The sequence below is a fragment of the Amborella trichopoda genome, chromosome 13 (genome assembly GCF_054954075.1).
Source record: "Amborella trichopoda isolate Santa Cruz 75 chromosome 13, AtrichopodaSantaCruz75HAP2 v2.0, whole genome shotgun sequence".
NCBI classification, from domain to species: domain Eukaryota; kingdom Viridiplantae; phylum Streptophyta; class Magnoliopsida; order Amborellales; family Amborellaceae; genus Amborella; species Amborella trichopoda.
This window is the reverse complement of record NC_142348.1, coordinates 30,744,847-30,816,935: the sequence shown is the minus strand read 5'-3', so window position 1 is coordinate 30,816,935 and position 72,089 is coordinate 30,744,847. Positions and strand designations below refer to the sequence as shown.

The 72,089-nt window shown below is 34.3% G+C and overlaps 1 long non-coding RNA gene across 1 annotated transcript; it reads left to right on the top strand.

Annotated features, from left to right (window-relative positions):
- Positions 1-21,796: 21,796 nt before the first annotated feature.
- LOC110007781 (uncharacterized) lies at positions 21,797-51,903 on the top strand. Its single transcript, XR_002281966.2, has 2 exons — positions 21,797-22,234; positions 51,588-51,903. It is a non-coding gene; the product is annotated as an uncharacterized LOC110007781 (long non-coding RNA).
- The last annotated feature ends 20,186 nt before the right edge of the window (positions 51,904-72,089 follow it).

The following is a 72,089-nucleotide window of genomic DNA, read 5'->3' as shown; positions in this document are numbered from 1 at the left end:
CAACATATCACTGAAATCATTAATACGAATTTCACTTAAACCATTAATAACAGTCACTCTCTATAACATTTCAAAAATAACCAATCAAATATTTTGGGCTCAAATTTAGAAAGGTAGCAGTTTGTAAAGGCATTCTAGCATAATTGCCAATTTAATATGTATAGAAAAACTCTTTTAGAAATTCAAGAATACGGAATTATCACAATTTATGGGATATCAATCCAAAAATAAACATTTCACAACAATACTATAATCAATTACAAAAATGTCAATTTTTAAATAATAAGGCAGTCATTTACACATGAATTTTACAATGTCTAAATATTCAAAACAGTAGAAAGAAATATCACAATTTTACTAAAAGCAGAAATATCACATTTATTTCTAACAATAGACAAGAAAAATAAATAAATTTATTTTTCTAATTTACAGCATTCAAAATTTCTAACATAGATAAAATATCACAATTTTTATTAAAAAGATTATTTTTCAAGATAATGAGGTCACGTGCACATAAAATATATCGCGCCTAAAATTCATGATAATAAGCAGAAATAATTATTTCATTTTATTTTTAAAAAGAATGGATTATTTTTCGAGACAATGAGGTCACTTGCACACAAAACTTATAAAATAAAGATCCTAAACGGAAATATCACTATTTATTAAAAACAGACTATTTTTCAGGAAGACGATGTCACTTACTTATAATCACTCACGAAATTGATGCTTTTTGTGTATGTTGGTTGGGGCACTAAAAGGCCGCCCGTTTACAATAGATCTTATGGAATCAGTATGCACAAGAGCTCAGTGATAAAAGTTTCAGTTAAAAAGACGCATCTCATGGTTATACCATAGGAAGGTGGCACATTTAATTTACTTACACGTCAAAGTGGATTGTCAAGGGCCAACACGTAAGAGAAACTACAAGCCACGTTATAAGATAAGAAAAGCTTAAGTCAAAAGCTTTTGAAAATAGTGATGGTCCCTAAGGACCATCATGCTCATATGGACCATCACTTATTAAAAGTTTATTGTCCCCTTCTTTTTTTTTTCTTTTTTTTTTTTTTTTTTGAAAAGTTTAGGATTGTTACATTCTTCCCTCCTTAAAGAAATTTAGTCCTCTAAATTTATGTACCTGTTTACTGAAAAAGATAGGGATATTTTTCTCTGATATCGTCTTCTCGTTCCCAAGTCGACTCTTCTCTTGAATGGTACTGCCATAATACACGGACCAAAGGAATCTCCTTGTTACGCAACACTTATACCTTTCTATCCAGTATCAAAATTGGTTGTTCAATGAAGGATAGGTCCTTCCTAATCGGTAAAGGTTCATATTTCAAGATATGGGATGGGTCGGGCTGATATTTTCGTAGTGAAGATACATGAAAGACATTATGGACGTTTGCCAATTCGGGTGGTAAGGCAAGTCTATAAGCGACACCTCCGATTCTTTCCAGGATTTCAAATGGTCCGATGTAACGTGGGCTCAACTTTCCTTTCTTGTCGAATCTCATAATGCCCTTTATTGGTGAGATTTTTAGGAAAACTCGATTACCTTCCTCAAATTCAAGATCTCTCCTTCGGTTATCGGCATAACTCTTTTGCCGACACTGAGCTGTCCTGAGCCTTTCACGAATTAATGCTATTTTATCTGTGGTTATCTAGACAATTTCTGACCCCAAAAGCTTTCTTTCACCAACCTCGTCCCAACATATGGGTGACCTGCATTTCTTTCCATACAGGGCTTCATATGGTGCCATCTGAATACTGGCTTGGAAGCTATTATTATAAGCAAACTCAATCAAGGGTAAATGCTCATCCCAGCTTCCTGTAAGGTCAATAACACAGGCCCTCAGCATATCTTCCAAGGTTTGGATGGTCATCTCCGATTGTTCATCAGTTTGGGGGTAAAAGGCAATACTAAAGGCGAGTCTCGTCCCCATGGCTGACTGTAGTCTAGCCCAAAATTTAGAAGTAAACCGAGTATCCCAGTCCGATGCAATACTGACAGGAACTCCATGCAACCGCACTATTTCCTTAATGTACAATTGAGCCAGTCAATCCAAAGTGTACGTCGTGCGAATCGGTAGAAAGTGGGCAGCTTTGGTCAACCGGTCCACAATGACCCAAATGCTATCATGTCCTGAATTTGTTCTAGGCAAGCCAGAGACAAAATCCATAGAGATGTGCTCCCACTTCCATTCTGGCACGGGTAAACGCTGCAACAACCCAGCGGGCCTTTGATGTTCAGCTTTTACTTGCTGGCATGTTAGGCATTTAGACACAAATAGTGCTACCTCTTTTTTCATATTATTCCACCAAAAGGTTTTCTTCATGTCCTGATACATTTTAATACTTCCGGGATGTATCTTATAACGAGAATGATGTGCTTCTTCTAAGATAGCTTTCTTTACACTCTTATCATTCGGGACACAAACCCGACCTTTGAATCTTAGCAAATCCTCACTACATATAGAGAATTCATCTCTCTTTCCTTGCTTCACCTCTTCTATAATTGTTATAAGCTGAGGGTCTTTCTTTTGTGCCAATCGAATCTGTTGGATTAATTGGGGTTCCGCCTTAATGTTGGCAGTCATACTTACCACACCATTAATGGACGGAGTTGGATGCCAATCCACTATTTCCTCTAACAATCGCATTTCTTGGATCATTAGATGAGCTAAGACTCCCGTAGATTTTCTACTTAGAGCGTCGGCCACAATGTTAGCTTTTCCTGAATGATAATGGATTGTACAATCATAATCTTTTAAGAAATCCATCCATCTTATCTGCTGCATATTTAAATCCTTCTGAGAGAAAAAGTATTTCAAACTCTTATGATCCGTGTATATTACGAATTGCTCACCATATAGATAATGCCTCCTTATTTTCAAAGCGAATACTATTGCAGCTAGCTCCAAATCATGAATTGGATATTTTTTCTCATATTCTTTCAACTGTATGGATGCATATGCCACTACTTTCCCATATTGCATTAATACACAGCCCAAACCTTTATGTGAAGCATCACTATAAATCACAAATCCCCCACTCCCCTCAGGAATAGTTAAATATGTGCTGAAGTTAATCGAACTTTTAGTTCTTGAAAACTCTCCTCACATTCACTTGTCCACTCAAATTTGATATTTTTCTGTGTCAATCGAGTCAATGGGATTGCGATTCGAGAAAATCCTTCTACAAATTTTCTGTAATATCCTGCCAATCCCAAAAAGCTTCGAACTTCAGTCACATTACTTGGTTGTTTCCAATTAACAACGGCTTCAACCTTTGAAGAATCAACTGATAGACCTTCCTTTGATATAACATGTCCTAAAAATGTCACTTGTTCAAGCCAAAATTCACATTTACTAAGTTTGGCATACAATTTCTTTTCTCTTAATATTTGTAATACCATTCTTACATGCTGCTCATGTTCTTTCTGATTCTTGAAATAAATTAAAATATCATCGATAAATACCACAATAAATTTATCCAAAAAGGGCCTAAAGATTCGATTCATCAAATCCATAAATGCAGCAGGTGCATTGGTTAATCCAAAAGGCATGACTAAAAATTCATAATGGCCATACCTTGTTCTGAAAGCTGTCTTAGGAACATCTTCACTTTTAATCTTAAGTTGATGGTATCCAGATCTAAGATCAATTTTAAAAACACTTGTGATCCTTGTAATTGATCAAATAAATCATCAATTCTAGGTAATGGATACTTATTTTTCACTGTCACTTAGTTCAACTGTCTATAATCAATACACAATCTCATAGTCCCATCTTTCTTTTTGACAAACAGTACTGGAGCACCCCAAGGTGACACACTGGGCGTGATAAGACCTTTATCTAATAATTCTTCCAATTGTTGTTTCAGTTCTTTAAGTTCTGCAGGAGCCATTCTGTAACGTGCCTTAGAAATTGGTGCTACCCCTGGCAGTAATTCAATGGAGAATTCAATTTCCCTGTCAAGCGGTAATCCTGGCAATTCTTCTGGAAAAACGTCGGGAAATTCTCGAATAACCGGAGTGGTATCCAAATTTATTTCTTCCTTCCTATCTTCTTTGATATAGGAAAGAAAGCCTTGACACTCTTTTCGAATGAGGCGATTAGCTCGAATACAAGAGATTAAATATGATGGGGAGTCTTCTTTGACACCATTGAAGTAAAATACTGGTTGATTCGGAATACTAAAGGTAGCAATTTTCTTATAACAATCAATACTTGCATGGTATGTAGAAAGTCAATCCATGCCTAAGATTACATCAAAATCTTGAATTTCCAGGAGTATTAAATCAACCAACAGTTCATTTTCTTCTATCTTTATTACACATGATTTGTACACTATATTGGTGTTAATTGAATCTCCCAACGGTGTGGCTACCTCTAGAATGTATTCTAATTGTTCTGGTTCTACCTTTAAGTGGCATGCAAAGTGTTGTGACACAAATGAATGAGTAGATCCAGGATCAATCAAAACATGAGCTACTTTTTAGAAGATAGTAAGAGTACCTTGGATCACTGATTTTGAGGCCTGAGCGTCTTGCTCGGTAATCGCAAATACTCTTCCCTTCATCTGAAGCTTTGGAGCTATCTCTCCCTGCATTGGAAGCTGTTGTGTCTGTAAGCTAGGACATTGTCTAATCTGGTGTCCCAATTTTCCATATTTAAAACAGGCTCCGGTATTCCAATAACAAGGGCTTGATCCATGATTTTTCCCACATTTTCTACATGGTTCTATTGGGTTTTGAAATGGCGAGGGCCTTGGCTTCTTGTTTGGCCTTTCAAACTGTTGTCGATTAGATGATGTAGGTCTAACATGACTGTTCTGATTTTTCGTCTTTTGGTAATCTTCAAAATCTTTTTCGACAATTTGGGCTCGATCCACTATTTCAGCATAAGTTCTTAATTTCAAGACTGATATTCTGCTTCTAATAGCTGGCCTGAGACCCCTTTCAAATTTCTTCACCTTTCTTGCCTCATTGTTAATCATATGTGGTGCAAACCTGGCCAATTCAGTAAACTTGGCCTCGTACTGTGCGACTGTCCTATTTCCTTGGATTAATTCTAAAAATTCCATTTCCTTTTGGTCTCGAATAAAATCTGGGAAATACTTTTCATTAAATGCCTCTAGAAATACTTCCCAAGTCAAGGGTTTATTTTCTTTGACCAATACTCCTTTTGCCATTCGCCACCAGTGTTGTGCCTCACCTTCTAACATAAAGACTGCCAAGGCCACTTTCCTATCATCAGGACATTCCATTACCTCGAATATTTTCTCCAATTGCATAATCCATCCCTCGGCTTCCAGTGGGTTTACAGCACCCTTAAAAGAAGGTGGGTTCAATTTCTTAAATTGTTCGATATTACTCCCACCATTTTCTGTAACTGACTGCCTAGGTGGATTGTTGTTTTCAATCTGATGTTGCATTAGAGTAACCATATTTTCCAAGGCTTTGTGAATTCCTTCCATATTAGCCTCAGCTATTCTAGATCTTGACTTTGTCCCGGTCTATACACACAATAAATGTGATTTTAAGTACATTCTTTTTAAATTTCCTAAGAATCTTAAACCTGGATCTGATACCATAATTGTCACACCCCAAGAATTTACAATACTGTTATTCTTGAGATGTGACAGACAAAACATATATACATCTATTGATAGGACAAATTTACAGTGGCGAGGTCTTACAAAGTAACAAAAGAAAGCTAGCACAACAACAATATCTTCCAAAGTTGATCTTGACTAGCACTCAAAATGAATCCGCAGTTATCCTGAAAAAATGTTTACCATAGTTTAATGAGTTTGGCTACTCAGTAAGTGATCATCATAATCCTAAAAATAATCATGATTGAAAGATATCAATATTTTCAAAAAGAAGATCTATTAACAGAAATGCATCAACAGTTTCACTTTCAATAAATGCATAATTAAGTATAATCCGAGCAATTGAAATGCTTATAACACTTTTAACTGCAGTGCATAATTCAAAGGATTTCACAAAATACCCTACTGGCGTCCCAAGTAGGTCACCTATATACCCCATCAGCGTCCTGATGGGTCCACTTAATCCCTATCGACGTCTCAGATAGGTCCACTTAATCCCTGCAGGTCCACTTATACCTCACCGGCGTACCGGATGAGTCCACTTAATCCCTACCGGCGTCCGAGATAGGTCCACTTATACCTCACCGGCGAACCGGATGAGTCCACTTGCATACTTAAATTATTTCTAAATCTCTTTAAACATTCAAAAGCAGCAATATCATGTACTCAACATATCACTGAAATCATTAATATGAATTTAACTTAAACCATTAATAACAGTCACTCTCTATAACATTTCAAAAATAACCAATCAAATATTTTGGGCTCAAATTTAGAAAGGTAGCAGTTTGTAAAGGCATTCTAGCATAATTGCCAATTTAATATGTACAGAAAAACTCTTTTAGAAATTCAAGAATACGGAATTATCACAATTTATGGGATATCAATCCAAAAATAAACATTTCACAACAATACTATAATCAATTGCAAAAATGTCAATTTTTAAATAATAAGGCAGTTATTTACACATGAATTTTACAATGTCTAAATATTCAAAACAGTAGAAAGAAATATCACAATTTTACTAAAAGCAGAAATATCACATTTATTTCTAACAATAGACAAGAAAAATAAATAAATTTATTTTTCTAATTTACAGCATTCAAAATTTCTAACATAGATAAAATATCACAATTTTTATTAAAAAGATTATTTTTCAAGATAATGAGGTCACGTGCGCATAAAATTTATCGCACCTAAAATTCATGATAATAAGCAGAAATAATTATTTCATTTTATTTTTAAAAAGAATGGATTATTTTTTGAGACAATGAGGTCACTTACACACAAAACTTATAAAATAAAGATCCTAGATGGAAATATCACTATTTATTAAAAACAGACTATTTTTCAGGAAGACGATGTCACTTACTTATAATCACTCACGAAATTGATGCTTTTTGTGTATATTGGTTGGGGCACTAAAAGGCCGCCCGTTTACAATAGATCTTATGGAATCAGTATGCACAAGAGCTCAGTGATAAAAGTTTCAGTTAAAAAGACGCATCTCATGGTTATCCCATAGGAAGGTGGCACATTTAATTTACTTACACGTCATAGTAGATTGTCAAGGGCCAACACATAAGAGAAACTACAAGCCACGTTATAAGATAAGAAAAGCTTAAGTCAAAAGCTTTTGAAAATAGTGATGGTCCCTAAGGACCATCATGCTCATATGGACCATCACTTATTAAAAGTTTATTGTCCCCTTTTTTTTTTTTTTTTTTGGAAAGTTTAGGATTGTTACAGTTGTATAGACTCCTACCCGAGTAACAAACGCTACATTGGGATCATGAATCCGCACCCGGTCGCCCTCCATTATAAGAGGTACGGCGGTCGGGGGCAGGATTGTGACAAGGAAAGTGGTTGGGAGAGAGAAAGGGAGTTTGACGATTTTGAGAGAAGGAGAGGGGTTTGGGTGGTTTTAAGAGAGAGAGAGAGAAGGCCATACAGTTTAGAGAGAGAGAGATTGCCCCGTTAAATGCGGGATTGACAACTTATTGACAGTACAATGTAACGGTTTTGAGAGAGAGATTGCTCCATACAGTTTAGAAAGAGAGATTGCCCCATTAAATGAGGGGCTGACAATTGCCAGAGGCATTAAATGGGGTCTGGTTTTAAAATTGGATAATCTTTGGCCTTTGAAATCACTAGGCGCAATCTCCACCGTTGGGTGCACCTGTTTCCCATATGCGAATGGGCGTATGCGAGCTTTTATATATAAATAAATAAATAAATAAATAAATAAATATATATATATATATATATATATATATATATATATATATATATATATATATATATATATATATATATATATATATATATATAGGGCAATGATTTCACGCAACCCTTGTATGCTAATGTGATGCAACAACCTTAAAAACCCATCTTATGGCCATTTGTTTGATCCAATTTTTTTGGATGGCTTTATTATCATTAGATGAACAATGTTAAAAAATAAAAAAATAATTTTGAGTTTATAAAGGCTACGATCTTGAAATTCACAAAATGAATGACCTAGACTCGTTTTTTGAAGGGACTCATTTTGACCATATCTAGGGTTTAAATTGAACTTTTTTTTTTTTGGGTTGATTATTGAGATAAAGAGAGTGTGAGTGAAAATTTTGGGGTCATACAAATACCACAAACATGGTTTTCTAAAAGTATCATTGCATTGTACTATGTTACAACCATTGCATTAGATCATTATTCATATATATATATATATATATATTATATATATATATATATATATATATATATATATATATATATATATATATATATATATATATATATATATATATAGAAAACACTACGCAACGTCTATAGGCGAAAATGAACAATGTTTTCGTCTACCCCCATCACCATCCAAAGTTTATCATCGCACGGTCACGATTGTCCGATATTATTTCGTTTTTATTTTTTTTACAAATCGAAATGACCTGAAATTTGGAGATATATTCATAAAAAATAGGAGAATCTTAGAAAAATATAAAAAAAAATATTTTACATGAAAAAAATTGCCCAAAATACTCCGAAAACTTTTAGGGGTATTTTTATCAATTTTTATTCGCGGATAATTTTGTTTAGATTTTTAATTGATGCGTCTCAATAAGATGTATATACCCTCCAAATTTCAAGCTATTCCGATTTGTAGAAAAAAATGAAAAATAAAACACTACCAGACAATTGTTACCAGGCGATGAAATTTGAACGGTGATGAGGGTAGGCGAAATCACTATTCATTTTCGTCTATAGACATTAGGAAGAATTTTTCCATATACATATAGATGTGTATATTGCTCTATTTTATATGTAAATTTTTCCACCCATGGTTTTATTTACAGTTTTTTTCACGACAGTTTTGGGTCGGTGATTTAATAACTGCGCTAGATTGCAATGATAGGGAACTTATTGCTTTCTATTGTCACCTACATATCAGTCACCTTTTGTTTTTGCTTTGCATGCTAAATGCTTTCATGCTTTATGCTGGCATTGTCTCACTAATTATTGAATTGGCTTGTTGGTATTGCATGACACCTATATCCTATATTGTTATATGTAGATTGTAGTTTTTTTGGTATTTGGACTCTCATTGGCATGTGGATTGAATGTTTCCTCTCATTTTTACATGATGAAATTACATTGGACCTATATCACTTGTATTTTTTTATTACTTGGAGTTGGGACCTATGGCATGTAGATTGAATGTTTTTTTATTATTATTTTATTTTATTTTATTTTATTTTATTTTAATGGGCTGTGCTGATTAATCATTAATTGAATTTAGATTTTTGATATGCCAAAGTATGTAAATATATGGAAACGGGTTTACTTTGTTTTTGTTCGCAACGTATCATTTCTCATGACATGCATGACTTAGTGCTCAATAGAGTTCTCACTAACCCTTCCTCATATGTGTAATAGGAAATGACATGTAAACTCATGCTTATATGGCTCTATAAAACATTTGAGTTCTTTCCTATTTGTGCTGTATAAACTCATGCTTATATGGCTCTCTTTTTGCCTTTTTTTTTACTGGATGCTTATAGCTCTCTTGACATAGTGACATTGATGCATGTATAAGTGACCAACTGTGCAGCCTTGTAATTGTTAATCAAACACAGGTATATATAACTTCATTAATATTCTAATGAGTTATCGAACACAGACATCCCAAATTTCTTTAGGGGCTGTTTAGATTCATGGGAAAAGATTACTTGGAAAAATCTATTTCTCTGAAAATGTATTTAAAAAAATATTTCTTATAAAATAGATTTCGGTTGTTTGTATGCTACATGGATGCATAATATTTTCATGTTTTTTTAAAAAAAAATTCTTTAAATATTTTTACTCTATTATTTATTATAATGTCATTTTTAATTAAATTTGAGATAGTTTATCTCTCTCAATATTTAAGATAATTTCTTCCTAAAAATTTTCAAGTTATTTCTCTCTCTAAAAAGTTTAAGTACTTTATCTCCCTAAATTTGATATAGTTTGTCTCTCTAATATTTGAAGATATTTTCTCTCCTTAAAACTTAAAATTTGAAAATAGTTTTTAAAGTTTAGACATTTTCTCTTTCTAAAAATTTTCAAGTCCTTTCTCTCTCTAAAACTTAAAATTTGAAATAGTTTCTCTCTCTAAAAAATTTTGAGACAAATTTTCTTAAAATTCTTTTAGGTATTTTCTCTCTCTAAAACATTTTTTTTTTTATAGTTTCTCTCTCCAAGGCTTATAATTTGAGATAGTTTTTCTCTCTAAATTTTTTTAAGATAGTTTCTTTCTAAAAAATATCAAGTATTTTCTCTCTCTAAAACTTAAAATTTGAAATAGTTTCACTCTCTAAAATTTTTAAGATAATTTCACTCTCTAACATGTTGATATATTTATCTTTCTAAAATCTTTTTTAAATACTTATCTCTTTAAAATTTGATATCGTTTCTCTCTAAAATTTGATATAGTTTCTCTATCTAAAATTTTAAGATATTCCTCTCTCTAAAACTTAAAATTTGAAATAGCTTCACTTTATAAAAACTTTGTGATATTTTCTCTCTAATTTTTTTGAAGTTTTCCTCTCTAAAATTAAAAATAGTTTCTCTCTAAAATTTTAAGATGTTTTCTCTAAGACATAAAATTTGAGATAGTTTATCTCTAATTCGTGGGGGTCTTTTTGTGAAATTAATTGTATTCTATAAAGTGGAGGTCTCCATAATGGGGAAATTTGGTTGAAAATCAATTTTAGGGGGTAAAGCCAATAGTATAGATTTTTTTATTTTGGCTTGAAATCAGAAAAACAATTGCCTAGTAAGTTTCATTCTTAAAATTTCAATTCAAACATGAGAAATGTGCCATCTCCACTAAAAACATTTTTAAAAATTTATTTCCAAGTATCGAAATGACTCCTTACAATTACTGGTTTTCTTTTCAGCAAAGAAGAATTTGTAAATTTCAAAGAACTTCTACCTTCCATGAATCAAACAGACCCTAGTGCCTTGTTTGAAACCCAATTTATACAAAACCTCGGTACTTTTACTCTGGTTTTCAAGCCCACCAACCTAATTTGGAGTAACTTTCCCATCAAAACCAGAATATAACAGTCCTCAAAACACTCCCAAATGACGATTAGGTTGTTTTCGATAAAACACATTTTTCTTCAAACGTCGCGTTGCCCGTTGCAGTCGTGCATAGCTCTTCTTCTCTCTATAGCAAAAGGCATTTCTTCCTCACCTTTTGTCCATTGTTGCAGCTCCTCCACCCTACCAAATCGCTCAGCTATTCAACTCCATATTGTTATCGATTTCAAAAGCCACTCCATTGTTACAGGGGTGTTTGAGGCTTCCACTCATCTTCATTGTTCACAAGTATAGTTTTTTTTTGTGGTTTTTCTTAAAAAAAGTTATGGTTATCTTTACTTTTATTTCTATTTCTTTTTATGCCTTTTTTTTTATGGTTTTCTCAAAAAAAATGTTGTCTCCATTTACATGAACTTCGATTAGATTATTCACCTTTTAAAAAGAGTTTTTCTATTGTGAATTAGGGCTTTTTTAATCCTTCTTCCATTGTTGCACATCCACCAAATCAGAGCTTGAGACAGGTCAGTAATCAATCTAGGTATTCATTTTGATTTGTCTTTCATTTCTTCTCTCGAATTTCTAAGAATTTGAGCTCTTGTATTTTTCAACATCTTCTATTGCAATATGTTCTTTCTCTATTTCTTTTCTCACATCTCTGTTCTTTCTCTGTTTCTACAATATGGTTTCTCGCATATTTGAGAATCAAGGGTTTTTTTCATTATGTTGTATTGTTGGTTTCTATATCACCTGTTGCATTGTTGGTTTTTGTAGTATGTAGTTTTTATATCAATTATTGTATTGTTGGTTTCTATAATATCTTCTCTGTATTATGATAATATCTTCTCTGTATTCTTTTGGGACTTGAAATTAGGGTTTTGTGTTCTTTTTTTTTATTATCTCAATTGTTTTGGTTCTGCGATTGAAAATTTGGAATAACTATAGTGATCATAACAATTGGAAAGTGCTATTATTTTCCTAGTTAACTTTATTACTTTTACCCTTTTAACTTTTTGCCTTTTATTTAAATCGTATTTGAGGCAAATATGACATACTACTGAATTTATCTTGAGAATAGCAACTGCAAATAGCTCAAAAGTAGAGGTTTTTTTTAGAAGCGTGTGATGTACATGTCTATTTTCTTTGTTTTTCAGATACATATTTTTGTTTATCAGATACATATTTTTTGAGATAAATGAATGGTATAGGTCATTGTTCTTTAAATTACTGACATGCTAATAGTAATTCAAAGATGTTACTTCTCTAATGTAGTGTCTTTTGCAAGACCAATGCGAGATTAACCTTTTTTAGAAAAGTTGGAGCACCTGTATCCTTGAAATGGATGCTGAAAATTACTTAGCAATTGTGCACTTTTTAAAGAATGGGTAATGCAGATAATAAATACATTTTGGTAGTGTTTTTTCTACAAATATACATTAATTTTCGTTTATTTAGACAAAAACTTTTAACTTTCATAAACCTTACCCACACCTTTTTCTTTAATTTTTAATTTTGGACTTTTTTTACCAAAACTAACCCATTTTAAATATTGTACAAATTAACCCACTTAATATAACATTTTAAGTACCCTAAAAACTAACCCATCTTATACGACATTAATATAGCATGTTAAACAAACCCATCTTATACGATATTAATATAACCTTTTAAGTACCCTAAAAACTAACCCATCTTATACGACATTAATATAGCATGTTAAACAAACCCATCTTATACGATATTAATATAACCTTTTAAGTACCCTAAAAACTAACCCATCTTATACGATACTCGAAATGCCGTAAACCCCTTTCTCCTGTTCATATTTATCTCTTTCATCCTATTTATATTTATCTATTTCATCTCTCTAATTCTTTTTAGATTTATCTCTTATTCCTCTCTCTAATTCTTTTTAATATTTATATCTTTTTTGTCTTTTTAATTCTTTTTTATCTCTTCTTTATCTCTCTAAATCTTTTCTCAATTTGACTCTCTTTGTCTCTCCAATGATATTTGTATAACAACCTATGCGTACCTTATCATCCCCTATAAAAACTCCCTTCAACCCCATCCCCTATGAAAATTAGAGGGAGTCTGATTTGTATCACGTTGGAATCCTTATGTGTACCTTACCATCCCCTATGAAAATTAGATGGAGTTTGATTTGTATCATGTTGGAATCGTATTTGTTGAGCTGATGAAGCAAGTAGAGAGAAAAGAGAGTTAGTGAGAGAAAAGATTTAGTGAGAGAAAGAAGAGATAAAAAAATGAGTGAGAGAAACAAGAGATGAATATTAAAAAGAATTAAAAAGAGAAATAAGAGACAAACGTAAACAAAAATTTGAACTGATGAAGTATAGAGAGAAAGAGAGTTGGTGAGAGAAAAGATTTAGAGAGAGACAGAAAAGATGAATACTAAAAAGAATTAAAGAGAGAAAGAAGAGACAAATGTAAAAAAGAGAGAAACGAAAAAAGAATTGGAGAGATGAAAGAGATAAATATAACTAGTAGAGAGATTGGAGAGATGAAAGAGATAAAATATAAACATGATAAAAGAGATAAAGATACACTAGAGAGATGAAATAGATAAATGTAAACACTAGAGAGATGAAAGAGATAAAGATTAGATGATAGATAAAGATAAGATGAAAGAGATAAATATAAACAGGAGAGATGTAAAATATAAATATAAACAACATGAAAGAGATAAATATAAACACTAAGGAGATGAAAGAGATGAATATAAAAAGTAGAGAGATGAAATAGATAAATATAAACAGGATGAAAGAGATAAATATAAACAGTAGAGACATGAAAGAGATAAATATAAACATGATGAAAGAGATAAATATAAACAGTAGAGATATGAAAGAGATGAATATAAACAGGAAGAAAGAGATAGATATAAACATTAGAGACATGAAAGAGATAAATATAAACAATAGAGAGAATAAATATAAACAGTAGATAGATGTAAGAGATAAATATAAACAGTAAAGAGATGACAAATATAAATAGATAGATGAAAAAGATAAATATCAACTGATGAAAGAGATAAATATAAATAGAGAGCTATAAGAGAAAGAGATAAATATAAACACTAGAGAGATAAAAGAGATAAATATAAACATGATAAAAGAGATAAATATAAATACTATAGAGATGAAAGAGATAAATATAAACTGATGAAGAGATAGATATGAATTGAAAAAAAAGGTTTAAGTCATTTTGACTGCCATAAACATGGGTCAATTTTTACGGTACTTAAAAGAGATACATATAAACAGATGAAAGAGATAAATATGAAGAGAATAAAAGGGTTACAGCATTTGCTGTATAACATGGGTTAATTTTTACGGTACTTAAAAATAGATAAAGATACACATAAACACATGAAAGAGATATGAACAGGAGAACCTTATAACATGGGCCAATTTTTACATTACTTAAAAAGTGATAAATATAAACAGATGAAAGAGATAAATACGAAAAGGAGAACCGTATAACATGAGTTAATTTTTACCGTACTTAAAAAGAGATAAATATAAACAGATGAAACAGATAAATATGAAGAGGAGGAACATGGGTCAATTCTTACGGTACTTAAAAAGAGATAAATATAAACAGATGAAATAGATAAACATGAAAATGAGAAAAGGGTTTACGGCATTTCGCGTGCCATATAACATATGTTACATTTTACGGTACTTAAAATGTTGTATAACATGGATTAGTTTTTATGGTACTTAAAATGTCGTATAATAGGTTAATTTTTATGGTAATTAAAGTTTTGTAATTGGCTTGACGGTAATACGTGGAGGTTATTTTGGTAAAAAAAAAACCCAAAATTAAGAAAAAGGGTGTGGGCGAGGTTATGGTACTTAAAATGCCGTATAATAGACTAGTTTTAATGGTAATTAAAGTAGTGTAATTGGCTTGATGGTAATACATGAAGGTTATTTTGGTAAAACAAAATGCCCAAAATTGAAAAAAAAAGGTGTCGGCGAGGTTTTGAGGGTTTTTTTTTGTAAATAGACAAAAATTAAGGTATATTTGTGATAATTTTCTTAAATTTTATTGTATGGTCACATTCTTATATTAATGAGCCTCTTTGGTTTTTCTTGTTCCTGCCTTTCTTTCTGAAAAATCTGGGATACCCCATTGAAAATTTATCCAATAATAAAAATAATGGGAAATCAATGACTTTGATAAGTTGAAAGGTTATAGATCTTTGTTTTCGTACATATTTGACCTATAATGTCCTTCCTGAATTGAATTAGAGCACAATTCACTCTTTTATTTTCTTCACCTCTAAAGTTTGGATACATATGGACATGATGGTTTATAGAAGTAGCATTCATTCATCAAATAGTTATGTCAACAATGTTTCAACCTACATAATCATTTGCTTGTGGCACAATTGATATTGGTTTGGCTCTGCGATGCAAATTATGACTACTCTATTATTATATTTATGACTACGCAGTGGAAGCTTAAAAGATTCTTTCATTGATCATTTGGGACTCCATGAATTCTGTTGTTTTGCTTATATTATGATTAATTTATTACTATATTTATGACTACTCAGTGGAAGTGATTGATCATTTAGAACTCCATGAATTCTGATGTTTTGTTTATATTTATGACTACTTTGTTACTATATTTATGACTACTCAGTGGAAGCTTAAAAGCTACTTTGATTGTTCATTTGGGACTCCATGAATTTTCATGTTTTGCTTATATTTATGACTGCTCTGTTACCATACTTATGACTAGCTTTGTTACTATATTTATGAGTAGCTCATTTCTATTATCAGACTAGGATATTACTTGGTATTTTGCTACATTATGTTATTACATTCACTTAGAGGAATATACTTGGTTGCTCAACAAGACACCTATTTATACTTGAAATTGCGTTTAGGGGACTACACCCCTACTTTGATTTCGGGTGCAACCAAATCAATGAGTTGGTAGACTATAGGTCCTGTCAAATTACGTTCTTAAGGAGGATCAGGTCCTAAGACCTTATCCCTCTCGAATCGCCGACACCACCGGCTTCCTTACGGTCCTTACCTTGAAAGCAATGGCTTAAAAATCGCCAAGTCGGCACGGAATCGGCGATTCGAACCGGGAATCTGTCATCCCATATCGATTCTTTTGTAAAACCGAGAATCGCCCAATTCTAGAGAAGAACCGGCAATTATGTGCAGTGAATCGCTGGATGATGTCATGACTCGTCTTATTGACGTCATGACTCGCCCGGTTCTGTGCATGTGAATGATGTCATGAGTCACAAGGGGTATTTTTATAAATTTTTGACCTACAATGGGCGCCCACTGTCAAAAACATGTGCTCCATCATAAACCCATACTGCTACGTGCGTTTCGCGCGCGACTAGTTTTGGTAGCAGAAGACTATTTATCCTTATCAAATTTGTTATATGGGTTCGATGTGGGACAATTACGCCAAGGTAATATCTCAGAAAAAAATATGATATAATTATTGAGTGACCTCTTTGTATCACAACTTAATATTTGACATGGTGGTTAGAGCGTTGTTTTAGTGTGCTAGACGTCGTGGGATCAATTCCTGCCCAGGTGCCATCATTCTTCCTTCACAAACAAATTAAATTTTTCCTTTTTATAAAATAATTTTTTTTTACAAAAAGAATAAAAGTTTTTTATAAAAAAAATATTTTTTGTTAAAAAAAATATAAAGTTCTTGTCAAAAAAAAAAAAAAAGGTAATACAACAAAAAAAAAATTTCTTGTCAAAAAATACAAGCTTATTGTAAAAAATTTATAAGGTTCTTGTAAAACAAAAAAAAAGGTAATACAACAAAAGTTCTTTTTCTTGTCAAAAAATAAAAGTTTATTGTAAAAAAATATAAAGTTCTTGTAAAAAAAAAAAAGAAAAGGTTATACAACAAGTATTCCTTGTAAAAAAAAAAAAAGGTTCTTGTTATAAAAAAGAAAGAAAGAAGTAATACGACAAGCATTTCTTGTAAAAAATAAATAAAAAGTTATTGTCCTAAGAAATAAAAGGTTTTTGTCAAAGAACAAAAGATCAAAGGTAATACAACAAGTATTTATTATAGAAAAATAAGAGGTTGGATTTGTTATTATTTGTATAATAAAATAATTATAAAATGTAAACCAACAAGTTCAATTTCAGTATATAATGTTCTCTACCAATGCGAGATTTTGGTGGCCATTTTTTATCGATTAAAACCATTCTTTATTATAGTCCATCTATGATTCTATATTTCATCCATGATAATTCTATGATTTTTCTTTTGTGTGATGTAAATTTAATAGTCAAAATAAGTTCATACAGAGAAAAAACATCTCAATATTCACATATTGATGAAAAAAATGAAAATTAATAATGTAGTACCCTGATTTCTTATTGGATTCCTAAAAACCAACATTTATAATGAATTTTATTAATTTTTTTAGATTTTTTTAAAGCTTAATCCAACAGATTCGGCCGATTCCCGATTCGGATCGCCGATTCACCGATCCGGATGGGTTTTTGGGGTGCCTGATCTGGGCCACCGATCCGTTTTTAAAATCATTGCTTGAAAGTCAGCCAAGAAGGTTTTGAAAGGGGTTTTGAGATAAGATGATGATTTTAAGAAAATAGATCTAAAAAGATAACGAAAGAAGAAAACCACAAATAAACAACTACACTAGGAAGATGCAAGTAAACAGGAGTAAATAATCTAACTACTAAATATAAGAAAAATAAGAACTTAAAAGCATAGATATAAGAACGTGAAACTAATTCAAGCATGCATGACATATAATGAAAGAGAGAGATAAGAGTGTGGAAATACGTACATGGTTACAAAGAAGGAAAATATGAGATCCTCATCGGCGAGATAGAGAGAAGTGAGTATGAAATACAAATAAAGATAAAATACAACATAAGAAGAAGTAAAATAGAAGAGGGGAGCGTGAAAGATGGCTAATACGAATAAATAATATGCAATAAAAGTAACAAGAATAAAGAAATGAAAGAAATGAAAGGAAAGAGCATGAGAAAGAGGGTTAAGGTGAAAGAGATAGAGAGAAGTTATGAATGATTCATAAATAAGAAAAACAAAAAAATAATAAAAAGAGAAGAAGACGAATCAAGCTATTGAACAAAATATAAGGGAAAAACATAAAACAAATAAATAAATAAATATAAAAGAGGATGAGAGTGAGGGAGATGAGGAAGATGATATTCAAGTCATAAGATAATGGGAAAGAAAAGAAAATTAAGTAAAATGTCCCTAACTAGGGTGAAAAGCATAATAGAGAAGAATTGACTAGCATTAGATTAAAATGCATAAGAGATGGGAGGAATCTATATCATTATACTAATAAGAAGGGGGAAGAGCAGCAAATACAATCGATCAAAGAAATAGATGAAGCAAGGCATGAAAATAGTATTAACAAATAGAAAAGATGAAAGATAAAAGCGAGGATAGAGAATCTGTACTAACAAAAGAGAGAAAACAAGAAAATACATCAATATAACAAACTAAGAAGAATGCATGCTATAAAAGGAAAAAAGGCTCATTACTAAATGAAAAAGAGAGTGAGAGAGAGATCTACTCCATCATTACTAATAGTAAAGAAAGGAAGATAAATAAACACCAAGATCATAACTAGAAATAAATGCCCTCAAGAAAAGAATAGAGATTACTTAATTAGGAGAATAAAGAATAAAAGAAGTTCGTTGAGATAAGGAAATTTATGCCACTAAACATAAGAATAAGGAAAGGTAATAAATATTGCAACGAAAGAAATAAATACAAACCAACAAAAGGAAGGATGATAGTAAATATAACTAACCTAGCGCCATAAGTACTACCTTAAATAAGAGAGCATTAAAAGGAGGTAAAAATAAGAGAAAATGAAGAAAAATGTGCAAATCTAACTAAACGAAGATAAATGCAAAGTTTATAAAAAAAAAAAAAAAAGAGAACTTTATCAAGAAATGAAGAAGAGAATGAAAGAAATCATAAATATAAGTGATAAATGAAAATAATACTTAGGAAAACAAATAAAAGGCAGAAAGGAGGGGAAAACGACATATAAGCCGGGGCCCCAAGGCCGGTGCTTGAAGTCGGCGCCGATTCAGATAGTAAATTTGCACAATCAACCCGAACTCTCTTGATTCTTAACAAGACAAGTAGAAATAGGAAGAAAGGGGCCTGGAAGTTATGATTATTCGGATCGCCTTCGGTTTGAAGTGTAGCTTGAAGGGGCTTGTGTTTGTAGCTTTGAATTGAAGGGTTTGATAGGATGGGAGTTGCTCAAAGGGGGTTTTCTCTCAAGCTCAAGCTTAGGCCCAAGATCAAGAGATTTTTAGGCATAATTTAGGCACAAAAATTATCAAGGTCTCGGACCTTTTTCTTGAGATGAAGGGGGCTTTTTATAGGTGAAAATGAACCCATGACAGTTTGTATCCAGTTTGTGCAATTTTTTGAGTCTTCATAGCTTTGACGCTATTTGGATTGGCGTTGACGCTATTTGGATTGGCGCTAGCACTGGTTGGAATAACACCATGTCATTAATGCTGTAATAATGACAGTTAGTAAATATTAATTGCTCATTAATGCGAGTTTTGTACGACCTGTCAGATTCTGACATATTGGCAATGGCGTCAATGGCATGTCGACTGCCGCCCAACACTGTTCAGGACACATGTCATTCTCTGATAGCTCTGATTTGATCAATTGCAGTTTGAAGCAGCTCCGACTAGTGTTGACGACATTCCAAATGTCGTCGGGTACCAGCTGTTCAGCTGTCTTGATTGTACTTGCATATGATCATTGTCTATTAAGAAATCGACAACCTTGCTCTGTAATGACAGTTGACATGTCAGTACGGGCCTACCACGATGGCTGGTACAGACTGACATGTCAGTCTGTCACATCAAGCACTTCAGCCAGGCTATGTCCCATTTGGTGAGGGCCTTGGGACTTGGCACTATTGAAAATGGCACTGGTAGCATTGGCTTTGCCGTCAGGCATCTTGATCATGTTCTAGCTTGACAGTGGATCCTGTTGTCGCTTGGAACTAGGGGTCTAGGACTTCGCGCCAATGGGAATGGCGCAGGTGCCAATGGGAATGGCGCCAAGCCTTTGGTGTCCTAGGTCACCTATGCTGTGACTTGGATGCTTTTGGTACCATGCTGTTGGAGTATTGGTAGGGCTTTGGTACCTGTTGAGGTAACATCAGAGCATTTCCTGTTTACTGCTTCATAGTTAGGTCGTTCTGGGTCTACCTAGCCTTGTTTAGCCTCTTGACGCCTTTGGTCCCATTAGAGAAATAAGGGTTTGATGGAGGCTAGGTTTACGGAGAAGGGGTACTAGTGGGGTGAATGGTTTAAAATACCCGGTTAGTCTACCTGGGACATTTTGACTTATCCATAACCTTTCCAGTCGAGATTGGGATGTCTACAGTTGCCCCTCTGTCGCTTGTGTCTCACTCGAATGTTGAGCTACATAGTAGCAAAGAAGTAGACCCTTGTAGTAAAAAAGTTGGGTGGAGAAGAGAATCTGGACCCTTCAATCCATGAAGTCATGGCCTCTTTGGAGAGGGGTCTATCATGTCTGGTGGTCACGCCTGAGACCCGATCGTTAGCTTAGCCCGTTGTTTGGGACGTCATAGGTTGGTCGCTCTCGAAATCATCTCTTGGGACTCGGAGGTTGTAGCTTCGCTTTGTAGATTATAGGGCCGGTGTACCACTTCTCATAGATTCAGAGTCAAAATCATCTTGTATGGAATGTTGTAGTTGAGAATGGTAGAGAAATCTATATTGAATTGATCATAGATGGCCTCATATCCCAGGTGCTCAAAACCAGTTTTTATATATAGGATTGTTTACAAAGAGACCATTTACCTTTTGTACAAGAAGGTCACAATCTTTCTTGTCTCTTAGATTTCAAAATGAGTGGTTGTAAGAGTGACATTGATTAGACACAAAATTCTAAAAAAAAATTCGCAAGACTTACCACAAGCCATCCAATTTGACATCTAATGAGTGGGAATAATTGTGACCTCCTTGTAAAAAAAGTAAATGGTCTCTTTGTAGACAATCTTTTTATATATACTAGAATTAACAAAACCATGTTTTAATTAAAGGGAAAAGTTTATATAAAGCCGAAGCTCTAAACAATCAAATTAGAGCCTACCTAAAAAATTTCACTAAAAGAGGTTGTTTGGATACCCAAATGTACTCAAATTGATCATCTCGACACCAAGATACATGGAAATGAGAAAAAAAATAGGTTTCAAGTTTAGAAAATAATGCATCTTGTAACACATTTTTGGACCGTCAATTTTCAAGATTTTTAAGTTTTCATAGATCTACTCAACCTACATTATGTTTTTAACTTTAAATTTTATAATTAAAAATACAAATATATTTTAAACCTATCACAAAGATAATCAGTATTTGAAACCACATTTCTCGACACTTAAGGTCGGCTTTAATTTGATCACCTTAACAAGGTCCCAAACGGGGCGCAGAGGAACTTTCTTCCACTTATCCCAGTTCTACTCGATTTGGACAGGCGATTTTGTAATCCTAGTTCCGAGTGGGAGTGCAATCGCCACCGCTGCCTCCCGTCACTATCTTCCATAAGGCGGCCATCTCTCGATCCAAATCCGTAGTTGATGATCCAGTAAAAGGAGGGTGCGCACGCGAGAGAAATGGGGAGAGCAATGGCTATTTGCTGCATGATCTCCTCATCTATGCATGAACTCAAACCGCATCTTCCTTCCATCTCTTCCATTTCAAGATGGATCTCATCACCATCATCTGTAGCAGATGAACAACACCAAATTGCCCACAGAAACAAAGATGAGATGCCCAAGCAGGGCGAAGGAGAGAGAAGAGAAACAGACGAAGAAGAGGAAGACCATGTAAATAAAGAAACAGGTGAAATTGGAGGGCCAAGGGGACCCGAACCCACCAGGTTTGGGGACTGGGAGCGTAATGGCCGATGCTCTGATTTCTGATGGTCCCTTCTGGTAAGCCGCTAGGGTTTTCATTTTCTTGAATTTGTTTATTTTTTGTTTGCTTTTTTTTTACGTACCACCCTTTTTATTGTTTCTTGTGTTTTGAATCGTCCGATGAATAAATGTTATGATATACCAGTCTTGTTTTACCAGTCATGTTCTTCTCTTGAATTCTATAGGGTAGGGTTTTACCTTGGATGTTATTCTATTTCTTGTCGTGCCACATTTTGTTGTTCTTTTCATATCATATAAATTAAGAAAAAGATTCAGTTTGCTTTCCACATACTCTGCATATGTACTTACACATGTATCATAATCTGGAAAAAGAAAAGGGATAAAGGGGGTAAGTATTGCATTTTAGGAATTAAGAGTACTGCAAATACAATTTATGGATTATGAGCGGTTTAGATCCTTGCCTCCTTAATTATACTTTCTAGGCTGGCAGTTGGGTTTTGGTTATTGAAAAACAGATAAGGAGGCGATTTGGATTGTCTCCTTTTGGTGCTTGATATATGAATATGCACATGCAATTAAGATTTCTTTGAGCTTATATCATGTATGATGTCGATTAAAATGCAACTTGTGGATTTCAGTATACAGCTGAAGGAGAAATTGATACTCTGATATTTGTGGGGGAACATTTTATGGGGGTAAAAGTGTGAGTTAATTTGTTTGCGTAAGTGTATCTTCATGGCTTCTCTTTGTGTGCCTACATGTTCATGTAGCTTTTGTAATACAGGTATAGATGCAGAACATCATACATAATATAGATGCTCATATATGCACCTGGAACATATGAAGGCACCAACTGATCATGTGAATGCACAAAACTTGACCATTCTCCCACTTTCGGTAAACATTGGTATTCTTTGACAATGCCATCAGGCTTATGGCGGGCCACCTATGAGCCCTTTGGCTTGGCCTCTCTATTACTTCTTTCATTAGTGCTTTGATTTTGTTTTGAACTCACTCACTTCAATGGCGTGTAGTGCCATTATCTTGGACATACTTCCATCATATCAGGAATCACAACAAGGCAATTATGAGATATTGGCTTAATTTGTACCTTGTGCTTATGTACTCTTGCACATGACAGTACACCATGTGCTGGTCCTTACTCCTGATGTGGTTAGACCAGATCACCAGAATGGTTAGGTTGTCAAAGTATATGGGTAAAAGAGACAGTGAACTGAGCTAACAAAGGAACGAGCATAAATTCCTACGCCTGAAAAAAGAAAAATCTGACAGTGGGTCCTCGCCCAAAAAGAAAACGGCACCCTATAGGAAGAAGGAGTTCTGAAGAATGATTAGGCTTCGACAGCGGGGAGCAACAGATAAATCTATGAGCAAAATGAGCCTGAGAATAGGAGACAGAGGGAGAGTAAACCTCACATACCTGGGCACAAGAGGCTTTATGTTTATGATGACTTAGATGGCCTAGACCATACCAAAAATAAGTGAGCAGGTACCCTAACCCTCCAAAAGAGAATTCCAACAAATTACAACCATGGTGCTGAAAGTTAAATTAGGAAATAGGCCTGGATGGGCAAGAAACCACTTTTATGTTTTATTTCCTTTTTTTCATTTTCCTTTTATTTATGACTACAGAAGCCAAAGTTTTATTGCGTCCACCTTGCAGTATTACTAAAAGAAATTTACTTTATTCTACATGACCAAAGGGTCTCAGTATGACCTTGAGGTCACCCAGAAAAAAAAAAAAAAAAAAAAAAAAAAAGACAAACTCATTCCCATTTTAAATTCCTTGTTATATAGCAGGTCATTGTAACATAGAATGACATGGTGAGTTCAGTAAATCTGAAGTGAACGGCTGACTTTCCTACTGAACTTCCATTCAATGGTTTGCAAACCAAGGCACTACTATATGACAAGTAGGGAATCTGCTTTGATCTATTAGGTGTTGAGTACCAAGTGCCAAAGCCCTTTCCTCTCCTGCTAAGATTGCTGGGAGCCAACTCCATTGTTGATGCCGATGATTGGGCCTGCAAAGCCCTTGAGGAAATCTCCTAATGTGCTTCTCAAAATGCCACCATACATCGCTTGGCTTGTAGCCATTGGTGTTTAGTTTGATTCATAGTTCTGGTGAGTTATGGAATTCTTCTCTGAGGATTCGTTCTGGTTGTCTTTTGTATAAGGCACCAAGCATGTTAGACACGAATTTCACTTGTGCTGGAAAGACCAGCTAGCGTTAGGATTGAGTTGTCTGTTTGATGCGTCGTGAGATTCATCTTGGAGCACTCTCTTTTTCTCTTGATTATCCTTCAAAAATGTATTGCTTATGATCCTTCCAAATCATTCAAATTATGAATATGCCTATAACACGCCAAAGAGCCCAAATTTGTCCCTTACTGTATAGTTTTGACTAAAGCCATGCAATGAGCATCGTCACAGCATTAGCACTCATCATTCTTCGAAGATAGGAAAGACCAACTTAATACTGCGAACAAGATGGTAACAAAAATTTCAGGTTGCGTTCATACAGATCCAAAGATCACTGACTGAGTAAGACCACCGACTTGGGTAGCTGGAATATAATGGAACCACGTACCCGAATGAAATGCAAACCCACATTTCCATGAGAGCCATTCCTCACTGGAAAGGAATCTAAGTTATCTCTTGCGGTTACCTCCCAACAGGCCACTGCATAGTATGGTTCAATCATCTTATATCTTATTTGTCATATAAAGCTTCAAATCTGTCATGCATATGGAGTCTGTTCAATTGCCAATTGTTGTTATTAAATGTCTGGATGAATTCTAGTACCATTTCTAGGCAGTAAAATTTGGAAACTATTGTAAGAAGCTGCCAAGAATCGAGGCATTTGCCACATCCTGAGCTTTATGCAGGCACTGTTTCAACAATGGGTTTAGTGAACGCTTACTCCTTTGATGTACTTTACAGGTACATTGTCATTGGCAAAATCATTGTGCTTTTATCTTGTTTTTTGATGAACTTATTGCACCTATGGTACCATTTATAATGGACAATGCTGGTATAAAATCCTGATAGATTTTCAAGATGCAAAACATAATATTGAGGAATCAGTTCAGATATTCTTTATGCTTATTCTAATGCGAAATTAGGCATTTTCACCCTAGTAAGCAGTGGGCACAATCGCTTTCAGTAGCACCAACGGACACTAGCATTGACCTGCCGGCATTGTTAAAGAATTAGATAGATGATATCTTATTTTGATTAGTGTTTTAGAACCTGGTGATCCGGATCAGGAATTGTCGATCCTGATAAGATTTGGTGGGTGGGGCATCCTGATCCCTTCCCCTCGAATTCCCGCTATTTTATCACTTTATTACTTTTTTAACCAAATTTGCCACTGTTCAGCCTATCTTGATCGGTACAGTGGATGGGCGATTCAGAACCTGAATCCGGGTTTTAAAAGAACTGTTTAAGAGCCATAAGGCAGTTATATACCCCAATGTCTCACCATTCTCAAATTTCCGATATTGAATGTGTTTGGGTTTTCAATTGATGAGATGTTTTGATTAGTAAAAACAGTAATGCTCGTGTTTTTGTGGTGAATTTGTGGAAGGACCACTGAAGTCAAGGTAAGTTGCAAAAGTTGGGGTGAATTATACAAAATTATGCACGGGTCCCTCATTTCTAGTAGTAGGCACTGATGTTTGAAAAACATCCGAAGGCATTCATATTCCGTCTCAGTGCCTTTGCTTATCTTAGTTTCTTCTTGGTAAGTTATTCTGACTCTTGCCTGAGCACACTCCTAGCATTTATGAGAGAGAGAGAGACTTAGTTTCTTCTTGGTAAGTTATTCTGACTCTTGCCTGAGCACACTCCTAGCATTTATGTGAGAGAGAGAGAGAGAGAGAGAGAGAGAGATCCTCGTGCCCATTTTTTCTCCAACACTTCTATATACATCATGCCTCGAGTCAATTCATTCAGTAGAAGTTGTCATCTCTTGATCTATGTGACAGAGAGAAAATGATCCTTATACCTATTTTTTACCAACATTTTTATACTTAATGCCTCAAGAGTTAATTCATTCAGCAGGGAAGCTTTCATCTCTTGATGAATGTGGCTTTTGTTAGATTTGTTGCAAACATGCTGATAGCAATATATACATTGTGAGCTAGTCACTACCTTACATTTGTATGAAGAGACCAGATTACTTTGTATACTTTGGGCGAGTATGGTATTGAGGTAATCATGGATTACACTTATCCAATATCCATGATCCGTACCTTCATAGAGGGTAGAGTTGAGACCCATGCTTCTATAGGGGGTGGAGTTGAGTAACTGGTCCCGCATAAGGATTTGGCAGCTGGCAGTGTCTATCACCAATCTATGGATAACCATGGATGGTTGTCCTTGGGTTGGAGTGCCCTATTCCATACAGGTGGATGATTTTGGGTGTGAGTACCCTATTTGATATGTGTATGTGTACTGGGTGCGAAATACTTTCTCATCTGACCGATAAATGTACCAGCTATGGAATTCTTTCCAATGTATGTCACCTGTAAATAGGTGCGTCGATGTTAACTTGGACAAAAGTGGGCATCATTTTCCCCTCTTTTTCTCTTTTAGTTTAATGTACAAAAAAAAAAAAAAAAATTTCTACAGATGAAAAAGAGAAATTGTCATGTAAAATCCCCTCAAAATTCAGAATTTTAAAAGTGAGACCCTTTCTTTGCTTGAGGCTCAAGCTGCACGTCAAGTTCAAACAAAGCCTTCAAATGCTCATCCTGCATAACTCTCCGCTTCTTAACTCTTTTGAAATTAATTTTCTCCTCTCATGTCCTGACCCATTTCTTCTTGTATTCCATTTGATCCCATTTTTCTTTTTTCTGAACATCTCTCTTCCTCTCTCTCTCTCTCTCTCTCTCTCTCTCTCTCTCTTTCTCTTTCTCTTATCTCTTGAATCAGTGTGGTCGACATCGACCCCTCGCAAGCAACAACAGGGAGCCCCAATATTAACAACTAAGTAACCAGGCTTCCTTCAACTTAGGTGTGTATGTGGCCATGGGTCATAGAAATTGCAGCGAGTTTGCTGGGATTTGTTGAAATTTGGATGGGCTAAAAAGCATGGTAATTTAGGCTTACAAGAAGCATAGAAATTGCAACAATTTAGCCCGAAGATCATAGAAGTCAACCTTTGTTTGTCAGCCAAGTAACCGGGCCATTGGGCATAGGGTGAGAATTCAGCTAGGTTTTTCAGCCAAGTAACCAGGCCACTTTTTGGCTTAGGGTGTTCACAGGCTGTCCATTTTTGAGAATCCAAGGTGATCAAGTGCTGGGTCGTATGTGACATCGTTAGGTCTGTAGGTTTTAGGCAGGAAAGAGTTGCAGCAACCAACGGAAATATGTCATTTCAGAGAGAGAGAAAAGAAGGAAAGGTCATTTTAGAGAGAGAGGGCAAAGGCCTTGGCAATGTGGATTGATGGTGGTTTTATGCTCTCTCTCTCCTCTCTCTCTCTCTCGCACACACACTGTTAGGGCTGTTAATGGACTAGGCCAGGCCTGATATCGGCTTGCTAATGGGCTTGATTCAGGGATTCGGGCTTTGGGCCAGGCCGGGCCGGGCCTAAGTATCACTTTCTATTTGGCTGGGCCTTTAACGTGTTGGCTTGCAAAAGCCCGAAATTTTGCCCAGTGGGTGTACTTGGCCTAGTAAGCTTGAAAATGTCTTGGGCCGGGCCGGTCCAATAAAGCCCAGCCCAAATAAAGCTTAGCCCAGCTCATGTAACATGCCATATATACACACACACACACACACACACCTACAGGATGAGGTACCGTGGTGTATGTTATTTGCAGATGACATAGTTGTGATTGATGATATCTGAAACTGCGTCAACACAAAGTTGGAACTTTGGAGGCATGCTCTAGAATCCAAAGGTTTTAAAATTAATCAGATAAAGATAGAGTATATGGAGTGCAAGTTTAATAACAATAGGAGTAGAGACAAGGAAGTAGTTAAGATTGACGGTCAGGAAGTACAAAAACAACTGCACTTTCGATATCTTGGGTCGATATCGTATGGACGTACAGCAGTGACTCCCTATATATATATATATATATATATATATATATATATATATATATATATATATATATATATATATATATATATATATATACAGACGGAAATATTGAAATACAATTCACTGCAGATAAGCGAAATATAGACACGGCTTCCATCTCAGGAATTTCAAATACTCATTCCTTTAGAAAGCCAGAACCTCCAAGAAAATCTATTACAACCTATAATAGCATTCCTCCTCCTCATTTTGTAAACACTCCATCAAAACCACAAATTGATGGACTTCTACGAACATCTGACAATATCATTATACCCCAATATAGAGAAGCTCAAGATGAACCTACTGATGCAGAATTCATTCAAGTATTACAACTTGAAGAAACATTCACTAAAGAAGATATTATCAATGATTTTTTATCCCCAGAAAATAAAAATATTAGAGAAGGGTATGTCAAAGAATTTGAACCTAGATTAGTAGAACTATTTCACTCACAATTTAATAAATGGAGAAAAAAGGGAAATAAAGGAAAATGTTTTTTTAATTGGTTAAGAGACACCTTAAGCCAACACAATATCCCTATTCCTGACTTCGAAATAAATACACTAGAAACCCAATACACAGTGTTCAATACTACAAAAGGAAATACTATCAAATCTATACATCCTCCTGAACAAAGCTTGAAAATACAAGGAGTTGCTACTACAGTACCAACTGCAAAAACTCCAGAACAAAATATAGGATCCTCATCTACAGTAACCCAAATGGTTGTATATGAAACAGTTGCCACACCATATAAACTCAACAATGCCAATATAGCTCGTGCAGAATTGCTTCCACACATAATTGAACAAAATAATTATACAAATCTTTGTCTTCATACGCTTGGACAACAAACAAATAGAATAGAAAATTTACTACAACCTCCTACTTACAAGGAGAAAAAACAATTATTTTTTAAACCACCTCCTGACTTGAATTAAGACAAATTTCATATCGGCGATGATAATACAACACTTATGGGTCAACTAATCTCTAAATTATCTAAACTAGAAATAAAAGATCCCAAACCAATAATCATTTTATCAGATAGTGATAAAGGAAAAGCAAAAATCCCTGAACATGATAATATGACTCTACAAGAAGAAATACTTTTTCAAACCACTGAAATAAAGGAACCACCAATTGCCAATACAATACAAAATATGCAAACAACGTTTTCTGAAATACAACTTACTCCTGATAGTATAAATCGTATCAATTATAGTAAAACCTGGCAGCCAATAAATGCCCGACCATATTATAAAAGACCAACCCCAGTTGATATCCAATTAGAAGAAGACCTAACAAGTCATACTTCTACATATACAGGACGAACAATTATAGATTGGAATATTGATGGAATTTTCGATCACCGAATACTAGATACAATGAAACACATGACTATGTATGCTTCGGCATTTAAAATGGCTGGTAGTCATGACCAAGAAATAGCAAAAGCTAGTCTCAGGATTCACCGGATGGCTAAGAGGATGGTGGGATTCCTATCTTAATGAACAAACAAAACAAGAGATATTAACTAATACTCGACAATGGACAACAAAAAATGAACATAACCAGGATATGGTATATTCTGAAAGTGATGCTGTCAATTCTTTAATATATACAATTGCCTTTCATTTTATAGGAAATACTTCGATACTTGCAGCACGAACTGCTGATCTTTTATCTTAATCTACGATGTCCTACACTATCACACTATAAATGGTATAAAGATGTCTTTTCTCTCGACTACTTATACGAGAAGATAGTCATCTTGACCACTGGAAAGAAAAGTTCGTAGCCGGACTACCTTACCTATTTGCTGAAAAAGTCAAAGAACGTCTAAAAAATAAGAATAGGGGTGTAATAAATTATTCTCAATATACATTAGGAGAATTATCTTCAGAAATCTGTGCTGAAGGCTTAGCCCTATGTACAGATCTGAAACTCAAAAAGCAACTTGATAAACAGAATTTACGTGGTAAAAAAGAATTAGGAGATTTCTGCCAACAATTTGGCTATCATATGGACCAAATTCATATAGATAAAACTAAACCACATAAAATCCATAAAGTATATAAAAAGAAAAAACATCGTAATAAACCAGACAAAACATATAAGTCTTTCCCAATCAAACAGAAAAAATATAAGAAATTTACAAAACGTTTTGCTTCTAAAACATCCCAAAATAAAAAGAAATTACCCGTTTGTTATAAATGCGGCAAAGTCGGCCATTATAAAAGTCAATGTAAGGTCAAGCAAAAATTAGACTCTATTACATTAGATGAATCCATCAGGAATAAAATCTATGATATTATTCAATTATATGATTCAACCGATAGTTCAGATTCAGACACTACTTCTTCCAGTAGTGATACTTCTTTTATAGGAACAATACATAATGATGAATTTTATTGGTCTGATAGTTCGAATACAAAAAACGAAATATGTCAATGTCCTATTACATCTTCTGATATTCATACATTAACAAAAGAAGACAATCTTATCTTAGATTTAATAGAAAAAATACCTGATCCTAATGAAAAAAGAGAAATAATTACTCAGTTTATCAATTTAACTAAAACAAAAACAAAACATACACCATTAGTTAAACCTCCTGATAATTATATTTTTTCTGACATCATGAAACGAATCAGTCAGCATGAAGCCACCCAAAAGGAACCTACTATTGCTGACCTCAAAGCTGAAGTTAATACAGTAAAAGTAGAATTAGCCCAATTAAAAACAAGAATTCAAATCCTTGAACTTCATGATAATACTTCCGAACTACATACTGAAGAAGACATAGTAGAATTTAATCATTTACTCAAATCATATCATCCCAATGATTATTTAGATCAAATGGACCAAGGCGAATCTTCGAATAGACATTCGGTAAATGTTTTAAATAGAGTGATAACACAAAAATGGTTTGTATTGATAACCATAATCATAAATAATGAATATGAATTCCAATCTCTAGCTCTAGTAGATTCAGGTACTGATCTGAATTGCCTCAATGAAGGATTAGTCCCAACAAAATACTTTGATAAGACTACTCAAATACTTAATACGGCTGATGGTAGTAGACTATTTATCAAATACAAATTATCCAATGCTAAAATTTGTACAGAAGGACATTGTTTTCCTACTCCATTCATAATGATTAAAGGACTCAGTCAAGCTGTAATCCTTGGCGTTCCCTTTCTTACTTTGTTATATCCAGTTACAATTTCTTATACAGGTATTGAAACAAATACTCATGGTACTCCTATTAGATTTGAATTTCTTGATAAGCCAAAAATTAAAGAAATTAATACTGTCAAACAAAATATTAAACACAAAGAAACTTTTTTTAGGATCTTTACAACTTGAAATCAAACATAAACTTATCAGTAAAAACCTCTAAACTCATGAGATAATACAAAAAATACAACTCAAAAGTTTTTATTGAAAAAGAAATAGGCAATGACTTACCAAATGCTTTCTGGCATAGAAAACAACATATTGTTGGATTACCATATGAACCAAATTTTAGTGAAACAAAGATACCAACAAAAGCTAGACCAATTCAGATGAATACAGAATTATTACAAACATGTCGGCTTGAAATAAAAGATTTACTCCAAAAGAAACTTATACGTCCTAGTTCATCTCCCTGAAGTTGTTCTGCTTTTTATGTCAATAAAAATGCTGAGCAAGAACGAGGAGTTCCACGATTAGTTATTAATTATAAACCCCTCAATAAAGTCTTACAATGGATTAGATATCCCATTCCAAATAAAAAAGATTTACTTGATAGACTTTTACATGCTGTAATCTTGTTCAAATTTGATTTAAAATCTGGTTTTTGGCAAATCCAAATAAAAGAAGAAGATAAATATAAAACAGCATTCAATGTCCCTTTTGGACAATATGAATGGAACGTTATGCCTTTCGGTCTTAAAAACGCTCCATCTGAATTTCAAAAAATAATGAATGATATCTTTAATCCCTTTTATAAATTCATGATAGTTTACATTGATGATGTTCTAGTCTTTTCTGAATCACTTGAACAACATTTCAAGCATCTTCATAGTTTCATTCACACAGTAAAAACAGCTGGGTTAGTTGTTTCTGCTAAAAAGATAAATTTGTTCCAAACAAAAATAAGATTCCTGGGACACAATATCAACCAAGGAACAATCATTCCAATTGATAGATCAATTCTCTTTGCTGATAAATTTCCTTACAAAATTTTAGATAAAACTGAATTACAAAGATTTTTAGGATGTCTAAATTATATAAGTGATTTTTACCAAAATCTAGCTTTGGATGCTAAACCTTTATATGATCGATTAAAAAGGAATCCTCCACCCTGGACTAATATTCATACTTTGGCTGTACAGCGAATTAAACTCAAAGCCAAAGAGCTTCCATGTTTAACTTTATCTGATCCAACAACTTTTAAAATTATTGAATGTGATGCTTCTGACTTAGGACTAGGTGGTATATTAAAACAATCAATTGATTCTAAAGAACAATTAATATGTTTTACTTTCAAAGCTTGGAATCCTACCCAAAAGAATTACTCTACTGTGAAAAAAGAATTACTTGCTATTATTCATTGTGTCTGCAAATTTCAAACTGATATTCTAAATCAACATTTTCTAATTCGCACCGATTGTAAACCTGCCAAAGATATTCTGCAAAAGGATGTCCAAAATCTTGTTTCAAAGCAAATATTTGCTTGATGGCAGGCTATTTTATCTGCTTTTGATTTTTCTATTGAACATCTTCACGGTTCTTCCAATTCCTTACCTGACTTTTTAACCCGTGAATTTTTGCAGGGGGGACCGTATATACCCACATCACCCTAAAGACGCTACACTTTCATCCTACGGATTCTCATCCTACGGTTTGCAACTCTTCCTTAACAATAAAATACCAATATGAATAATCCTCAGTCTTCAAACACCAAAGGAAAACAACCAATGGATTTAGTCCCAAGCAACAAGTATGGGCCTCTTATGCCCATCCATTCCTCTCTCAGTCTGACACCCATGTCACCTCTCCGATCCTCAAATGTACCTGAATATTTAATACAGACTCCTCCACAAAGTCCAATATCTACTCCAAGTCCAGCGTTTTCCCCGGCAACATACCCAAAGAACAAACCTTAACCTCTGTCAAATCAATTTATATAGACACCGCTTTTCTATCAGATATACCCATCTCTGATACTCATGCACAACTTGACCCAAATAAAATAGCTCCCTTTTATCTTGTAAATCATTTGAATCCATCCTACGGAGTCAAAACCCGTGAATGGTATGAAGCTATTCTCATGGAAACCGGTTCGGTTTCAATTGTTCATTTTTACCAAGGCACGACTAAAGTATATGCTTATTCTAAATTTTAAATCAAAAAATTACTTTCTTATGAGGATTGGGGATGCAATCCCCTTCAAGGAAAAAAGTTATTGAATCCGGAATTCCAATATAAATATTATAAATATTCTGAGTACATTGACGCACGGCACAAGGTATTCTCCTACCAAAATCCAAATAATACTCATTCCTGGTATCTCCAATTCAAACTCCCTGTCCTCGAAAGATTCCCCAGTTGGTTTCGTCATTGGTTCTTATTATGGGGATCTCAGGCCCAAATATTACCTGATACTTTCCAAATTTTACAGACAAAATTTGGACAACATAATATTTGTACAGACCAAGATGATTATCATCTTTACTTCATGGCAATCTACCAAATACCTTGGATTTTAAAATGGGAATACTCTATTTTTGAGAATAATACTAATAACTATGAGTATATTCCCAAACTAGGAAAAACCCTTAAAGTCAAATGGTGGGATATTTTCAGTACCAATCCTGCCACCTTACCCTTGAAAAGAATACCTCAGCAAACGAATATCCTCAATCCACCATCAAATAATACAGTCAATCTACCTACATTCTCAGCCTATCTAAAGAAGCTGAAACAGACACATCCCAATGCTACTTTCGAAGAAATAGAGCAAACACTTCTTCATGTATTTGGTCCCGATACTATTGCACCAGCAACATCAGAAGAAACTGTCCAATCAGGCAATCCCTTATTGGATGACTTCAGCCAAAGGCCCACAGATTAAAGTAGCCCGATAGTCTAGCCCGATACAGTCCAAAAAAGCCCTATTACTCTCCAACTAATACAAAAGATTCTCTTCTTCAGCTTTATCATTCACTGATATGAACCCGCCAGGATAAAGAAAGATGCTCCGACAAGAAATATTCTCTTCAAAAAGCGACAAGAATTCTCAAAAGGAAAGATTCTCTTCCTCATAAAAGACAAGATAACGGAATAGTCCAAGATTTCCTTTTTACCCAGTGACAAGACACTTCTCAATAGTAAGATGCTCTTAGAATGATGTGACTAATTTGGAGTCACATCATATCACATCAACCGTTCCTCTTTCTTCTTCGTTCGCACAAACTTGGCATAACCATCGTCGATCGCACATACTTCAACTGTTAAAGATTCCCTATCACGTCATCTACTATCCTTACTCCTTGCAGAGTGCCACGTATCTTTCTTCGTACAACACCCTTATCCCCAAGGGTTTATAATTAATGACTAGTCGTGGAACTCTTCGTTCTTGTTCGGCATTTTTATTGACATAAAAAGCTGAGCAGCTTCAGGGAGATGAACTAAGACGTATGAGTTTCTTATGAAGTAAATCTTTAATTTCATGATGACATGTTTGTAATAATTCCGTATTCATCTGAATGGGTCGAGCTTTTGTTGGTATTTTGTTTCACTAAAAGTTGGTTCATATGGTAATCCAACTATATGTTGTTTTCTATGCCAAAATGCGTTTGGTAAATCATTACATATTTCGCTTTCAATAAAAGTTTTGAGTTGTTGTATTTTTTTTATCATATCATTAGTTTGGAGTTTTTCACTGATAATTTTATGTTTAATTTCAAGTTGTAACGATCCTATAAAATTTTCTTTATGTTTGATAGTTTGTTTGACAGTATTAATTTCTTTAATTTTTGATTTATCAAGAAATTCAAATCTGATTAGGGTACCATGAGTATTTGTTTCAGTACTTGTATGGGAAATAGTAACTGGATATAATAGAGTAAGGAAAGGTACGTCAAGGATTACAGCCTGGCTGAGTCCTTTGACCATAATGAATGGAGTAGGAAAGCAATGTCCTTAAGTACAAATTTTTGCATTAGATAATTTGTATTTGATGAATAGTCTACTTCCATCTGCAGTATTAAGGATTTGGGTAGTTTTGTCGAAATATTTTGTAAGGACTAATCCTTCATTGAGACAATTAAGATCAGCACCTGAATCCACTAAAGCTAGAGATTGGAATTCATATTCATCATTTATGATTATAGTTATTAATACAAACCATTTTTGTGTGATTACTCTATTTAAGACATTTACTGAGTGTCTATTGGATGATTCGCATTGATTCATATAATCATTGGGATGATATGTTTTGAGTAGGTGGTTAAATTCTACGACATCTGTGTTAGTGTCTATGTTGGAGGTATTGTCATGGAGTTCAAGGATTTGAATTCTATTTTTCAATTGGGATAATTCTACCTTGACTATATTTACTTTCGTTTTAAGTTCAGTAATAGTGGGTTCCTTTTGTGTGGCTTCATGCTGACTGATTCGTTTCATTATATCAGAAAAGTTATAATTATCAGAAGGTTTGACTAAGGGCATATGTTTTGTTATTGTTTTGGTTAAATTAATGAACTGAGTAATGGTTTCTCTTTTTTCATCAGGATCAGATATTTTCTCTATTAGGTCTAAAATAAGATTGTCCTCTTTTGTTAACGTATGAATGTCAAAAGTTGTAATAGGACATTGACATGTTTCGTCTTCTGTGCTAGAACTATTATTTGACCAATAAAAATCATCATGATGTATTGTTCCTATAAAAGAATTATCACTACTTGAGGAAGTAGTATCTGTATCTGAACTATCAGATGAATCATATATTTGAATGATGTCATATATTTTATTTTTGATGGATTCATCTAATGTAATAGAGTCTAGTTTTTGTTTGACTTTGCATTGGCTTTTATAATGGCCAACTTTTCCACATTTATAGCAAACAGGTAATTTCTTATTATTTTGAAATTTTTTGGATGCAAAGTGTTTAGTAAATTTTCTATATTTTTTCTGTTTGGTTGGAAAAGACTTATATATTTTTTCGGGTTTATTATTACGATGTTTTTTCTTTTTATATATTTTACGTATTTTGTGTGGTTTATCTCTGTCAATATGATAGCCAAATTATTGGCAGAAGTCTCCTAACTCCTTTTTACCACTTATATTTTGTTTATCAAGTTGCTTTTTAAGTTTCATATCGGTGCATAAGGCTAAGCCTTCAGCACATATTTCAGAAGATAATTCTACTAATGTATATTGAGCATAATTGATTATACCACTGTTTTTATTTTTCAGACGTTTTTTGACCGTTTCAGCAAATAAGTATGGTAGCCCTTCTACGAACTTTTCTTTCCAATGGTCAAGATGACTATCTTCTCGTATGAGTAAACGAGAGAAAAAGACGTCTTTATACCATTTGTAATGAGATAGGGTAGGACAATGTAAATTAGATAAAAGATCAGCAGTTCGAGTTGCAAGTATTGAAGTATTTCCTATGAAATGAAGGGCAATTGTATAAATTAGTGAATTGACAGCATCAACCGAATATACCATATCTTGGTTATGTTCGTTTTTTGCTGTCCATTGTCGAGTATTGGTTAATATTTGTTGTTTTGTTTGTTCATTGGATAGGAATCCCACCATCCTCTTAACCATCCGGTAAATCCTGAGACTATAGCTTTTGCTATTTCTTGGTCATGGCTACCACCCATTTTACATGCCGAAGAATACATAGTCATATGTTTCATTGTATCTAATATTCGATGATATGAAATTCCATCTATATTCCAATCGATAATGGTTCGACCAGTGTATGTAGAAGTATGACTTATAAGGTCTTCTTCTAATTGGTTGTCAACTGGGGTTGGTCGTTTATAATATGGTCTGGCATTGATTGGTTGCCAATTTTTATTATAATTAATTCGATTTATCGTATCTGGCGTAAAATGAGTTTCAGAAAATGCTTTTTGTATATTTTTTATGGTGTTGGTAATTGATGGTTCTATATTTTCATCTGATTGGAATATTATTTCTTCTTGAAGAGTCATATTATCATGTTCTGGAATTTTTGCTTTTCCTTTATCATTGTCTGGTAGAATAATAGTTTGTTTGGGATCTTTTATTTCTAATTTGGATAATTTGGAAATTAATTGATCCATGAGTGTTTTGTTATCATCACCTATATGAAAATTTTCTTTATCCAAGTCAGGAGGAGGTTTAAAAAATAATTGTTTTTTCTCCTTATAGATGAGTGGATGTAATAAGTTTTCTATTCTATTTGTTCGTTGTCCAATTGTATGAAGGTAAAGATTTGTGTAATTATTTTGTTCAATTATATGTGGAAGTAATTCTATACGAGCTAAATTTGCATTGTTTAATTTATATGGTGTGGCTACTGTTTCGTATAAAATCATTTGGGTTGATGTTGAGGATCCTATATTTTGCTCTTTATTTAATCCCGTAGTAGCGGATGCTTTCGTAGTTATTCCTTGTATTTTCAAACGTTGTTCTGGAGGATGTATAGCTTTAATTATATATCCTTCAGTAGTATTAAATATTGTATATTGATTTTCTAGTGTATTTATTTCAAAGTCGGGAATCGGGATATTGTGTTGGCTTAGGTGTCTCTTAGCCAATCGAAAAAACATGTTCCTCTATTTCCTTTTTTTCTCCATATATTAAATCTTTTGTGAAATAATTCTACTAGTCTAGGTTTAAAAGCTTTTACATACCATTCTCTAATATTTTTATTTTCTAGTGATAAAAAATCATTTATGATGTCTTCTTTATCAAATGTTTCTTCAAGTTGTAGTACTTGAATGAATTCTGCTTCAGCAGGTTCTTCTTGAGCTTGTTTATATTGAGGGATAATGATATTATCAGGTGTTCGTAAAAGTCCATCAATTTGTGGTTTGATTGGTGTTGACGGAATATTTATGATAGGAGGAATTCTATTGTACGTAGTAACATATTTTCTTGCTGGTTCCGTTTCTCGGAAGGAATAATTACCTGAAGTACCCGAGATGGATGCGTCATCCATAATCCTATTATTTGCAGTGAATTGGATTTCAATACTTCCATCTGTATATTCAATAATTTTATCTAGAATATTTTGGGTAGATGTTTGTGATGGTTGATTTTCATTGTGGATAGACTAGGTTTGTGGTAGAATAGTATCTGACCATGATATTGTTTTTGGTATGATCGTATTAGATTTTCCCATATTGGTTTAGAAAAATATAGTTTGTCCTCTAGTATCTATTTGAAGTACATTTGGACATAATGTATTCATTATTTTATAATAAATACGATAAATAATGGCTATATTTTGCGAACCTAACATTATATTAAATCTTTGTGTTTTTAGGTTTAAAGATAAAACATTTAGAATATTTGGATATGTAAGTGATACAGAATAATTTGGAAAACAATTGAAATAAATTGGTCCACTACATAAACTAGATTCGACCATTCCTAATAATGAATCAGAAAATCTATTATGCCTAGTATCTCGTAAGCATACTAAGATAGAATTATTTAATCCTAAACGAGTCAATGGTTTAACAGCTATTTGAATTAAGCCGATATGTAAATATTTATAATTTTTTGCTTTATAGACTTGTAATATTTTTTGAGATAGTAATTGAAAATCTTCTTGATTATTTGTAACAGATAGAGTCTCTTCTACTGTTTTAATAGCATATCTGATTTTTAGATCGAACGTGCCTTTCTTGTAAACATCTGATATTTGAACTTTGGGTATGTTCCAATTTTGTATTTGATTTTCAATATCATTAATAATAATTTCTTCTTTGTTTTTTATCCTTAGAGTTCTATTAGTTGTACTACTTGTTTTATCCGTTAGATTCTTAATAAATTTTTCCATTATTAGGTTGAGGTTGAGTGTTATCTGGACAGTCATCTTTGACTACCTCATACGTCTTCTAGACTTCTGCGGCTCTCCTGGCCTAAACGGTCAACTGATTGGGTGTCTGAGCGTCTTGAACCTCAATGCTCGGACCAACTTTCTTTAATGGATTAATTTGATGGAGCATTTTTAAGACCAAAAGGCATAACATTCCATTCATATTGTCCAAAAGGGACATTAAATGTTGTTTTATATTTATCTTCTTCTTTTATTTGTATTTGCCAAAAACCTGATTTTAACTCAAATTTGGAGAAGATTACTGCATGTAAGAGTCTATCAAGTAAATCTTTTTTATGGGATATTTAATCCATTGTAATACTTTATTTAAGGGTTTATAATTAATGACTAGTCGTGGAACTCCTCGTCCTTGTTCGGCATTTTTATTAACATAAAAAGCTGAGCAGCTCTAGGGAGATGAACTAGGACGTATGAGTTTCTTATGAAGTAAATCTTTAATTTCATGATGACATGTTTGTAATAATTCCGTATTCATCTGAATGGGTCGAGCTTTTGTTGATATTTTTGTTTCACTAAAAGTTGGTTCATATGGTAATCCAACTATATGTTGTTTTCTATGCCAAAACGCGTTTGGTAAATCATTACATATTTCGCTTTCAATAAAAGTTTTGAGTTATTGTATTTTTTGTATCATATCATTGGTTTGGAGTTTTTCACTGATAATTTTATGTTTAATTTCAAGTTGTAACGATCCTATAAAATTTTCTTTATGTTTGATAGTTTGTTTGACAGTATTAATTTCTTTAATTTTTGGTTTATCAAGAAATTCAAATTTGATTAAGGTACCATGAGTATTTGTTTCAATACTTGTATGGGAAATAGTAACTGGATATAATAGAGTATGGAAAGGTACGCCAAGGATTACAGCCTGGCTGAGTCCCTTGACCATAATGAATGGAGTAGGAAAGCAATCTCCTTCAGTACAAATTTTTGCATTAGATAATTTATATTTGATGAATAGTCTACTTCCATCTGCAGTATTAAGGATTTGGGTAGTTTTGTCGAAATATTTTGTAGGGACTAATCCTTCATTGAGACAATTAAGATCAGCACCTGAATCCACTAAAGCTAGAGATTGGAATTCATATTCATCATTTATGACTATAGTTATTAATACAAACCATTTTTATGTGATTACTCTATTTAAGACATTTACTGAGTATCTATTGGATGATTCGCATTGATTCATATAATCATTGGGATGATATGTTTTGAGTAGGTGGTTAAATTCTACGACATCTGTGTCAGTGTCTATGTTGGAGGTATTGTCATGGAGTTCAAGGATTTGAATTCTATTTTTTAATTGGGATAATTCTGCCTTGACTATGTTTACTTCCGTTTTAAGTTCAGTAATATTGGGTTCCTTTTGTGTGGCTTCATGCTGACTGATTCGTTTCATTATATCAGAAAAGTATATATATATATATAGCGAGTCACTGCTGTACGTCCATACGCGAATGACTTAGATTGAATTTGGGCTATTATCTAGCTGATCTGATACTCACGGATGTCTAATAGTATTTGAATTTTACTTTTTTTTTTCAAATCTAAATCACTTGAAATTTTAGGCGTGTGTTCTTCTCATCAGGGCATACCTAATAAAAATGTAAAAAAATAATTCATGAAAAGAAAATTGATCAAAATACCCCCCAAAACGTTTTGGGGGTATTTTGGTCAATTTATTTCATGTAAAATTGTTTTTTGATATTTTTCATAGATTCGTCTATTTTTGAAGAATACACGCCTAAAATTTCAAGTGATTTGGATTTGTAGAAAAAAAATTAAAATTCAAACACTATCAGACATCCGTGATCGTCAGATCGGCCCAGATTCAATCTGGTCGTCCTTCATCACCGTTCAAAGTTCATCGTACGTTCACGATTGTTAGGTAATGTTTTCTTTTTCATTTTTTTTTACAAATCGGAATGATCTGAAATTTGGAGCGTGTGTTCATAAAAATTAGGCGAATCTACAAAAAGTGTCAAAAAAATATTTTACAAGAAATAAATTGACCAAAATACCCTTGAAGAGTTTCATACTGAATAGACAAAAAACACGTGGATATTCTTTTGTTGTATTGTTTTGTGTATAAGAAAGAGGATGATCAATTGGAATATCACGACTACCAGTTTAATACAACAAAAGATACAGTAAAATATTGTTCCACAGAATATACAACTGGAATATACATATTTAGCTCTTCCTTTGATTTCTTGTGGATTTATACACAAAAGATTTAATACAACAAAAATCTTTTGTTGTATTCTTTTGTGTATAAGAATTACAAAGACCTGAATCCACATATAATGGCTTTAGCAATTCCAGTTTATTCTTCCATTGAATTAACCACGATATTCAACAATTTTCTACAAGCCACGATTAAAGTATATTTAACACCTGTGTTATTTCATACTGAATATCCAAGTTGGTATTATATTCCGTTTTTTGATACTAATATTCTTTGGTATCAGAGCCAAATATATTCAGCGGAGAACTGAACCTATTTGCACATTTAAATCTGGTCAAAATCCCTACAAGTCACTATGACCCAAAGACCACCTGAGCCAGGAAGGCCCTAAGGTGCAGGGGCTGTTTTCAGTTGACTCAGGAAAAACCCCAAGATTAAAATGGCATATCTATTCAGAACATTGTCAAATAGAACTACCTCTACTAGTAATACTTTAAAGGTAAATAATAGGGAAGAAATTATTATAGATAATATACAAAAACAATTACAAAACTGGAATATTCCTAAGGTCCCCACTAATGATATATACAAAAAAGGAACTTTTGAATTTAAGAGTAGTTTTCAATAAAAACCATTGAAGAAACTATCTGTTATGGAAAATCAAGATAGCTTCCAACTCTTTTTTACGAGAATGATTAAAGATCATATTAAAAAAGGTTTTAACTATCTTCATATTGGTCTTGTACAAATAGCGGTAAAACCATTAACCAGAACAGGTTTAAATAATTCAGTTTTACTTTGTTTAGGAGATAGTAGACGTAGAAGGCTCAATGACTCTCTTCTAGGAATCGTGGAATCAAGTGTCTGCCATGGACCTATTTACTTTAATTGTTTTTCAAACTTATTAAAAGTTTTAACCCTTAACCTGAAAACCCAAGGTTTTGATATGGATCCTGGATACCAGAATTTGGCCTTTGTTTATAGAATTTCCTATAAGGTTATGAATACTCTTTGTTCTAATGCAAGACAAATGGATAAAAAAGGACAAACAATATTTTTCCAAACTAACTTTGAAAAATGCAATTTGGTTATACCAAAATCCATATATTGAAAACATGTAAATTTACCTGAAAATTGGTCTCTGCAATCTGAGACCTGTTTACCAACTCCTGAAAATACTGAACCAGAACAAATTGTTAAATATCCTAATGGAGAAATAAAAATCCAATTTCTATCCTCCAGAAGAACAAGGATAAGTATTTCAAATATTGCCTTTTTGAATATGGTTCCAAGAATTCCTTTTAGAATTCCCCCTAGAAGTTCAACTTCTTCTATACCTCAATCTAATTATGGAAGGGCTCATAATGATAGAATTATTCTTGAAAGTCTAAGAAAAACTGAGAACCAGGTTCAACACCCAGTCTATAGCGTGAATACCCGCAGCTCTTCCCAAACTGAGCAAGAAGAACTTATTATGTCTGAATTCGATTTTGAAATTCTGACAATCCAAACCCAAGATAACTTTACCATAGATAAAGAATGGGTTAAAAAAGATTCTCTCTGATGAAAATAAACAAATAAGAGAATGGTTCTTTCAAGAATTTAATGAAAGATTAAAAGAAATTTTTAATAGAAAATTTAATAAGTTCATGTTATAGCATAAAACAAATGTAAAATTTTTCAAATGGTTGAGGTACATACTTAAAAAAGAAGGAATAAAATACCCAGAATTCCAAGTAAATACCCAGGTTAATACTGTCCACAATACTTTTCAAACTTTTCATACAGTTAAAGGAGAAAACATTGAAGCTATCCATCCGCCTGAAACTAGCTTACAGTTGAAAGGAGAGAAACAAAATAAAAGCCTCACTTTTCAAACTTGGACCAAAAGATTCTGAGAACCAGATGGCTAAAATTGAAGCCATACCCCACATAATAGAGCGAAATAATTATACAAATATTTTTCTACAAACCATAAGGAAACAAACTAATAGGGTAGAGAATGTCTTAAATACAATAAAACCTGAGCACGAGGAGAAGAAAGAAGAAAAAGATAAGGGGGTCGTTTTATTCAAACCACCTCTTAGTATTGCGGCGGTAAAATTCAACCTACAGGGAATAAAAAAGAAAGAGGATAATAAAGAATTAGTAAATGAATTGGTAAAACGACTCGAAAAATTAGATATAAAAGGAAAATCTAGTGATGGATAAGTCCTCCAAGAAGATAAAAAAAGTTTTTTAAATCTAGAGATATCTGAAACAGAAAAAGCTTTTAAATCAGAAAGCTTAGAAATTAATAGAATAGATTATGGGAGAAAAACTCGGCCAGTTGCACCAACCGGAATGTATTACCTTGATCAAGTTCTGTAGATCTTTAGATAGTGGAAGACCTAATTACCAGTTCAGTTTCCTATTCAGGAAGGTCCATAGTAAATTGGAATATAGATAGGATGTCTGAAAATCAAATTCTTGATCTTATGAAACATATAACCATGTATGCCACTGCATGTAAAGCAAGTGGGAATCAAGACCACAAAATTGCTAAAACCATTATATGTGGATTTACCGGATGGCTTAGAGGATGGTGCGATTTCCACATAGATGAGAAAGCCAAAGATCAAATTCAAAATGTGTTAAACAATATAATATAAAGACTGAGGTACCAGGATTGGTCCTAAAAAATTTAGTGACTGAGGGAGAGATGCAGTAAATACCCTAATATATACCACTACACTTTATTTTGTGGGAACTACGACTCTTTTATCTGCTAGATCTGAAGATCTACTTTCAAACTTACGTTGCCCAACTCTCTCACATTTTAAATGGTATAAAGATGTATTTTACTCCAAACTGCTATTCAGGGAAGATAGTAAAGCTGATCGTTGGAAACAACTTCCGAGCTTACCAATTCGGGTTTAATATTTTACCAACTTCCAATCTTACTCACAAACAAAGATATAGAGACTTTAGAAAATCTAAGTCTAATTATAAGAGAGAAAAGAAAAATACTTTTCCTAAAAAATTTCTAACATTATCACTCTTTTAAACAAAAGGGGAAAAGAAAAGTACCAATTTGTTACAACTGTGGGAAAGTTGGACATTATAAAAATAAATGTTGGGTAAGAAAGAAGTTATTCGATATTTTATTAATTAAAAAGGATGAGTCTAATGAATCTTCCGACTTTGACGAAGATTTGCTTATCGGAGAAATATGTGATCAAGATTTAATTTTTTCAACCTCAGACTCTGAAACGGGTTTTGAACAAAAAACTAATATAGACTGTTATTGTGATTTCTTAAATACACTAACAAAAGAAGAAAATCTCATCATTGATTTAATTGATAAAATAAGTGATCCCGAGGCTAAAAGAGAAGCCTTGATGCATTATATCAATATAACCAAAGAACCCTTTAGTTCTTCTAAACCTTCTTGTCCGTACTAGAGAAGATTATAGCTTTAAGGATGTCCTAAAAAGAGTTCAAAATAAAGCTCAAGTCCACAAAGAACCTACAATTCCTGATCTAAAAATGAAATAAATGAAGTTTGGAATGAACTTATAACTCTAAAACCCAGAGTACAAATTCTAGAAATGGCAACCACTAAAGAAGAAAGTAATGAAAATGCTAAAGAAGAATTTAATGATCTAATACAGGATTATAATCACAATATTTTACCACCTGAAATTGAGGATACACTCTCAAAAGTGATAGATGATCCGCGAACTTCAAATAACTGTAATATGCTAAGAAAGTTACATGATTATAAATATGTAAACCTTATGGATAAATGAATAACCCAAAGATGGTTTACCATTGTTAGAGTAGTGGTACAAAAGGAATACACTTTCCAGACCACTGCTCTTATAGATTCAACAGCAGATCTAAATTGCATAAATGAAGGTTTAGTTCTAATCAGATATTTTAGCAAAACAAAACAAGTGTTAAATACTGCTGATGTTAGTAAAATGATAATAAATTAGAAACTGTCTGATGCAGCAGTATGCAACAATGGTGCATGTTTTAAATTTCCTTTTATAGTGGTCAAAAGTTTAAGCCAACCTGTTATTCTTGGAACTCCTTTCATAAACATGCTTTACCCCATCAAAATTGATAATACTGGGATAAAAGCTGATATTAAAGGACATGAAGTAAAATTTGACTTCATTGACAAACCTAAAGCCCATGAAATAAATAACATTAAAAACAAAATCTCTACTAAAGAGAAATTCCTCTTCTATCTAAAAGAAGAGGTAAAACATAAGATTTTTAATAAAAAATTAACTTTACCTCAAATGCAAGGTAAAATCAATAATTTCAAAAAGATGTTAGAAAGACAAGTTTGTGTTGACATTCTTAATGCATTTTGGAATAGAAAACAACATATCGTAGAACTTCCTTATGAATCTGGCTTTAATGAACAAAAAATTTCTACTAAAGCCAGACCTATACAAATTAACAGTAGGGTCTTGGAGATTTGTAAAACTGAGATACAAAAACTTCTTGGCAAAAATCTTATTAGGAAAAGTTCTTCACCTTGGAGCTGTGCAGCCTTTTATGTGAAAAAAGCTTCAGAAATTGAAAGAGGAGCACCTCGACTTGTCATAAATTATAAACCTTTAAACAAAACACTAAGGTGGATCCGTTATCCTATTCCAAATAAAAAGAATCGTTTAGACAGACTTGTCAATACCTGTATTTTCTCAAAGTTTGATATGAAATCAGGGTATTAGCAAATCCAAATAATAGAAAAGGATATGCATGAAATAACATTTAATGTCCCTTTCGGACATTATGAATGGAATGTGATGCCTTTCGGGTTAAAGAATGCCCCTTCAGAATTTCAGAATATTATGAACGCTATTTTCAATCCTTATACCAGATTAATTATTGTCTACATTGACGATGTCTTTGTTTATTTTGAAAATATTGACCAGTATTGGAAACATCTGGTTTTATTAAGCAATTAAGAGTTCAGGTTTAGTTGTTTCAACCAAGAAAATAAACCTTTTTCAAACTAAAATAAGGTTTCTTGGACACAATATCTTTCAAGGAAGAATAATCCCTATTGACAGAGCAATCGAATTTGCTTCCAAATTTTCTGTTATCATTAAAGATAAAAAAGAATTACAAAGATTTATGAGGTACCTGAATTACTTCTCAAATTTTTATAAAGATTTGGCTCTGGATGCTAAACCTTTATTCCAAAGGTTAAAAAAGAACCCTCCAGATTAGACTCATGAACACATCATGGCAGTTTAAAAATTAAAACTTAAAGCTAAAGAATTACCCTGTTTAGCTCTTTCTGATCCTACAGCTTTCAAAATAATTGAGACAGATGCCTCTGAACTTGGGTTAGGAGGAATTCTTAAATAAAAAATCCAAGATGATGAGCAACTTATGCGCTTTACATCTAATGCTTGGAACCTAGCTCAACAGAAATATTCTACTGATAAAAACGAAGTTCTAGCAATAATCTATTGTGTGACAAAATTCCAAAGTGATTTGCTTAACAAAAAATTTCTTATCCAAATTGATTGCAAATTCGCCAAAGATATTTTAGAAAAAGATGTAAAAAATCTAGTTGCAAAACAAATTTTTGCTAGATGGCAGGGAATTCTATCTTCTTTTGATTTTGATGTTGAACATATTTAAGGAAAAGATAACCATCTTCCTGACTTCTTGACTCGAGAATTTTTGCAGGGAGGGAAGGAGAAGCCAACATCAACCAATGAACATAGTTCTTAGCCAAGGAAAAACCCTGATTTCAAATAGTCCCAGCTCAAGAAAATACCTAGCTTCATATGGTTCCAGCTCAAGAAAAACCCTAGATTCCTCATACACTCCTAATGCTTTAATAAGAAAGCAAGCTCATGAGATTGAAATATCTCCCCAACATTCCCCTTTGAGCACCGATAATCCAAATCAAAATAGAACTTCATTTCTCGACACAACATATATACCGTTGATCATAATAGAAAATGAGCACAAGGAAAAAGACCCTATTGAAATAATAGCTTTATACTTATGCCACCATCTACATCCAAATATGGGAGATAGATGTAGAGAATGGTATGAAACAATATTAATGGAAACCGGGTCGGTGTCAATAGTACAACATTATAGAAACAATGACTCGGAAGTAGTATATTCGAAATTTTAGATACATAAAATCATTTCTTACAGAGACTGGGGTCTAAACCCTTTAAAACCAAAGGTATTGAATACCGAAGGATTTAAAATCGAATCCTATCATTATTTCGAATATATTAAGGCATGGGATGAAGTATTTGCCTGCCAGAATACTAAGCATGCACATAGCTGGTACGTATTGTTTAAAAGAACTGAAACAGTAGAATTCCCAAATTGGTTTAAAAGTTGGTTCCTATTATGGTGATCATTAAGCCAGATACTACCTGAGAAATTGCAAGTGTCACAGAGAAAATTCTCTGATTATAATAAGAATAATCTAAAAAGAGACTACCACATTTATGGCCTTATATCAAGTCCCATGGATTTTAAAATGGTCCTATCAAATTTTTGAAGATAATTTGGATCGGTGAGATTATATTCCAGAACTACAACGACAGATTTCAATTAAATGGTGGGATGCCTACAAATATGATTCTCTGGAGCCAGAAAGAATTTATATGAAAGCCATTCCAAATTTTTCGCCACAATCTGACATAGGATTCTCTGAATATATTTCACTAATGCAACAAAAGAATCCAACTCTTTCAAAAGCTGAGATTAGAAAAAAGCTACTTTTTGCCCTTGAAGAAGATGAAGTTAAAATACCCACTTTATCAAAAAATGATATAAGAGACTGTGAATTGCCGACAAAACACTGTTGAAGAATCTTTTACTTTTCTATCTTTTCTTTAATAGATGTAAAGAACATCTTTTACTTTTTCGGTGCGAATCTTATCTTTACTTTGTCGGTGCGGATTTAAAACTGTTTGAAGTCCGCCCTCCTCCCTCTTCTATAAAAGGGAGCCCAGACCAAAAGAGAAGACACCTTCGGATGAAAGTTGCAGAGCTTCTTGCAATAGTCTTCTTAAGAGTCTTAGGTTGAGTGCTTTGTAAGAGTGTGTTGTGTGCTTTGTAAGAGCTTGCATATGTGTATATTACTTCTGGTTATCTATTATCACAACTACTATCCATGTACGTGCCTTACCCTGTCTTTCAATTCTTATATGAATTGTATGTTTTTTGCTTATTTCTCTCTTCTATTATTGTCTTCCACCTTTGTATCCTCTTTCGCTATTCATTGGTTTCAGGGGTATTTTGATCAAATTTGTTTCGTGAATTAATTTGTTTATAGTTTTATTAGGTGTGCCTCACTAAGATGTACACACGTTCCAAATTTCAGATCATTCCAATTTGTAGAAAAAAAAATGAAAAATGAAACACTACTGAACAGTCATGACCGTGCGATGAATTTTGGATGGTGATGAGGGTAGGCGAAATCACTTTTCATTTTTGCCTATAGGTGTTGGGAAGACTTTTCCTCTCTCTCTCGCTATATATATATATATATATATATATATATATATATATATATATATATATATATATATATATGGGATACTCTAAACTTCACAACCCTTCAAATTACAAAGGTTTAAGATAGAGAGAGTTGTGAAGGGTGGATTTATTAGTTTTGCGGTCTAGTTTTTTAAAAAAGTTGCTTTTGTGGGGCAAATTTGTAAATATTACTACAAGACAAAGGGTAGTTTTGTCATCTCCATAAAAGGTAAAATTGAAATTTTAACTAAAAGACAATGGTGATTTACAAATAAAGTTCCAAGACATCAACTTTCAAAATGCCATTGTACTTTTGTGAAAAATTCAAATTTGCCCTTGTTTAATGATAAAGTTACCTATTTAAATATTTTTTTAATGAAAAGGTAATGATTGTTTTGATAAATACACCCATCACAACCTCTTCTAACTTGAACCTTTGTATTTTGAGGGGTTGTTAACTCTAGACAAACCCTATATATATATATATATATATATATATATATATATATATATATATATATATATATATATATATATATAGAGAGAGAGAGAGAGAGAGATAGAGAGAGAGAGGGAAATGATGGCGTAGGCCCACTTGCCTATATGAGCCCAATGGCCCAGATTGAATTTGGATTGATCCAATGATTATGATTGCATTTCGTATTTGAAATTTAATGTTTTTTCTATAAATCCAAATCACTTTAAATTTTGGTCGAGTGTTCTTGAAAAATATTAGAATCCAATAAAAATATAAAAAAACATTTTGTGCAAAATAAATTGTCCAAAATACCCTTGAAACTTTTCAGGGGTATTTTAGTCTATTTATATTTTTTCTATTATTTTTTAATAAATTTATTAGGTGCCCTTTCATTAGAACAATAGATGTCTAAAATTTCATGTGATTTGGATTTGTAGAAAAAACATTAAAATTAAAATACGAAATGAGGTCTGATTGTCAGATTGGCCTAGAGTATTGGGCTCGTATATATGTAGCTGTAAGCTAGTGGGTCTACGCCATATCAGCATTCGAGTTTATAATCGAGCACATTAATAGTAATTGAAACTATCTGCTTGGCTTCTTGACTCGAGAATTTTAATAGGGCCTGAAGGAAAGGGAAATAACCAATGGATATTCTTCCAAGCCCAACTAAAAATCTGGTAACACCATCAAAAACTCTAAAGGCTTTAATGCAAATGCCCAACAAAGAGATTAAAATATCTCTTAAACCTTTAAGGACTCAATCCTAATACCCAAAATGGAAAAACACCATATATAGCCTCAACGACAATTCCATTAATGATATTGGAAAGTGAGCACAAAAATAATCATCCGGTTGATATTGCAGCCATTTATCTCAAGGATCATATTCATCATTCAGCTGGGTTTAAAATACGAAAATATTTTGAGGCTGTTTTAAAAGAAACATGATCTGTTCATGTTGTTCATAACTATAAAAATAATGGACAACACTTTGCCTATTCAAAGTTTCAAATCCTTGATATTATATTACATAAATAATGGAGCTTTGATCCATTAATGCCCAAATTTTTTTGAGAGCAAAGTATGGTTATTAAGTCATTTAATTATTATGACTATATAAAAACGTGAGATTTAATATTTTCATACCAAAATCCTGCTGTTCACATAGTTGGTTTTTGCAGTTTAGGTTAAAAAGCCTACGAGATATCTGAAACTGGTTTAAAAGCTGGTTTTATACATAAGGATCTCTGCTTGATATTCTTCCCTGCTTGATTAAGAATCGAAACAAAGAATTTTTTAAGTTAAATAAAAATGCTAGTAAAAAAGGCCTAGACTTATATTTTTGGATTTTATATGAAATCCCATGGATTATGAGATCAGAATCTGCTATAAGCGAAGACAGTGATTGGTGGGATTATATCTGAAATCTTGAAAGACGTGTTTGTGTCAAATGGTGGGATAATTTCACTACAACACAACTTGTCTCAAATAAAATCACCCTTAAAAAAGTTGTCCCAGTTAATCTAACTGTTACAAGTGAAACAAATGAATTACCTGACTACTTAAATCAAGTAGAAACAAAACACATCTCTAAAGTTGAGCTTAAAGGAAGGTTCTTATTGGCCCTACGAGAAGAAAAAGACAAAATGTTTACCTCCCAGCCAGATGACGAAAACCAGAATGAAGACGACTTCGATCCAAAGTACTCTGAGCTCTTCGCATCACAACACAGTTAAAACACTGTTGAAGATAATGGATGACTCGAATTCAATCAATCCATGACATGTGTCCTGACAGTACTTGAAAAATCACAGGGAAAAAGACAAAGGAATCTAGTCTTTCAAAAACAATATAGCAGTTATTGTAGCAACTGTCACTGTAGCACTTTTACTATTCAGTCACTGTAGCACTTTTTACTATTCAGTCACTGTGCAAACTTCAACATATATCAAGTCCACCGACAATCTACTGTGCAGACTTCAAACTAGTTTAAGTCCACCGACACTATGCAGACTTCAAACGTGTTTAAATCCACTGACAATGAAGGCTTATAAAAGGAGGCAACCCGTCTTTAGAGAGGCATCTCAAGTTTTCGAGTCTTGAGTCTTCCACTGGTTTGTAATGTTCTCTCTGTAAGTCTTCTCTTCTGTCCTTGTTCTTTCAAGTCCTATAGATTTGGTGGTGTGCTCTGCTCTAGTGTGTCCGGCTTCCTTTTCTACTTCAACAATTGTTTTACTTGGACCATGTAGGTTTTCTATTTTTATTATATAAGAGTGTTTTTTACTTCCATTATTTTTTTATTGTGCTGCCGTGTGTTGCTTTCATATTATTGTGTCGCTTCCGTGTCAATTTAGTATGATAGAGAATACCTGCTCACTATAACTTTGGGGTGCGCCCAACGGCCAAGATACTTTGGCACTCAATGAACGGCTTAGATTTAGCCCCATTCAAATTGTGGTTCATAAATGACAGCCCAGTTCTCATACTGTTGACAGACTGACAATACCGGGATTGACACCCATTATCTTCTTGCTTTCCCCCCTCTCTCTACCTCTGTCCTCTAATCTACCATAACCCCGTTTCCCTCATCTCTCTCTCTTTTTTCCTCTACCCCATCCACCATTCTCAACCAAGAGACACGTCCCTTGTTTTTCTTCGCCTCTCAACCAAGTACCATCTCTCTCTCTCTCTTAAGCTCTCTCTTGTGCTGCTCTCTTTCTCCCTCTCCCCATCTCTCTCTCTCTCTACCCTGCCCTTCACTCTCTACCTCTCTATCCTGACCCACCATAACAATATTTTCCCTCACTTGTCTCTCTCTTTCCCTTTACCCTGTCCACCACTCTCAACCAAGAGCCCCATCCCCCATTTTCCCTCACCTCTCTCAACAAGGATCCCCGTCCTCCATTTTCCCTCTCCTCTCTCAACTAGGTACCATCAGTTCTCTCTTAGTCTTGCCAAACTAGGTTCTCTCTCTCGTTCATTCTCTCTCTAGAAATACCCGTCCCCCATTTTCCCTCATCTTTCTCTCTTGGTTCTCTCTCTCTCTCATCTCTCTCTCTACCCCATCCCTCATTTTCACTCAACTCTCTCTCTTGGTTCTTGTTCTCCCTAAACCATCAAGAAGCCGACCCATTCACAATCACTGTTGCAATGAGAACTCTACGTCAGGAACCGACCCTATGAAGAGCCCTGCTTTACCGTAACGACCTTGTAGGTACTCCTTTCTTATCCTCTCTCTATTCTCTAACTTGCATTGAGATCAACAAGCCCAATTTGCATTTTATCTTGCAGATTGGTTGAAAACTCTACTCATAATTTGTTTAATTATGCGTGGTCGTGCATCTATTTTCATTGTAACCCTATTATGTTATTGGAGAAACGATGGATGGATAATATTAACTTTTCCATAATTATGCATGGTCTTGCATCTCACTTAATCTCTATGCTCATATTGTATTTTTTCAATTTCACTTTCTCGCTCTCATTCTTTGAATTGTTTTATTTTGATTTTAGGAATATGTTGATTCTCATTTTCAGGAGCATGTTAATTCTCTTGAATGACTCATATTTGCAAATACTGTGATATTTATAGATTGGCGAGATGTTGTTTGTTTCTACCTTTTAGGGGAATATGGACTAATGTTTTAGGGAATTATTTCAATATCACATAATCAAACTTTTATAGCGTTATGGTTATGAGTTGAAACAGTGAATTGAGCCTTGTTCTCTATTCCAAGATCTTAAGGATTTTTATTAGCTTAAATGGAGCTACTTTGTACTTCAAGTTATTTAGGAGTTAGTATTGTAATTGAATTGCAAATTTGTGTCTTGAATTGTGTTAGTAATGAATTGTTCTCGAGAAGTTATATACTGCTACAATGATGGCTTCCTACAAATACTTAGAAATGAGCATTTGATAAAACAAGATACGAGAATTGTAGTCAATCTAGAATTTCAAATTGAGGTATGCTACAAGGAAATAGGGCGTGATACCTAGCTAAACTTAACGACCAATAGAAAATAGATGCATATTGTCAATCAAATCTTGAATTCATAAATATGATGAACCTTGATTTAAATTTGACAAAAAAAATACTTGAATACCCGATTGATGCGAGTAGGGCTAATATGTGCCCAAATACTATTCGGTTTTCTTGAATCATTTATTAAAAAACATGTGAAGTGTTGAAGTCATTAGTTGACATATAAAATGTGTTTTGTGTAGGGGTAATGTGTTTTGTATATAGGGTTATCAAAAATAGAGTAGCCCCACAGGAACGAAATTCGGTTATGAAGATGATGCATATGAGTTTTACAAGGCTTATATATTGGTGCGTGCGTTTGGTATAAAAAAAGGAAGTACTCACAACAATAAGGATGAAAAAAGAATAGATAGGGAATATAACTGTACTCAGCAAGGATTCCGTAGGGAGGAAGAAGTCTTCCGTACAAAGAAAATCCCTCAGTCAAGGTGTGGATGAGTAGCTTAGATGGGCATAAGCAAATATGCCAACAATGAGTGGGTTGTGACAATGTTCGTTAAGGATCACAACCACAAGCTTGTTATTCCAAGGAAATTTCGACTCAGCCGATCGCACCGAACAATATTGGATGCGACAATGACAATGACAATAATAAACTCCATGAGCTCTGCTTTGGTGAGGTCTTAACATATCTAGAATGTCTTTACAGAACAAGCAGGAGGGATTGATAATTTCCATTTCTCACAAAAAGGCATTGAAAATCAAGTAGGAAACAAGAGAAGAAAATTGAAAGGGGAAGATGGCAATTCTGCATTGGAACGATTTATCAAATATGAATGCATCGAATCCGTCCTTTTTTTATAAGGAGAAATTAGATGAAGAACATCACATTGTCAGCATACTATGGGTAGATGCCATATCAATGGTGTTATACCACCATTTCTCGGATGTGGTCACTTTTGATACTATATATAAGACAAACTCTTTTGGCGCGCCTTTTCTTCCTATACTTAGAATGAGTCACCACCTTAGCACAATATTTTTTTGGGTTTTCTTTTATATTTGATGAGAACATGAAGTCCTTTGTATAGGTATTTGAAAATTGGCCAGAGGCAATGGATGGACGTCAACCAGGAGTAATTATCACCAATCAGGGTCCTGCAATGACTACTGCAATGAGACAAGTTCTGAATAAAAGCAGACATCATATTGTAAGTGACACATACTAGCAAAGGTCAAAGAAAAATTGTGCCATGTCTTGCGAAGGTGTCCATCTTTTTTAGAAATATTCATGAAATGTATAATGAGCCCAGCTAAGAAAGAATTTGAGTCAGAATGGAAATCTCTTTTTGAGAAATATGAGCTTCAACAGAATGAATGACTCAATAGATTGTACTAATGGCGAATGCAATGGATTGATGCATATGTGGCAGATGCATTCACAGCCGGTATGTGCCATATGGGTAGATGTCATATCAAGGGTGTTGTACAAATTAGATGAAGAAGATCACATTGTCAGCATACTATGGGTAGATGCCATATCAAGGGTGTTGCACCACCATTTCTCGGATGTGGTCACTTTTGATACCATATATAAGACAAACTCTTTTGGCACGCTTTTTGCTCCTATATTTAAAATGAGTCACCACCTTAGCACAATATTTTTTTGGGTTTTCTTTTATATTTGATGAGAACATGGAATCCTTTGTATAGGTATTTGAAAATTGGCTAGAGGCAATAGATGGACGTCAACCAGGAGTAATTATCACCAATCAGGGTCCTGTAATGACCACTGTAGTGAGACAAGTTTTAAATAAAAACAAACATCATATTGTAAGTGACACATACTAGCAAAGGCCAAAGAAAAATTGTACTATGTCTTGCGAAGGAGTCCATCTTTTTTAGAAATATTTATGAACTGTATAATGAACTCAACTAAGGAAGAATTTGAGTCAGAATGGAAATCTCTTTTGAGAAATATGAACTTCAACAGAATGAATGGCTCAATAGATTGTACAAATGGCGAATGTAATGGATTGATGCATTCACAACCGGTATGTCATCGATTCAAAGAAGCGAATAAATGAATAAGCATTCAAAATATACTTGTCTTCCACAACAAGTTTGTGCACATCTACTTTAAAAGTTCATGAAAAAAAACTTCTTAAGATGAGAGAAAATGACTTAAAGAACGTCACAACTACGCTTATTCTGAGGAACATGTGTGACATCAAGGCTCACGCTTTGAAGATATATACACACAAAGTTATGAAGTTGTTTGGAGAAGAAGTCGCAGAAGATGTAAATTACAAGAGTGAAATTATTGAAGAGAATGACAATTGCAATATTCAAGGTATCAAATGTGGAAGTGGAGCAAGGGACTCCAATGTAGAGTTCAATGGTCACGACCAAACTTTTTCTTGTACTTGTCACATGTATGAGAGGCTAAGCATTATTTGTAGGCATGGGATTTGGGTCTTAATGGTGAAAAATATTTTTGAAATTCCATTGCATTACATAATGAAACGATAGATGAAAATTTGATATAGTTTTTCTCTCTAAAACTTTTGTTAGATACTATATTAAATTAGATACTATAATGAAACGATGAACTAAACTATACTATATTGAAGCGATGATGAAGAATAATGAAGATACATCGCATTACATAATGAAGCGATGGTGAAAAATATTTTTAAATACTATACTCTTTTTAGGTACATAATGAAGAGATAGGTGAAACTATATCAAATTAAAGACAAGTATCTAAAAAATGTTTTAGAGAGAGAAACTATATCAAATTTTCATCTATTGCTTTATTATGTAATGCGATGGGATTTCAAAAATATTTTTAACCATCAAGAACCTAATCCTATGCCTACAAATAATGCCTAGCCTCTCATACATGTGGCAAATACAAGAAAAAGTTTGGTCGCTCTACATTGTAGTCCCTTGCTCCACTTCCACGTTTTGATACCTTGAGGATTGCAAATGTGTCATTCTCATCAATAATTTCACTCGTGTACTTGACGTCTTCCGTAACTTCTTTCCCAAATAACTTTAGAACTTTGTGTGTATATATATTCGAAACGTGAGCCTCGATGTCATACGTGGTCCTTAGAATAAGCGTCGTCGTGATGTTCATTAAGTCATTTTCTCTCATCTTAAAACGGTTTTTTTATGCACTTTTAAAGTAGTTTTAAAAAATGTGTGCAAGCTTGTTGTGGAAGTCAAGTACATTTTGAAGTGCTTATTTATTTCTTCGCTTATTTGAGTTGATGACATACCGATTGTGAATGTATCTGCCACATATGCATCAATCCATTGCATTCGACATCTGTACAATCTATTAAGCCATTCATTCTGTTGAAGTTCATATTTCTCAATAAGAGATTTTCATTATGACTCAAATTCTTCGTTAGTTGGGCTCATTATACAGTTCTTGAATATTTATGGAAAAGATGGACTCCTTCGCAAGACATGACACTATTTTTCTTTGACCTTTGCAAGTATATGCCCCTTACAATAATGGTGGCTGCTTTTATTTCGAACTTGTCTCACTGCAGTGGTCATTGCAGGATCTTGATCGGTGATAATTACTTCTGGTTGACGTCCACCTATTGCCTTTAGTCAATTTTCAAATACCCATAAAAGGACTCCACGTTCTCATCAAATATAAGTACAAACCCAAAAAATATTGTGCTAAGGTGGTGATTAACTCCAAGCACGAGAGCCAAAAGCATGCCAAAAAAGTTTGTCTTATATGTAGTATCAAAAGTGATCACATCCGAGAAGTGGTGGTAGAACACCCTTAACATAACATCTAGCTATAATATGCTGACAATGTGATATTCTTCATCTAATTTCACCTGTATAAAAAAAGGATGGATTCGATTCATTCATATTGATCAACCATTCCATTGGACGATTTTCTCTTCTTTCCTAATTGGTTTTCAATGTTTTTTTTCTGAACAAGGCAGATTATCAATCCCTCAAGCTTGCTTCATAAAGATATCATAGATATGTTGAGACTTCACCACAGCAGAGCTTGTGGAGTTTAACATTGTCTTTATCGCATATGATATTATTCGGTGCGATCGGATGAGTTGAGAGCAACAAGCTTGTGGTTGTGATCCTTAACAAACCTTGTCACAACCTACACATTGATGGCATTTTTGCTTATGGCCATGCTAACTACACATCCACACCTTGACTGAGGGATTTTTTTTGTAGGTAACACTTCTTTCTCCTTACGGAATCCTTCATTTGAACAATTATACTCCCTATCTATTCTCTTTCTATTTTTATTGTTGTGAGTATTTCCCTTTCTGATACCTAACCCATACCAAACCCACACTTCAATGCATAAACCTTGTAAAACTCGTATGCATCATCTTCATAACCGAATTTCATGCTTATGTGGGATTCTCATTCCTATGTGGGATTCTTCTATTTTTTACCCCTCGGACAACGATGCATGTTCCCCGTTTCCTAGATTTGTGAATACTAGAATGACCTACACAAAGCACATTTTAAATGTCAACTAATAACTTCAACACTTCACATGCTTTTTACTAAATGATTCAAGAAAACCGAATAATATTTGGGCACGTATTAGCCCTAGCATCAGTCGGATATTCAGGTTTTTTGTTGTCAAATTTAAATCAAGGTTCATCATATTTATGAATTCAAGATCTGATTGACAATATGCATATATTTTCTAGTGGTCGTTAAGTTTAACCGGGTATCAAGCCCTATTCCTTGTAGTGTGCCTCACTATGAAATTCTAGATTGACTCTAGTTTTTTTTTCTTGTTTTATCAAATGCTCATTTCTAAGCATTTGTAGGAAGCCATCATTGTAACAGTATAGAGCTTCTTGAGAACAATTCATTACTGACAATTTAAGATATAAATTTATAATTCAATTGCAATACAAACAATAATAAATCTTGAATAAGCAGCTCCATTTAAACTAATAAAAATCCATAAGTTTTTGGAATGAACAAGACTCGATTCACTATTTCAACTCAGAATCATAAATCTATAAAAGTTTGATTATGTAAGATTGAAATAATTCCCTAAAAAATTGGTCCATATTCTGTTAAAAAATAGAAACAAATCTCATCTCGCCAATCTATAAATATCGCAATATTTGCAAAAATGAGTCACATTCAAGAGAATTAATATGTTCCTGCAGATAAGAATCAACAAATTTGTAAAATTAAAATAAAACAGTTCAAAGAGTGGGAGGGAGATAGTGAAATTGAAAAACCATAGTATGAGCATGGAGATTGAGTGAGATGGAAGACCATGCATAATTATGGAAAAGTTAATTATATCCATCCATAATTTCTCTAATAACATAATAGTGTTACAATGCAAATAGATGCAAGACCATGCATAATCAAACAAACCCAGTGTATCATTTTCAATCAGTGTGTGAGATAAAATGCAAATAAGGCTTTTTGATCTCAATGCAAGTTAGAGAACAAAGAGAGAGAGTAAGAGCGAGTACAAGGCCGTTAGGGTGGAGCAGGGTCGGTTCCTGATGCAGAGTTCTCCTTGCAGCAGTGATTGTGGGTATGGGGCCTGCTTTTTGTTGGTTTAGGGAAAACAAGATAGATATGGGAGAGAGAGCTGAGGGAAAATGGGGGACGGGTAGAGAGAGATAACCAGGAGAGAGAGGTGAGGGAAAATGGGGGATAGGTAGTTCTAGAGATAGAGTGAGAGAGGGAGATATATGGAACCTGGTTTGGGGAGACCAAGAGAGAGCTGATGGGATACGAGAGTGAGAGAGACGAGGGAAAATGGGGGGACAGGGCTCTTGGTGGATGGGATAAAGAGAAAGAGAGAGGTGAGAGAAAATGAGATTATGGTGGGTCAGGATAGAGAGGTGGAGAGTGCAGGACATGGTAGAGAGAGAGAACCTGGTTTGTGGAGAGCTGGAGACAAGAGAGAGAGATGGTACCTGGTTGAGATAAGTGAGGAAAAACAGGTGATGGGCCTCCTTGTTGAGAATGGTGGACGGGGTAGAGGAAAAAAGAGAGAGAGAGATGCGAGGGAAATGGGGCTCTGGTATATTGGAGGACGGAGAGAGAGGGTAACAGGTGTAAGTACTGTTAGTTTGTCAACAATATGGGGAACTGGGCTATCATTTATGAACCGTAGTATCTTGGTTGTTGGGCCCACCCAAAGCCATATGCGAGTGGGCGTTCTTTATCATTTTCATATATATATATATATAGAGAGAGAGAGAGAGGAAGATGCTAAGGTGAGCCCACTAGCTCATAGAATAGTATAAGCCCAATGCCTAGATTGAATCTAAGCCGATCTGATGGCTGAAAGTGTTTGAATTTTAATTTTTTTTTTATAAATTCAAATCACTTGAAATTTTAGGTGAATGTTCTTCTCATCAAGTCAAACTTAATAAAAATATAAAAATAACAATCCGAAAAATTAAAAATGACCAAAATACCCCTGAAAATTTACCGGGGTATTTTGGTCATTTTTTTAATGTAAAATATTTTTTTAATATTTTTTGAATATTTACCTATTTTTGTTGAACACACGTCTAAAATTTCAAATGATTTAGATTTGTAGAAACAAATTAAACTTCAAACACTATCGAGCATCTATGATTGTTAGATCGGCCCAGATTCAATCTGGGCCATTGGGCTCATTTTTTCTCATGAGCTATTGGTTCACACAAGCTTTTTCAAACCCATCCATATATTTGTTGCTAGTGGCCCTTCGGGTACACCTATTGAAGTGGAAGTTCTTTTTCTTCGATTGATCCTTTTGAGAAGCTACCCTTTAGATACGACGTGTGGAGAATATTGCTTTGGGTAAAGTAGCCTTCTTTGCTAGATATTTGTGCTATCTCCGATTCATATCAACAGGAAAAGAGGGCAAAAGATTGCCTTGGATTACCGAATATTCATTTCCATCGCCTCTTCGTCTTTTAGGGAGGATGGAATTCAGAGACCAGTTCGTCTCTGCCAAAGGATTGTCTTTGCTGAAGCTCCCGGCTCTCTGGTTGCTTTCTTGTGTGCTTCTCCATTGCAAGATGCGATACTTGCCATTTTGTTTGTCTATGAGGAGGAGAGCTGCACCTAGAGTTGAGCCAAGGGAACCTATAATTCCTTTGGCACTGATGAGGAAGAAAACCAGGGTTTTGAAATGGAAGAGGTCACTAACATTGTTGAAGGCTTGGGAGAAAACGACGCTGGCTTCCTGGGTCATATTGGGGATGAAATAGTGATAGTTGAGGAGTGGTGGTGGTACCATTGAATGTCTTACAGCAGGAGGAGATGTTCCCATTGGTTGAGGAATTGGTCCAGCCACCTGAATTGTATAAAAAGCTTCTAAATAGTAAGCACAAATTGATTTCTTGGAAAGTTGATAAATGGCTTTTTTTGAAAAATACAATTGATAGTACACTTGTGGATATTCAGCTCTTGGATCAAAATATCCAGCAGGAAGGAACCATCTCTGAGGATAGAGTGTTAGATGTGCTCTGTTATGTTCATCGACTTACCTACATAGGTTGGAGGAGATTTATTGAAAGTAGATATTCAGGGTAAAGTGGTTAAAAGAAAGGAGATCTCAATACAAAATTTTTTCATGCAATTGCAAGTGAAGGCAGAAAGATATTTCAGGACTTATGGTTCTTGGTGTTGCTGAGAATGTTCAGGTTGGTTAGAAATGTAGTATTATGAACCATTTTCAGAAAGCTTTTACTTTGGATATTCTTTTTACTCCTAAGATGAGCGTTATTGCATTTAAATCTCTTTCCTCTGAAATGGCAGAGAAACTAAAAATGGTAGTTTCTATGAAAGAATTGAAAAAGGCAGTTTTTATGCTTCCTGGGGACAAGGCTCATGAACGAGATGGTTTTCCATTAATCATTTTTCAAAAATTCTAGTCAATGGTGAAGGTGAAATTGTTGGAGATGGTTAGTGGATTTATGCTTAGGGTTGAGTTTGTCAAGGGAGTTAATGTCATATATATTGCTCTAATTATGAAGAAATTGGTCATATCTGGTCTTCCAGATATTTAGACCAATAAGTCTTCTTACCAGCTTATACAAAATTGTGGTTAAAATTCTTACGGAACATCTCAAAAGGGTTTTGCCGCAGGTGGTCTCAAACACTCAATCAACCTTTATTCAAGACAGGATGATTACTGATATTGTGTTGGCGGTGATTAAATTGCATATATAAGAAGCCTATGATAGAGTAGAGTGATGTGCTCTATTGGAGTTTTGAGAAAGATGGGTTTTAGTACAAAAAGGAAGAATTGGATTTATGGATACCTATCAACGGCTCAAGGGGTATAGGGTCAGGGAGTCTTGTTTCGTTTTGGCACCATAAGTGGTTAGGGTTGTTCCTTTGGAAATTACTTATCCACAACTTGAGAATTTTTAAAGAAAGAAATGTTGGTTCCATTTGTACAATGAAGGGGACTCGATGAACGATATTAAATGGTGCAAAAACGGAACAACAGATTCTAAACAGATTCTATGGCAGTTTAAATCAATTGGGCTTCAAGTTTTAGATATGGCAACTCTTTTGATGACTTCATTCCATCCTGTTTACAGGGAGGCTAATGATATCGCGGATGCTTTGACAAAGAGGGGTGTTTCTATGCAAGCTTTAGTTGTTTCTCATGATGTAGTTTCTCTATTGTAATTTTTTCATTCAATAAAATTTGATAACATTATCAGAAAAAAAAAGAAAAGAAAAAGAAAAAGGTAGTGTTTCATGGTTGCACAGAGGCCGTTTGATTATTTGGGGTAAGATCTAAGTAGTGGAAGACTGGAAATTTAAATTTTATTCTTTAAAAAATAATAATCTAGTGATTCTTATGCGATCCTCAACTTGAAAAAATCTCCCAAGTAAGTCTTCTACTCGACAGATGTACAGTATATGCTCTTACGAGACCATAATATATGTGCTGAAATGAAATTCAAGATAAAGGATGCGATATCTAAAAGGCGTAGGCTTTATGGAAAAATTAATGGCTTACATCAAAACCTCATTTGGGAAACACTTTGGGCATGATAGCTCTAATTCTATTTCCATCACCAACTATAAATTTTGGAGTTAAAAAAATAACAAATATTGCGGATTTGTGAACACTTAAAAAGGGCTGGTTTAAATAATGTATTATAATATACACTATTTTAAGAGCATGAAATTTTTTTTTGTTTTTTTTGTCCATTATATCAAGGTCTAGATGACCTATTTCAAGGTTTTCCAATACCAAAACTATAATTCTCAACATTTGAGAGGTGGCTTTACTTTTCTCTAGCAGGCTCATATCCCTTTCCGTAAAAGAATAGATACATAAGCGCTATTGTCTTTCGAGGTCATACATTTTAACTATTTAGATGTCACGTTAAATATACAAGGAATCTACTTTACGGGTTAAATGTACAAAGAAATGTATAAAGAGTGAAGATGATTTGAATGCCTTGTTTATCTACGAGGTCCCGTTACAATTTGGTTGGTGGCTGTAGTGTTTCAAAACTCGGATTGAAATGGATTGTTTGACCCATATAACCATCTGTCGGGTTGCCGGATAGCTGATTTGGATTGATATGAATTGACAATCTCCCGATTTGGATTGATATGAATTGACAATCTTGAAAAGTTTTTCTTTGTTTTTTTTGTGGTTTTTTTTTTTTGGCACGGGAGGTGTTATGTATGGGAATTTTTTAGGACATAAAAAAACAATAGATAAGCTTAAAAGAAAAAATAGAGACATCAAAAAAACAAATAGATAAGCTTAAAAGAAAAAAAAAATATGAAAGGTTGGGAGGAAGGAATAGGGCTGGTATTGATTCTTTCTCAGAACTGATTGGATCTGGCGAATTCCTGGCTCTGATTGGCAATACCTAATTTGAATTCTGAACTTTGAAGCACTAGATGGTTGATATCAAATGAAACGAGTTTGCTTCATTAATGTGAATGATAAATAACTACAAGTCAAGGAGATATACAATTTGTGTGATGGAAGATCCACCATTTCACGATGGTATCTTGAATTTTTGAAAAAATGAAAACAAAATTGGAGCGGCCACCAAATGATCAGTGTCATTAGATGCAGCGTGGCTGCTGAACTTGTTTGGGGTCCAACCCCGTGTATGATCGTCGGTCAAACTAAGATCAGATTTTGAAAAGCTAAAAAAGGAAGATCAGATTTTGAAAAGCTAAAAAAGGAAAAGTAATTGTAACTTATGAAGTATACCAAAGAAAACTTTTTCCTCTTTGGGTCCAAGCAGTCAAAATTGGCAAAAAAAAAAAAAATGTAGAGAGTTTGTTTTGATCGTACCTAATTCTTGCTTTGCATTAAATTGTCGGAGGCAATAATTGGCCGGGCTAGCGGCCTGCTCTAGTCCGGTTTAGATAGATATATTATGAGTATATAAGAAAACAAATGGATGTCTTCTAGTGATCGTTTGGAGGTGTACTGTTTGCTATGGTGTGGACTCTGCATTGTTAGATTTGCAAATGCAGCTTTGTCAAAGAAAAGAAGATTTACTGTGTGCATCGTGCACTATGTAATTCTATTTTTTGTCTTCAGCTTTGGGTGCACTTCCCTTCAAAATTGCAGACAATCAAAGCCCATGACCCAATCGTGATGATGTCCTTGAATTCATAGTATGTCTTCAACTGAGGTGCCTTCACTTCTTTCGTAGGAAAGGGGCTGGGTCGTGGTTGTAACACCCCATACTTAGTTACCATGTTGTGGGTTCCAATCCTACTGACGTCGGCTACTAACACTTTCAAAAGAGCTAAAGTCCTTAATCTATCCCACAAAAGCCAGGTAAGGCCATGTCTCCCCACGGAATTACCCCCCACAAAAAAAACACAAGGTTGCCTTCACCACTTTCTACAACTTTACTAGTGCCTTTAATGCTTTCTAATGTTCTCCAGGTTTGAGCACATAATCAAGTGTAATCTTCCAAAATTTGAGCTCTACATGTTTCGAATTCATTAGAAAATAAAGTGTTTTAGTTCTAGGGATTTATTTAAGGCACGAGAGTGGGTGATAAACAAGTGGTAACCCTTGTATTTATGTTGCGTAAGCTTTTGTAGCTTCCACTTGAATACCAAGGTGTTAAATCAATTTAACGCCCGAGAGATCAGTGTCTAAGCTTAGAGGCAGAACTTAAAGGTCCAAAACAATCTCTTACCATCCATTGTAGATGTGGAACGGTGTGGTTGAAAGTGGTGTTCTTGAATCGGCTCGAAGTTGAGCAATTTTCTTGAACTTTGTTACATCCCCAACAGTTTGATATCACATTGGCATCTACATTTAATTTTGTCTTAAGGGAATTTTCAAAAACCCTTAACCGAAATCATTAGGGACCATATTAGTTACCATGTTGTGGTTTCCAATCCTACCGACACCACCCACTAACACTTTCAAAAGAGTTAATCCCTAATCTATCCCACAAAAACCTGGTAAGGCCATGTCTCCCCATTGAATTACCCCCCAATAAAAAAACACAAGATTGCATTCATCACATTATACAACTTCACTAGTGCCTTTAATGCTTTCTAATGTTCTCCAACTTTGCACACATAATCAAGTGTAATCTTGCAAAATTTGAGCTCTACATGTTTCGAATTCACTAGAAAATAAAGCTTTCTAGTTCTCGGGATTTATTTAAGGCACGAGAGTGGGTGATAAACAAGTGGTAACCCTTGTATTTAAGTTGTGTAAGGTTTTGTGGCTTCCACTTGAATGCCAAGGTGTTAAATCAATTTAAGGCCCGTGAGGTCAAGTGTCTAAGCTTAGAGGCAGAACTTAAAGGTCTGAAACAATCTCTTACCATCCATTGGTTATGTGGAACGGTGCGGCTGAAAGTGGTGTTCTTGAATAGGCTCAAAGTTTAGCACGTTTCTTGAACTTTGTTACATCCCCAACAGTTTTATATCACATTGGCCTATACATTTAATTTGTCTTAAGGGAAATTTCAAAAACCCTTAACCCAAACCATTAGGGAACATAGTAATTACCCTGTTGTGGTTTCCAATTCTGCTGACACCACCCACTAACACTTTCAAAAAAGCTAAGTCCTTAATCTATCCCACAAAAACCTGGTAAGGCTATGTCTTTCCATTGAATTACCCCCCAAAAAACAAAACACAAGGTTGCGTTCACCACATTCTACAACTTTACTAGTGCCTTTAATGCTTTCTAATGTTCTCCATGTTTGCGCACATAATCAAGTGCAATCTTGCAAAATTTGAGCTCTACATGTTTCGAATTCACTAGAAAATGAAGCTTTTTAGTTCTAGGGATTTATTTAAGGCACGAGAGTGGGTGATAAACAAGTGGCAACCCTTGTATTTAGGTTGCGGAAGCTTTAGTGGCTTCCACTTGAATGCCAAGGTGTTAAATCAATTTAAGGCCCGTGAGGTCAAGTGTCGAAGCTTAGAGACAGAACTTAAAGGTCTGAAACAATTTCTTACCATCCATTGTAGATGTAGAACGGTGCGGCTGAAAGTGGTGTTCTTGAATCGGCTCAAAGTTTAGCAAGTTTCTTGGACTTTGTTTCATCCCCAACAGTTTGATATCACATAGACACCTACATTTAATTTTGTCTAAGGGAAATTTCAAAAACCCTTAACTGAAACCATTAGGGACCATATTAGTTACCATGTTGTAGTTTCCAATCCTGCTGACACCACCAACTAACACTTTCAAAAGAGCTAAGTCCTTAATCTATCCCACAAAAACCTGGTAAGGCCATGTCTCCCCACTGAATTACCCCCCACAAATAAAACACAAGGTTGCCTTCACCTCTTTCTATAACTTTACTAGTGCCTTTAATGCTTTCTAATGTTCTCCAGGTTTGAGCACAGAATCAAGTGTAATGTTGCAAAATTTGAGCTCTACATGTTTCGAATTCACTAGAAAATGAAGCTTTTTAGTTCTAGGGATTTATTTAAGACACGAGAGTGGGTGATACACAAGTGGTAACCCTTGTATTTAGGTTGCGTAAGCGTTTGTTGCTTCCACTTGAATGCCAAGGTGTTAAATCATTTTAAGGCCCGTGAGGTCAAGTGTCTAAGCTTTGAGGCAGAACTTAAAGGTCCGAAACAATCTCTTACCATCCATTGTGGAACGGTGCGGTTGAAAGTGGTGGTCTTGAATCGGTTCAAAGTTTAGCAAGTTTCTTGAACTTTGTTACATCCCCAACAGTTTGATATCACATTGACACCGACATTTAATTTTGTCTAAGGGAAATTTCAAAAACCCTTAACCGAAACCATTAGGGACCGTATTAGTTGCCATGTTGTGGTTTCCAATCCTGCTGACACCACCCGCTAACACTTTCAAAAGAGCTAAGTCCTTAATCTATCCCACAAAACCTGGTAAGGCCATGTCTACCCACTGAATTACCCCCCACAAAAAAAACACAAGGTTGCCTTCACCACAATTTACAACTTCACTAGTGCCTTTAATGCTTTCTAATTTTCTTCAGGTTTGAGCACATAATCAAGTGTAAACTTGCAAAATTTGAGCTCTACATCTGTCGAATTCACTAGAAAATGAAGCTTTTTAGTTCTAGGGATTTATTTAAGGCACGAGAGTGGGTGATAAACAAGTGGTAACCCTTGTATTTAGGTTGCGTAAGATTTTGTGGCTTCCACTTGAATGCCAAGGTGTTAAATCAATTTAAGGACCGTGAATCTAGTGTCTAAGGTTGGATGCAGAAATTAAAGGTCTGAAACAATCTCTTACCATCCATTGTGGATGTGGAACGGTGCGGCTGAAAGTGGTGTTCTTGAATCGGCTCAAAGTTTAGCAATTGTCTTGAACTTTGTTACATCCCCAACTATTGATTTCACATTGACACCTACATTTAATTTTGTGTAAACCATTAGGAACCATGTTAGTTACCATGTTGTGGTTTCCAATCTTGCTGACACCACCCACTAACACTTTGAAAAGAGCTAAGTCCCTAATATATCCTACGAAAACCTGGTAAGGCCATATCTTCCCACTAATCCCCACAAAAAAAACACAATGTTGCCTTCACCACTTTCTACAACTTCACTAGTGCCTATAATGCTCTCTAATGTTCTCTAGGTTTTAAAACAAAATCAAGTGTAATCTTGCAAAATTTGATCTCTACATGTTTTGAATTCACTAGAAAATGAAGCTTTTTAGTTCTAGGGATTTATTTAAAGCACAAGAGTGGGTGATAAACAAGTGGTAACAGTTGTATTTAGGTTGCATAAGCCTTTGTGGCTTCCACTTGAATGCCAAGGTGTTAAATCAATTTAAGGCCCGTGACGCCAGTGTCTAAGCTTAGAGGCAGAACTTAAAGGTCCGAAACAATCTCTTACCATCCATTGTAGATGTGGAACGGTGCGACTAAAAGTGATGTTCTTGAATTGGCTCAAAGTTCCCAACAGTTTGATATCACATTGACACCTCCATTTAATTTTGTCTAAGGGAAATTTCAAAAACCCTTAACGGAAACCATTAGGGACCATATTAGTTCAATAACCCTTAGCACTTGTAAACAATAATCCATGGACCTCAAAAAATCCTTAGAAAATATCCTGAAAGCCCAATTTAGGAAGCTGGCACTAAAAAATGAGATGTTTTAAACTAAAAAGGGAGAATATCTTAAATTACTGACTTAGATCTTCTACACGGCAAAAATATGACATTATATTCATACCATAAGGAAGCAACAGAGATTAATATGTTAATTGGGACTGATGACCATTAAACGGACTAGTTAACTGTGATCAGTTGGTTATGTAATTTGGGGACTTTTCTCTATAAATATGTCATTTTGAGATGTTTGCAAGACTGAAACCCTAGAATCCTGATCCCTTATTAGCCTCAGACCCCTTCCCTCCCAAACCCTAGAAATCCTAGAGAAGACTCAGGCCATTAATTCTATGTTCCCTGAAATTCTAACAGCCATTAGACCTCGAAAAACTAGAAGCAAAGAAACCTTTAATTCAAGATAAAAACCCTAGGTAACCCTAGATATTAAATCCCTTTTCAAGTTCAAGATAATCTCTAGCTAAAGCAAATCTCAAAGATTGAGTGGAAATGTGCCTCAACATCTTTGTTTGATCTGGGCCCCAATACAGGGTGCTAGTCATGTGGGCACGACTCGCATGTATTTTATTCTCGTCTTCATTCTTTATTGCCAGAATAATTTTATTTATAGCTTTATTATCAAATTTTTTTTTAAAACTCTTTCTTTAATTTCTTTAAACCATTTTCTAGTGTCCTTTCAATTTTATTGTGAATCCTAAGCCAGCCATGGCTTGGAAGCTGTGAGACCAAACTTTTGTGATATGTAATTCGACAGACCCACATCTTTATGAAGATTAATTTGAAATAGGGATTTCTTTTTTATCTCACTCAGATTCATGTCGGCTAGCAATTATTTTGCTTTGTTGTACCATGTGATTTTATGGTGTACAACTTAGTATTCTTTTGATTACATTTGATCATCCACACCTTGATGTTGGCTTTTTTGTGTTTTTAAGCTAAGTCAGTGGGGGAGAAGGCCCCCTACTTAATTTTCATTAATAAGATTAGAAAAATTACACTAAACTAATTTACAACCCTAGAATAGGGTAGTTACGCAACATCATGAAGTAGAGGTAGGTGGAAAAAGTATGGAGACCTTGAACATCAAATAGTGGCGTCTGCGAAAACTGCAGCTTTTTTAGCCAGCGCATCGGCCACCATATTGGCCTCACAAAAAACATGGGTAATGGACCATTGATAATTCTCAAGTTTGAACTTGGAGTCAGCAATTTTGGTATGAAATACCCACAAAGATTTACAGTTCAAGGAGGAGTCGCTTTCAATTTGGAGAGGGAAGCAATTCATTTGAATAGCTAAATCGACACCTGTTTCTAAACCACATAATTTCGCCCAATTATTAGAAGTCGTGCCCAAGGGAATAGAGAAGGCAGCAATGAAATAACCATCATCCCTCCTAATGATACCCCGGCATCCTGCTCTCCCTGGATTCTGAAGTGAGGACCCATCAATATTTAGTTTAAAATGTTGCGGATGTGGAAACGACCTTGCCACTGATATGGTTAGCTTGGTCCTTTGTTGTCGCTATGTTAGCCGAAGGTTCTCAGTGATTGCCTTTTCTGAGGTATGATAAGTCCAAGCCTTGGTATCTGCTAAATCATGAACAGGAGAAATAAACCTTGGACTTGGTATCCATACTTCACTATTTTCACTTTAATCAAGTTGACTTTGTCAAATGAGTTTTGATGGTTCATGTGTTTTAAAACCTAAAATTTGGTTTTGGATTGGTCCTTTGGGAACCGATCTAAATTGGTTGGTTCACACCGATTTGTGGGGAAAGAGAAGTAAAAAATAAAATAAAATAACAAAGAAAAAAAAATTTAAAATTTCATATTTATATCAATTTATAATTCATTTTATATTTAAATCAATGTAAATACTGCATTTAGATTGGTCTGAATGAATTTACTCATTTAAAATAATTTGATTCATCGAAATGAAAGCATTATTTGAGCAAATTGGATGATTTCCAATTCCAGAACATAATCTAATTGAGAATGAAGTGACTCCAATTGTTTAATATGGGATTCGAAATTGGTTTGGCAATTCTTTAAGCCTTGGTAGAAAATGACAAAGTCTAGATGATGATCTAGTATTTAATTACTTGCGATATGAACTTAAAGACTTATTCTTTGTTTTAATTGTAGTTCTTTGCTTTACTAATTCAGACTTATTCTTTGTTTTAATTGTAGTTCTTTGCTTTACTAATTCTCCCAGTACAGATTTCTAAAAATACAGATACCCTTTTTCTTTTTTACAGTTGGTACTTTATACCCTTTTCTAATTTGGAAGTTGTAGGCTTCTCCAAGCCTTTTGACTCTCCTTAATTTTTGTATTTTTTTTCACTCTAGTTTTCATGACCAAAACTGAATAGAAACTATTTTGTTGTCCAAATATCTATTACCATTAAGCGACTTGTTAGTGATGATCCTAAGCATGATCCTGAACATGACTTAGGGTATGTTTGACAACACTCTAATATGCTGATATTACACAATATTATAGAATCAAACATAGTTTGAATTATAGAAGTGGTAGACTACGTTTCATAAGATCAAATCCTATCATTTAATATCTAAATAACGGTCTAATATTTGATTATCCAAAACTTCAGCTCTAAGTTGAAATTTTGGGGATATTAAAAATTTTATGGGTGGAATTATGTTTCTTTGTCACTTGATGGGGCTCTCTCTTTCTCGTTTGCATAAAGCTTGGGCCCTTCTCCTACGCGAGACTGGTCGGGCCTGATTTCTCATTTTCCCTGGTTAGCCCGGTATGACCCGGCCGGAGGAATCCTCTCTCGAACAACCGCAGGGCCCACAAGTGTGTGTGTGCATGTGCATGGGCGTGTAGTGCAGATAGGAACTAACAAAGAGAGATATTCTAATCGACAAAAAAAGGCTCAAGCACTTACTTCACCATTTTAGAATCGGGAGACGCATTCGGGTGATTCTCCCTCTTAGATCATTTCAAAAGTCCTCCGATTGTCCTTGTAGCGCGATTTGAATTCGGCTTCCTCACTTCACTACACAATACTCCAATCTATGTACTAACAATGGCCTTTAGGGTATACCTTTTGGGATCTCCTCCTATTGATAGTTATATGGTAGATTGGGGGTCTAATCTAAGGGTTTGAGGGGTTGAGAGTGGATAGAGAAGAGGAAGTAGAGAAGAGAAAGGAGGAAACTGACCAAAAATTTGGGCAACCTTCTGGCGTCACCTCTCCCAAGAGGTATTATCGGAGACAAGGGAAGCATCAGGCTCAAAGCCTCGGTACCCGGAGGATTTGGAAAGTGGAGTTACGGGACTAAGCTGGTAATTATGTCACTATCCCAAATAGCTCCTTAAAAGTGATCAAGGGAGAGAAGGAGAGAGAGAGAGAGAGAGAGAGAGAGAGAAGAAAGCTCTTCACAACCCAAACACTGTGTGACTCGGTGGTTAGAGTAGTACAAGGGTTAGAACTCTAAGAAAAACTAACTCAAGATGACCCCAACCCAAGTGACTGAGTGTAAGAGAATCAATCTCTTATAACTCGACTACACTATATGAGTCGGTGGTTAAAGTAGCAATCCAAGAGTTAGAATCTTAGGGCACTATCGCAGGAAGACCCAAAATCAAGAGGTGAAAGAAGAAATTTAATAAGAGAAGATAATAAATAACTAAAAAAATAAAGACAAACTAAAATGACTAAAATGTTAAGATACAATTTTAGAATGAGAGGGAAGTGTTTAAAATAAGAGTTGGATGGATGAAGGGGTTCTAAAGGAGGATGGACCCGCATATGATGCGAGTTCGGACTCTAGGGGGAGATGAGAGGGTAGAGGAGATGAGATACTGGAGAGAGAATGGGATGGACCTACCTAAGGTGTGGGTCTAGGCTCACAAAGGGATGA